The sequence below is a fragment of the Natator depressus genome, chromosome 14 (assembly GCF_965152275.1).
Source record: "Natator depressus isolate rNatDep1 chromosome 14, rNatDep2.hap1, whole genome shotgun sequence".
Classification (NCBI taxonomy): Eukaryota; Metazoa; Chordata; order Testudines; family Cheloniidae; genus Natator; species Natator depressus.
In genome coordinates, this window is record NC_134247.1 from 36,142,726 (window position 1) to 36,214,814 (window position 72,089).

Sequence of the window (72,089 nt, forward strand, 5' to 3'; positions counted from 1 at the left end):
CCTGAGCTGCCAAACATCTGTTTGGTGATGCTCCTACCAGCTGTTTGATGGCATCCCCAATCAGCTGTTAGGAGGCAGCCCTTATTATCTGATCTGGGGCATGGCCAAACTGGTCGATTAGCTGCAGCACTGAACAGCTGTGGCTTGTGGGTGCTTAATGTGGGTTTCCCTTCCCCCCTGGGGTGCCACTTGAAACTGGGGTACCACTGAGCCAGCCTGACCCACCAGCCTGGGCTCCCTTTACACTGTACTGCTGTGCAGCCTGCCAAGCCCTCCTTTAGGCTTCAGACTGCACTTTAGCAGTACATATACAGGTAGTCACATACGCAGCTGCGGAAACACACAGACATTGAAATCAGCTTTGCATGGGAAGGCTCAGCTAAGTAACTTCCCAGTACTCAAGTGCACCCCTCCTCTAGAGGGTAAACCCAAAATTATACCGTCTTGCGCTACATGGAGATCTGTACAGTGTAAGCTCATGAAATTCGCCCCCTCCCTCAATGTGGAGGAAGGTATGCAACAGCTTTTGCCCCGAAGTAATATTTTCCACACACTGGTCTTAGACAAAACAAAACAAGTTTATTAATGACAAAAGATAGATTGTAAGTGATTATAAGGAAAAGCAAACAGATCAAAGCAGATTACCTAGCAAATAAAACAAACACGCAATCTAAGCTTAATATACTAAAGAAATTGGATATTGTGACGGGGCAAGGCCAGATGGCTCTAGAAAAGTAGTGGGAGATAGATATATTAGCTCCAGGCTAAACAAATCCCTGGTACCAGGATAAGTTAAATGGCAGCTGCTCCAGGTCAATTAAGACACCTGGGGCCAACTAAAGAACTTTCCAGAAGGCAGGGAGAACGCTAGGTTGATAGGGACACCTGAAGCCCATCAGGGACTGGCTGAAACTAGTTAAAAGCCTCCCAGTTAGTCAGGTGGGTGCAGATATCAGGAGCTGTGGGAGGAAGTTGCACTGTTGGAGAGACTGAGCAGTACACACCATATCAGGCACAAGGAAGGAGGCCCTGAGGTAAGGGTGAAGTGGAGCTTGAGGAAGTGGGGGCTGCTGTGGGGAAGTAGCCCAGGGAATTGTACGTGTCATGTTTCTAAAAGGTCGGCTACCATAGCTGATACCATTAGGGTCCCTGGGCTGGAGCCTGGAGTAAAGGTTGGGCCTGGGCTCCGCCCTTTCCCCCCTCCCCCTGATAAATCACTGAGACTGGGAGACAACCGAGACTGTGCAAGGGAGGATAGCGTCTCCTCATCTCCCTCACTGGTTTATGATGAAAATGGCTCAGTAGACTGTGACCCTTGTCTCTAGAGAGAGGAGGGTTACGTGGAGGGTCACAGTGAGCCTCTGAGGCTAGCGAAATCCGCCAGAAAATGCGGGACCCAAGGAGACAAGGACAGAGCTTTGTCACAATATGTATAGCAAATTCACACCCTACATGTTGTTTAGGCAGATTGCAGAGATTCCTGAAGGCAAGCTACACTTGCTTGCAGCTTAAAACCCCAGTTATTCCTTTCACAGGCTAGACAACCCTCTAGCCTGGGTTCAGCCTTACTCCCCTAGTTCAGTCTTTTTGTTTCTCCAGGTTTTCCAGCAGTCACCTTTCTTGGGCGGCGAATCAGTGAAGAACGAACTATGATGATGTCACTCACCTGCCTTAAATAGCTTTCAACATATGGCAGGAACCCTTTGTCTCCCAGTTTGATTCCCACACCCGGTCAGTGGAAAAATACGAGTATTATCATGGGTCCAGCGCCAGGTTACTTGGTCACATGTCCCAGTAGGGCCACCACATCCTTGCTGTTTCCAGAATCCCCAGAAAGGCTTACCAGTGGGAGATTAGCATCTTTTAAGACCTATTATTCTCCCTAATGGCCCTTCCCCCAGCCAGCCATCTAGACTTATGGCATTCTGTCTAGTGGATTTTCCGCAGGTGTAAACACACTTGTAATAGATGCATAGACAATCTTCCTAACTTCAGATACCAAAACGATATATGCTTACAAGTAGGATAATCATATTCAGTAAATCATAACCTTTCCAAAGATATCTCACATGCCTTATCCTGCACAAAATACATCATGGCTATGCCATACTCATGTCATAATAATATTACTATGAAGAATATGGGCAGTAATGCCACATTGAGCTCCCAATATTTTTTTCATGGGTGTTCCAACCCGGAGCACCCACGGAGTCAGCACCTCCATGCCGAGATTTCAGAGGGAGGAAGTGGGTGAAGTAATATCTTTTATTGGACCAACTTCTGTTGGTGAGAGACACAAGCTGTCTAGCTACATCGAGAAGTTGGTGCATTAAGAGATAGATAGATAGATAGCATTAGGATCTAAACCAGTGGTTCCCAAACTGGAGTTCGTGAACCCTTGCGGGTTCATAGAAACATAGAATATTATGGTTGGAAGATACCTCAGGAGGTCATCTAGTCCAATCCCCTGCTCAAAGCAGGACCAACACCAACTAAATCATCCCAGCCAGGGCTTTGTGAAGCCAGGCCTTAAAAACTTCTAAGACTGGAGATTCCACCACCTCCCTAGGTAACCTATTCCAGTGTTTCACCCCCATCCTAGTGAAACAGTGTTTCCTAATTGTTAGGATATAGATATTCAGGCCTGTCTGCAAAGGCCTATACTTTAAGAATTTAGGTGTATTCTTATCACTTGGCTAGTTATAGAGGTATAAAAGAGAGCATCAAAATCACTGTCTGACTAGATAAGGCCTTTTCTCACTGTGACAGTCTGAGGCCCTGTGCTTAGGCTAAGGCCTCTGGCTAAGCAGCAGAGGCAGCCATAAGCTGGGAAGCGAATGGTCACATCCTCACATTCCAAACTCGTCACACTGAAAGAAGGTACTATTGGACTGTTAGGAATACAATGCTGTCCTGATAATGCCTATCACCTCCAGAGAAAGGGAAGTGCCTAGGAGATGTAAAAGGAAACTTAGTTTGACAGCATCCTGTCTGGCAAGAACTCACTTATCAATAGCAGGGGTGTGAAATCCTCATTTCTTTGTTGTTCTATCATCGTAGTCTCCACTTCCCTATTGTTTGTCTGTATAACCTCTGTCTGGTTCTGTGATTGTTTCTGTCTGCTGTATAATTAATTTTGTTGGGTGTAAACCAATTGAAATAATGTTTTGCTAAGGGGGGACTGGGGGTGGGGGATTGGAATCATATTTTGCTAAGGGCGGAGGGGAGAATGGGAACAGGGAATGGGAACAGGGACACACACCAGGCTCTGTGGTGTCAGAGCTGGGAAGGGGGACACTAAGGAAGGAAATTGGAATCATTGCTTGCTGGAAGTTCACCCCAATAAACATCGAATTGTTTGCACCTTTGGACTTTGGGTATTGTTGTTCTCTGTTCATGCAAGAAGGACCAGGGAAGTGAGTGGGTGAAGGAATAAGCCCCTAACACTAATATCCAACCTAGACCTCCCCCACTGCAACTTGAGACCATTACTTCTTGTTCTGTCATCTGCCACCACTGAGAACAGCCTAGCTCCATCCTCTTTGGAATCCCCCTTCAGGTAGTTGAAGGCTGCTATCAAATCCCCCCTCACTCTTCTCTTCTGCAGCCTAAATAACCCCAGTTCCCTCAGCCTCTCTTCGTAAGTCATGTGCCCCAGCCCCCTAATAATTTTTGTTGCCCTCTGCTGGACTCTCTCCAATTTGTCCACATCCCTTCTGTAGTGGGGGACCAAAACTGGACACAGTACTCCAGGAGTGGCCTCACTAGTGCTGAATAGAGGGGAATAATCACTTCCCTCGATCTGCTGGCAATGCTCCTACTAATAAAGCCCAATATGATGCTGGCCTTCTTGGCAACAAGGGCACACTGCTGACTTATATCCAGCTTCTCATCCACTGTAATCCCCAGGTCCTTTTCTGCAGAACTGCTGCTTAGCCAGTCGGTTCCCAGCCTGTAGTGGTGCATGGGATTCTTCCTTCCGAAGTGCAGGACTCTGCACTTGTTGTTCTTGAACCTCATCAGATTTCTTTTGGCCCAATCCTCCAATTTGTCTAGGTCACTCTTGACCCTATCCCTACCCTCCAGTGTATCTACCTCTCCCCTTAGCTTAGTGTCATCTGTGAACTTCCTGAGGGTGCAATTCAATCCATCATCCAGATCATTAATAAAGATGTTGAACGAAACGGGCCACAGGACCGACCCCTGGGGCACTCCACTTGATACCGGCTGCCAACTAGATATCAAGCTGTTGATCACTACCCACTGAGCCTGACAATCTAGCCAGCTTTCCATCCATCTTATCGTCCATTCATCCAATCCATACTTCTTTAACTTGCTGGCAAGAATACTGTGGGGGACTGTATCAAAAGCTTTGCTAAAGTCAAGATATATCACATCCACCGCTTTCCCCATATCCACAGAGCCAGTTATCTGATGATAGACGGCAATCAGGTTGGTCAGGCATGACTTGCACTTGGTGAATCCACGTTGACTGTTCCTGATCACCTTCCTCTCCTCCAAGTGCTTCAAAATGGATTCCTTGAGGACCTGCTGCATGATTTTGCCAGGGACTGAAGTGAAGCTGACCGGTCTGTAGTTCCCTGGGTTCTCTTTCTTCCCTTTTTTAAAGATGGGCACTATATTTGCCTTTTTCCAATCGTCCGGGATCTCCCCCAATTGCCATGAACTTTCAAAGATAACTCTGCAATCACATCAGCCAACTCCCTCTGCACCCTTGGATGCATTAGATCTGGACCCATGGACTTGTGCATGTCCAGCTTTTCTAAATAGTCCTTAACTTGTTCTTTCACCACTGAGGGCTGCTCACCTCCTCCCCATACTGTGTTGCCCAGTGCAGCAGTCTGGGAGCTGACCTTGCCTGTGGAGACCGAGGCAAAAAAAGCATTGAGTACTTCAGCTTTTTCCACATCACCTGTCACTAGGTTGCCTTCCCCATTCAGTAAGGGGCCCACATTTTCCCTGACCTTCTTCTTGTTGCTAACATACCTGTAGAAACCGTTCTTATTACCCTTCACATCCTTTGCTAGCTGCAACTCCAATTGTGCCTTGGCCTTCCTGATTACACCCCTGCATGCTCAAGCAATATTTTTATACTCCTCCCTAGTCATCTGTCCAAATTTCCGCTTCTTGTAAGCTTCCTTTTTGAGTTTAAGCTCACTAAACTTTTCAATGTTAAACCAGGCTGGTCGCCTGCCATACTTGCTATTCTTTCTGCACATCGGGATGGTTTGTTCCTGCACCCTCAATTCAGGCAATACTTTCCAGCTATGTCAGGTGATAATGACTGGATTCGCAACCCCTTTGATGATACCACTTTCTCAATGCAGATATTGAGCACTGAGGAAAAAGAGAAATTGATTGAGATCTCCTGTGATTATGAAATGAAAAGGAATTTCAGAAGTCTGTCATTAATCACTCTTTGGCTGAGTTTAAGAAACGAGTACCCCCTGCTGGCCGAAAAAGCTCCTATAGTTTTGTTAAAAGAAAAGGAGTACTTGTGTCACCTTAGAGACTAACCAATTTATTTGAGCATAAGCTTATGCTCAAATAAATTGGTTAGTCTCTAAGGTGCCACAAGTACTCCTTTTCTTTTTGCGAATACAGACTAACACGGCTGCTACTCTGAAACCTATAGTTTTGTTACCATTTTCAACAACATACTTATGCAAGAAAGCATTTTCCTCGTTTGCACATCTGAAAACCAAATGAGGAAGAATGAGTTTAAGCTTTGTTGTAGTTGTGTGTTGTTTGCCTGGACTGCTCAAGGTCTGAATCCTTGTGGGAGGAACTCTTTATTTGAATTGGCTTCTTAAATACCTTCATGCTGTTTCACATCTGGTACTCCTTGATGAAACATGTGGGAGGCTTAATTGAAGTGATATGAATTACAAAAGTGAAATCTTGGAAGAGTGTTGCCGTTTTCATAATGTAATAAAATTAATAATGTAATGATAAATAATAATGTAATAATAAATAGTGTGTAATAAGCATGTTATAAAAAACCCAAAATATTTGAAAGATCACTGCTTCTATAATTTATGCTCAGGTAAGGGAGAAAATCCCTGGAAATATTCAGTTTTAGGGGAGGATTTGTGAGATTTGATATTTTCTTGAAAGGGGTTTGCGGGTTGTTAAAGTTTGGGAACCACTGATCTAGACAGACAGGTAGTCACTTAATTTATTTTTAAGTCTGGAAAGTGGCCAGTTATTTGCGCAGCACAGACACCTAAATGGAACAGTATACTAGGATATAGACATGTCTCATCGGGTCCCCTTGACCTGGGGCTGGATTAGAGCCAGAGCCCCCTAGAGGAAAAAAGGCCCCATATCCCATTCCTAGATCACAGCTAAGCTCATGGTTTTGAAAACGTCTGAGCATGAGGAAATTCAGCACCCATGACTGATGGTTTTACACTGGAGGTGAGGGAGGGAAAGATCAGTGGCACTGAACAGCATGGTCTTGTTTTTTGTAGAGGTATCATTCCCTACGGTGTAAGTGAATCACGGGCTGACAGGGGTTAGTAAGAAATTTCCCAGCTGTCCACTCGGTGTGTGTTGACACTTCCTTTGATGCTGGGCCACCGTTGGAGCTGTGGGCTAGATGTCCCCAGGTGGGATCCAGCTTGGGGACTGGTATGTTCCTGTTAGATATCTTTGTGCCGCGCTCCTCCGCAGCATGTGGAATGCACCCTGAGGTTGGGTTCCTCTTGACACACTTCGATTCACTTCTCAGTCTGGCACAGAAAAAAATGTCAGTGGCCTGTCTGGCCCCACTGTAAGATCATCAAGATTGTGTCACAGATAGCAAACATCTTTAATAAGAAACAGATTTCCCCAGACATGAGTGGAAGCCAATGTGCTAACAGTGCCTGGCGCGCTGCGTCCCGACGCCTAATGAAGAGACCTGGGGCAACAGCACCCTGCTCCCAGCGGGCCCTAACCCCTCAGGAGGCGCACGGAACCAGGCGGCTCCCAGAGCTTTCTCTGTTGCAGGCAGGGATTGGGACTCTCTGCACAGAGCTGCCATGGAACTCGTTGAGGTGACACACTGGAGAGTCCAGGGCTCACCAGCTAAGGGCTGGGACAAAAAGGAGAGAGGCTTGACTGAGATCACAGAAATGAACCATCAGGGAAGTGTTCTGCCCAATGCCTGTGCCAGACAAATAACTGGCCAGTTACTCCAGAACCCCATACCCCCTGCCACAGATCAGTGGCCAGCTAGTTCAGTACCCCATACCCCCCTGCCGCAGATCACTGAACAGTGACTCCAGAACCCCATACACCTCTGCCCCAGATCACTGGTCAGTTACTCCAGTACCCCTGTCATAAAAATAAAGGGAAGGGTAACCACCTTTCTATATACAGTGCTATAAAATCCCTCCTGGCCAGAGGCAAAACCCTTTCACCTGTAAAGGGTTAAGAAGCTAAGATAACCTTGCTGGCACCTGACCCAAAATGATTTGATGACTCAGGAGCAATTCCTGAATATGTCCAAGGAGGATATAAAACAGTGTTTATGGGATAAGAAAATGGACTCAGCAGAAAGTATTACTTCTTATGCTGATCAATACGAGCAGTCCCAGACTGCCAGAGAGGTGGGCCAAACTGGAACAAAATGGATGGAGGGAGGAGAGAGAAACAACCCTGGTCATAGTTGGAGGGACACCCTCTGACCACACCCTACTACCAGGGGCAGCCCTAGGCCCCAACTACACCCCAAGGAACACTCCAGTCACCTTATCATCCCACCACACTGTTCTCCAGAAACTCACCTCGCCCCAGTGACCCGTCAGCTGGATGATGTTTTAAATGTGATGAGACGGGGCATGTAAAGGCCAACTGTCCCAAGAACAACAACAGATTACAGTTCATAACACCAGAATCACACCAGAGGTCCTCAGGCCCAGATACCTCCCAGATACCCTCCGAGCAGAGGGAAACTGTGAGTATGGGCGGGAAGAAGGTCTTCATGTGGAGGGACACCGGAGCACAAGTGTTGGCTATCCATGCTTTCTAAGTGGACCTCAATTTAATTGACCCAGAGGTCCAAGTGATGATTCAACCCTTCAAGTCAAACTCTTTTGACTTGCCTACAGCCAAGTTGCCGGTCCAGTACAAGGGCTTGTCAGGAATGTGGACTTTTGCAATCTATGATGATTATCCCATCCCCATGCTGTTGGGGGAAGACTTGGCCAATCGTGTGAAGCAAGCCAAGAGGGTGGGAATGGTCACCCGCAGCCAGGCTAAGCAAGCTGTCACACCTAGCTCTCTTCCGGAAACGTCTACCAGAACCCAGTCAGAGGTGATGGAACTGGACCCCATGCCAATGTCTGCAACAGCAGTAGTGGATCCAGTCCCAGAGACCCAGACAGAGCCAGTCTCAGAACCGGAACCAGCAGAACAACCAGCACCAGACCCATTGCCAGCACTGAATCCAGTACTTGCAACCTCTATACCAGAGGGCCCCATCGAACCTGCACCCGGAGCAGCAGATAACCCTACACAAAAGGCTCAGCCAGAGCCTGAACCCCAACATAGTGCACCAGCGGAGAGCGGTTCACAGTTAACGAAAACAGCCCCATCACCTGCATCGCTTCCAGAGGGACCAAGCCCAGGTCCACAATCCAATGAGGAACTGATGTTTTCAGCATCAAGGGAACAGATCAAGACAGAACAGGAAGCAGATGAAAGCCTCCAGAGAGCTTGGACAGCAGCACGGAGCAACCCACCACCTCACAGCTCTTCTAATCAATGCAGGTTTGTTGTAGAAAGAGGACTTTTATACAAGAAAACTCTTTCTGGTGCACACTAGGAAGACCGGCATCCTCAGAGACAGTTGGTAGTTCCAATTAAGTACCGGGTAAAGCTCTTAAGCTTAGCCCATGATCATCCTAGTGGCCATGCTGGGGTGAACAGAACCAAAGACAATTAGGAAAAGTCATTCCACTGGGAGGGAATGGGCAAGGATATTTCTACCTATGTCCAGTCTTGTCAGGTGTGCCAAAGAGTGGGAAAACCCCAAAACCAGGTCAAAGCCCTTCTCAAGGCACTCCCCATCATTGAGGTTCCATTTCAGCAAGTAGCTGTGGATATTCTGGGTCCTTTTTCAAAAAAGACACCCAGAGGAAAGCAGTACATACTGACTTTCATGGATTTTGTCACCTGATGGCCGGAAGCAGTAGCTCTAAGCAACACCAGGGCTAAAAGTGTGTGCCAGGCACTAACAGACATTTTTGCCAGGGTAGGTTGGCCCTCCGACATCCTTACAGATGCAGGAACTAATTTCCTGGCAAGAACTATGGAAAGCCTTTGGGAAACTCATGGAGTGAACCACTTGGTTGCCACCCCTTGCCACCATCAAACAAATGGCCTGGTGGAGAAGTTGAATGGAACTTTGGGGGCCATGATATGTAAATTCGTAAATGAGCACTCCAATGATTGGGACCTAGTGTTGCAGCAGTTGCTCTTTGCCTACAGAGCTGTACCACATCCCAGTTTAGGGTTTTCACCATTTGAACTTGTATATGGCCGCGAGATTAAGGGGCCGTTACAGTTGGTGAAGCAGCAATGGGAGGGGTTTACACCTTCTCCAGGAACTAACATTCTGGACTTTGTAACCAAACTACAAACTACCCTCCGAACCTCTTTAGCCCTTGCTAAAGAAAACCTTCAGGATGCTTGAAAAGAGCAAAAAGCCTGGTATGATAAACATGCCAGAGAGCGGTCCTTCAAAGCTCCAGGCCCATAAAATGGAAGCATCGTGGGAAGGGCCATTCACGGTCCAAGAGCACCTAGGAGCTGTTAATTATCTCATAGCATTCCCCACCTCCAACTGAAAGCCTAAGGTGTAACATATTAATTCTCTAAAGCCCTTATATTCCAGAGAATTAAAGGTTTGTCAGTTTACAGCCCAGGGAGGAGATGACGCCTAGTGGCCTGAAGGTGTCTGCTACGAAGGGAAAAGTGATGGTGGCGTAGAAGAGGTAAACATCTCCATGACCCTTGGGCGTATGCAGCGACAGCAGATCAAGGAGCTGTGCACTAGCTATGCGCCAACGTTCTCAGCCACCCCAGGACTGACTGAACGGGCATACCACTCCATTGGCACAGGTAATGCTCACCCAATTAGAGCCCAACCTTACCGGGTGCCTCCTCAAGCTAAAACTGCTATAGAACAGGAGATCCAGGATATGCCACAGATGGGTGTAATCTACCCCTCCAGCAGTGCCTGGGCATCTCCAGTGGTTCTAGTTCCCAAACCAGATGGGGAGATACATTTTTACATGGACTACCGTAAGGTAAATGCTGTAACTCGCCCAGACAACTATCCAGTGCCATACACAGATGAACTATTGGAGAAGGCCCAGTTCTTCTCTACCTTGGACTTAACCAAGGGGTACTGGCAGGTACCACTAGATGAATCCACTAAGGAAAGGTCAGCCTTCATCACACATGTCGGGCTGTATGAATTTAATGTGCTCCCTTTCGGGCTGTGGAATGCACCCACCCCCTTCCAAAAACCTGTAGATGGTCTCCTAGCGGGATTGGGAGAATATGCAGTCGCCTACCTTGACGATGTGGCCATATTTTCGGATTCCTGGGCAGAACACCTGGAACATCTACAAAAAATTTTCGAGCACATAAGGGGAGGCAGGACTAACTGTTAAGGCTAAGAAGTGTCAAATAGGCCTAAACAGAGTGACTTACCTTGGACATCAGGTGGGTCAAGGAACTATCAACCCCCTACAGGCCAAAGTGGATGCTGTGCAAAAGTGGTCTGTCCCAAAGTCAAAGAAACAGGTCCAATCCTTCTTAGGCTTGGCTGGATGTTACAGGCGATTTGTACTGCAATACAGCCAAATTGCCGCCCCACTGACAGACCTAAACAAAAAGAAACAGCCAAATGCAGTTCAGTGGACTGAGAAGATTCAGAAGGCCTTTAACCAGCTGAAAGTGATACTCATGTCTGACCCTGTGCTAAGGGCCCCAGACTTTGACAAACTGTTCCTCGTTACCACAGATGCTTCCGACCATGGTGTGGGAGCAGTCTTAAAGCAGGAAGGACCAAATCAAGAGTTCCATCCTGTCGTGTTTCTCAGCAAGAAGCTGTCTGAGAGGAAAAGCCACTGGTCAATCAGTGAAAAGGATTGTTACGCCATTTTCTACGCTCTGGAAAAGCTACACCCATACATTTGGGGACGGTGTTTCCACCTGCAACCTGACCATGCTGTGCTAGAGTGGCTTCATACCACCAAGGGAAATCACAAAAAACTTATTCGGTGGAGATTAGCTCTCCAAGATTTTGATTTCAACATACAACACATCTCAGGAGCTTCTAACAAAGTGGCTAATGCACTCTCCCATGAAAGTTTCCCAGAATCAAATGGTTAAAATCATCCTTGGAATGTGGAAAATATTATTAGTCTTTATACAGTTAGTAGTATATTTAGAGGTGCATGTGTCTTATTAACTCTGTTTTCTTCTTGAGCTCTAGGAAGAAATCACAGCCAGTGTTTCACCCTATCTGTGATTTGGGGGGGCGGGTTATAAATATAAAGGGAAGGGTAACCACCTTTCTGTATACAGTGCTATAAAATCCCTCCTGGCCAGAGGCAAAACCCTTTCACCTGTAAAGGGTTAAGAAGCTAAGATAACCTTGCTGGCACCTGACCAAAATGACCAATGAGGGGACAAGATACTTTCAAATCTGGAGTGGGGGAACAAAGGGTTTGTCTGTCTGTATGATGCTTTTGCCAGGGAACAGATCAGGAAGGCAGCCTTACAACTCCTGTTAAGTTAGTAAGTAATCTAGCTAGAAATGCATTAGATTTCCTTTTGTTTAATGGCTGGTAAAATAAGCTGTGCTGAATGGAATGTGTATTCTTGTTTTTGTGTCTTTTTGTAACTTAAGGCTTTGCCCGGAGGGATTCTCTATGTTTTGAATCTGATTACCCTGTAAGGTATTTACCATCCTGATTTTACAGAGGTGATTCTTTTACCTTTTCTTTCATTAAAATTCTTCTTTTAAGAACCTGATTGATTTTTCATTCTTCTTAAGATCCAAGGGTTTGGTCTGTGTTCACCTGTACAAATTGGTGAGGATTTTTATCAAGCCTTCCACAGGAGAGGGGGTGAAGGGTTTGGGGGGATATTTTGGGGGAAGACGTCTCCAAGTGGGCTCTTTCCCTGTTCTTTGTTTAACACGCTTGATGGTGGCAGCATACGGTTCAAGGACAAGGCAAAGTTTATACCTTGGGGATGTTTTTAACCTAAGCTGGTAAGAATAAGCTTAGGGAGTCTTTCATGCAGGTCCCCACATCTGTACCCTAGAGTTCAGAGTGGGGAAGGAACCTTGACCACCCCATACACCCCTGCCTCAGATCACTGGCCAGTTACTCCAGTGCCCAAACACCTCTGCCTCAGATCACTGGTCAGTTACTCCAGTACCCTGTACACCCCTGCCTCAGATCACTGGCCAGCTAGTTCAGTACCCCACGCACCCTGCCCCAGATTATTGTCCAGTTACTCCCACTTGCTATCCATCTGTTCATCCATCTCTCTTTCTCTCCCTCTGTATCCTTCTATTCATCTATCTCTCCCCCCTTCCATCCTGCTACCCATCCATCTCTCTGATCTATCCTCTCTTTATTGCTGTTTTTATCCATCCTTCTCTCTGCCTTTCTTTCTGTCCTAACAATTCACCTCTCTCTTCCTCTCTTTCTCATCCATCCACTCTCTCTCCATCCCTCTCCCTATAACCATCTCTCTCTGTCTCCTCCCCATCTCTGGATTTTATTCATTCCATTACTGTGGACTCTGGGCTTCTAGGAGACCCTGCCAGTTGAGAGGTGCAGGGTATCCCTCCCAGCATGGGGCAACCTGTCTCTAGGTACTTCACTCACACACCGAGAGGGCTAGGTCCCTGGGATGAGGGGTATTCTGTGACCATGTGACATGGCTCTGAACATCCAGTTTGCTCCATTCCCCTCCTTTTGAGACACATTCCAGAGCCCCAGAAGAGTGTGGGGCAACACCTAGAGCCTCAGGGTTTCCAGAGCCAGATGTAGATGGTGCCGCCAAACAGCAGGGCGCAAAGTTAGCTGGTCTCCCTGAGCCCAGACACCCCTGACCACGGAGACTCTTAGTGTAGACCCAGAGACCCTGGTCTACACTAGCGGGGTGGGGATCGATCTAAGTTATGCAACTTCAGCTATTCAGATCCACAGCTCAGGGCTGCTTTGTCCCAGGCCCTCGGGGGCTCAGGGGAGCAGGGACTCCAGACTCTGCCCTGGCATTGGAACATCTGAACCACCTGGAGCTGTTCAGGAGTTATACCAATAAAGTAAAAACCAGCAGGATCTTATTAAAAGGAATAAGGCAAAATGCCACATTTATTGTGAATACAGAAAGAATCATAGTAGGCAGTTAGTTATAGCTATAACATTCCATTCAATTTCATATTTATTCACACATTCAGTCATACACACACACACAGGTTCTGCAAGGTTATTATCATAGTTACCAGCCTTAGAGTTGCTCGTGCCAAGCCACTGGCCAGGTGGCCTGGACACGAGGAGGGAGCAGGGCCTTGTCAGATGCTCATCTGATGCTCCTGGAAGTTGGTTTGCAGAATCAGACCCCAAAGTTCTCAGTTTCTAGAATCCATTTTAATAGGAATTTATTCCTATGCCAGTCTATGGGAATTGCTTCATCATGCTGCTGCTGAATCAATCAGCAGATGGCACATTCCTGGTGGCTCCATGGTGCCAGATGTTATCTTGTTCTTCGGTTCTCCCATTCTTGAGGCTGTTGGGTGGATTCCAGTCTGCCCTCCGGGGGTCCTCTGGTTGTCTCCACTCTCCGCATTCTTTGGCCGATCGACACTGAACTCCTAGACTGGCACCTCCCTGATCATTCATTTATTATCCATACCAAGCATCCATCCACATACATCCTCTATCTCTATTTTAATCACAATTGTTAACAAAACGAGATAAATATAACAAAGGGCGGGGAGTCTCTCTGTGTTGTTTCTGTTGTTACAAAGTATCGCTTTGAGTCTCTCTCTGCGAATAGTTGTTATTACAAAGTATTGCTTTGAGTACAGACTCTGTCTTAGGATGTACTAACACAATTAGCAGCTTGAAAGTTTCACATGGAGAGGGAGAGAAACAGTAAAACCAAGAGACCAAAACCCAAGAGACCTCTTAATTAGTAATACCCTGGAATTTAAACTATGGGGAGTCAAACTCATTTGTGATTTTAATACAGAACTTCTTTAATATGATCCAACACAGGCAGCAGGGATCTGAAGAGAGCACAGCCGGAGATGAATGGACATGAGTCCGGGTTCTTTTCCACCACTCGTTCATGATCACTGTGCTTATTACTGGGGAGGGTTCAGGAGCTGGGAAGTGGGCCATTAGAGATTGTTAGGTGCTCATATACTGTGGTGCTGGGGACCAGACAACTATCATAGATTGGTAGGTTTGGTTAGGGTTGGAATCTGTCTTATCCAGGGCCCCTAACCCACAAACTTATGTAGGGATAACTTTCCACAGGTGAGTAGTTAATCACCTGGGTACGCGTCTTCAGGACTGGATCCTGTGTTTGTAAAGTGCTGTGTAAACCTGTTGTCCCTTGAGAGGCCCTGATCCTGCAAAGATTTATGCATGTGCTTAACCTAAGCCCACAGGCAGTCCTGCTGACATCAATTGGATGTGGTTTGGATAAAGGAGATTAAGGCATGTAGGCAGCATAGGCCAAATTTATAAAGGGATTTAGGTGGCTACAGATGCAGATGAATGCTAGGGGTCTAACTTCTACTGGAATCAATGGGAGTAACAAAATCCTACTTGGTGCCTATCTGCATATTTAGCCCTATCTGAACCCATAATCCCCCTGAAAATCAGTTGGATTTGGGTGCATCATTCCTTAAAGCTCCTTTGGAAATCCCAGCTCTAACTGCTGGTAGGATCAGGGTCTAAAATATTATTAGTGGTACAGGGATTATTTAATTCCCTTCCTGCGTGTTTAGACTATGGTCCCTGTCAGTCACACAGAGAAGTACATGCAAATAATAGATTCATGTCAACAGTGGCAGTAGAATCATAGACATGCAGGACTTGAGGGTACCTCCAGAGGTCATATGGTCCATACCCCCATATTGAGACAGGAATAAGGTTACCTAGACCATACCTGACCAGTATTTGTCCCACCTGTTCTTAACAAACTCCCAGGATGGTATGGCATTCCGGGGTGCAATCCAGAGTAGCGAGGAGTTGTGTCATCCCTGCACTGCAACCTTGCCTGCCTCCAAATGTTTTCCTGTTGTAGAGTCCAATATGGGTCACTCACAAGGAGCCTTCCAGCATGTGGGTCACACCCTGTGTGTCTGTGCGTAGCCACAGCCTGGTCCAGCAACTCTTACCCCAGAAGCTTGTCCGCAAACACCAGCCACATTCTGGCTTCTACCAGCCCTGGTTACTACTTGTGGGGTGACCCCAACACATTCCTAGTACAGAATTCCACCCCCCCCACCTCCAAGATGTGTGTTCTGCACTGCCCAGCCCTCTCATGGACAGTTCAGATATTTTTGGTCTGTTGCCCCTGTGAGGGGATCAATATCTAACAGTTTGCGACTTTAAATGGAGTTACTCACACAATTCAGTTTAAACACAGCAATGGATCAGTTTGGATTACGGAATAAAGCACCTTTATTTCACTACAGAGAGAGAGATTTTAAGTGAGTACAAGTATAAGGCATTAAAGTCAGATATGGTTAAAAGATAAAAATAAATCGCTCCCTAGTACTAAACCTTAGCAAAGCAGACTTGGATCAAGGTGAAATCCCTTACCACATGCTCCCAGTAACATTGCTGAGTCAATTCTCAGGCCAAAATCTGCTCCCAAAGTCCAAAGGCTGTTTCTTTTGTCTTCTTAGGGGAAAGAGAGAGAGATGAATAGGGAGAGATACCTTGGGGTGTTTCTGCCCCTCACTTTTATTGTCCAGTCCCCCTTTGAAATGAATTTTATTGAGGGTTATGCCTAGATGAAGTACATTCCTGCTGTGAGGACAGAGACAAGGAGTCTCATGGTGAAAGATGTGCCAGGCTGTTGTTTGTTTAAATGCAGATCTGGTTGTTCCTGCCCCCCTTCCTGGCCTAAGACTGGCCACTTGAAAGGTGGTTGCCCATCAACTCTGATGACACCTGGCTAGACTCCTTTGTGTTCAAGAAACTGCTTTACCCAGACTTGTTTGGTAAATGCATTTCAGACCTAATTTCAGCTTATGTTTATTATTTTAAGTAGAATTGTGCTACACACATTTCGTCATGATAGTATTGACAAGTGAGTTATTGGTTTTCAAAGCTCTCTCCAATAGGCTTAGAGCAGCTGAGCCAATGCAGCGTTTTAAGTTTAGACTTTGCCTTAGAAGGTTTTCTTAATAGCTAACCTGAATCTCCTTTAGTACAGGCTAGGCCCATTACTTCATGTCCCACCCTGGTGGACATGTAGAACCATTGCTCACCATCCTCTTTATAACAACTTTTCACATATTTGAACACTGTTTCCAGGTCCCCCTTCCGCCTTTTGTCCTTTAGACTAAACATGCCCAGTTCTTTCAGCCTTTCCTCATAGGTCATGTTTTCAAAACCTTTGATTGTTTTTGTTTCTGTCCTCTGGATTCTCTCCAGTTTGTCCACATCTTTCTTAATGCATAATATATTATATTATTTATTCATTAATAGTAATAACAATTGAGATAATCACTTAGACAACCTACGCACATTAAATTCTTTCAATCTTTCCATATATTTAACTCCTTTCAGCCATAGATTGTAGACAGAGGTTGATAGATTTCTGTTTATCAGCCAGTTTTTCAAAGTGATCTAAAATGGACCCAAATAGATAGATTACCCTGTAATTTTCCGTGCCACAACAGGTGCAGAGTGCAGTTAGAAGTGCAAATTTGGGGTTTGGTCATGGGGCTCCTGACATACATCCTCCTGCAAAAAATTACCACTTAAGAATTGCCAATGCTTATAATGTTTTACTGAGCAGACCTGGGGAACAAACCAGTTGCAGAAACCACATGAAATGGACACCAGTGGACTTTCCCTGGGCTCATCTAGTGTCCGGAACCAAGAACCAGATGCAAAATTGAATGGTTACAAAGTTATTGGGTTTGGATTCTGGGTCTATAGATTGGTAGGGATGTTTGATGAAACCTCTGAAATCCAGGAAATGCAGTGTTAAATGAATGCCTCTAGGTGTCACCATAGCAATTATTCATGGTTAGTTGTTAATGTTTGATAATGAATTGACAAGTCCAATAAAATAAAAGGCAACAAAGGTAACACAGATAAATAGAAATACTTTTTAACATGACCCAAATTTAACCTGTGTTACTCATACTCCATGACATTACCCAGGGAAAGATTAGGCATTTATTCTAGACGTCGCTTCCTCACCGAGGTTGGTCTAGAGCTCCATGGTCAATTAGAAGTTGACTTAATGACATGCAATGTTTCTATGACTGCTACAAAAATTACTAATAAGATGCATGACAGTTAATAAGAGTTAATCAAAAATTTTCTAACAGATACAAAATTTGTAAATTATTTTAAGGGTCAGAGTTAAGGTTAAAATTGACTTAAAAGCATTTTTCTCTGAAGTTCCTGAGATGGGCATTGCATGTTGAAATGACCTCATCACATACACTATTGAGGATCCAAATGTTTAAAGAATATATGTTCCCATGATTCAGGGTATAAGTCAGCCTCTAACTGTCTGCACTGAGGAAGAAATTTCTGTTATGGGTAGATTGTCTCATTGCCTATTCTCTGACATACATATCCTAGAACTGCCACCAACTGCCATAGCTGCACTTTACCATAACTTGTTTGAAGTATTCTTGTAGTCAGGTTGATCCCAGGATACGAGCAATGCATAGTAAGTGAGGTAATCTCTTTTATTGGACCAACTTACATTGGAGGCTTCAAAAGAAAGTTACACAATACCTTTGAAAGATGACATTGAAGAATTTAATCCAGATCCAGATGTGCCACAGGGTGGTCTGAGCCCTTTATGAGGGAACTACTCCCACTCACCTCTGGCTCCTTAACAGCCTTGACAAGGCCTGACAGGGGACAGATGTTCCCGATAAAGAGCCAGCAGGGAAGGGAACAGGAGGTGGAAGCTGTGAAGTTGAGCTCCAGCTCGGAAGGGCTGGGAGTGGTGGCTTCATGAAGTGGTGACTGGGACAGAAGAAGAGCCTGGGTGTGGTAGAAGACCCCAAAGCTGAATATAAATTTTTGTGTTGTTTTGATGGGCTTTCTTTTCGGACCTGGAGGATTCTTTTGAACTGTTTCTGTTATTGAATGAGCCCCAGGCAGGGCTGCTGTTAGTCATGAGACAGACTGTGTGGATTTCTTAAGGAGTCCTGAAGAGGAGAAAGAGAGGCTAGCCACCACAGAGCTAACCTGGCCATGAGGGCGCTCTCGGGAGGCAGGGGAGCCCTGTTACAGTGTCTTTTGACTGCCATCAATTGCCACAGATCCATTGCTCTATGCTTTAATTTCTTGGCATATTATTATTACGGATAAGAATAAAACTGGAGTCATAGTTAGGAGACACAGTCACAACCAGGACCTGCATAAATAAAGAACAAAAAAGGTCCCTGTTGCAAACAGCTTACAATCTAAGCATCCATTTTCAATGACAAATGCATTTCTTGGCTCATGTATCCTACTACCCCACCAGCTGCCACAGATCCAGTTTTCCAGGACACTTTGATTCCCTGGCATATGGATCTTCCTTTGTCACTAAGTGCCACAGAATCACTTTTCTGCGACAAAGCCATTCCCTGGCAGAAGGATCCTACCTGTCACCCAATTGGCCCAGATTTTCTATGACAAAGTCACAAGTGGGCGTGGTTCATTCAGAGTAAATGGGGCTGCCCTTGAATGTGACCCTCCTGTGTATGGCTGTTGGGGCACCTTTCATCTTTATCTTTGTCCCTTCTCCCTGCAGGAGGAAAGAGGGAACGGGAGCTCCCAGTGGGAGTTCATCCTATAGGGGGTCTCTGACCAACCACACCTGGAGATGCTGCTTTTCCTGGTTTTCCTGGTCTTGTACATCCTGAACCTGGTGGGGAACCTGGCCATCATCGTCATCTTGTGTCTGGAACCCAGTCTCCACATCCCTATGCTTTTCTTCTTCAGCAACCTCTCTTTCCTGGACCTTTGCTACACCACCAGCACTGTATTCCTCAGATGCTGGTGAACTTCCGCAGCGCCCACAAGTCCATCACCTGGGCTGGCTGCATATCCCAGCTCTACATCTTCCTCTAGCTGGCTGGCACCGAGTGCTTCCTGCTGACTGTCATGGCCTAAGACTGCTACGTCTCAATCTGCCAGCCACTGCGCTACACAATCGTCATGAGTCGCCGCCTCTACCAGCACATGGCAGCCACCGTCTGGTTGTGCAGCTTCTGCAACTCCATCCTGCAGACCATCCTGACTGTGTGCCTGCCCCGGTGCATCCGGAACTGGGTCAGCCACTTCTTCTGTGAGGTGCCGGCCCTGCTCAAGCCGGCCTGTGTTGACACCTCTGCCGATAAGGCCCTGGCATTTGCTGTCAGTGGTCTCTTCCTGATGGTGCTGCCTGGCCTCATCCTGGTCTCCTACAGCTACATCGTCACCGCTGTTCTGAGGATTCTCTTGGCCCAGGGCAGGCTCAAGGCCTTCAACACCTGCTCCTCCCACCCGGCCGTGGTGTCGCTCTTCTACGGCACACCCATTTCCACATATCCACAGCCTCCGTCCAGCTACTCCCAGACCGGGTCAAGATGGTCTCCCTCTTCTATCCCATCATCGATCCCATGCTTAAGCCCCTGATCTACACGCTGAGGAACAAGGAGGTGCACAGGGCCCTAAGGAGGGTGCTGGGGAGGCTATTCTGGAGAAAGAGAACATGAGCCAGAGAAATGAGTTGGGACTGGCTGGCTTGGTTCTCTGTTGGGCAGCAGCTCCGATCCAGCCGAAGGCCAGGGGGATGGGCTGGGTCAGGGGCCAGCAATGGGCTATGTAGGCTTTCCCATCTAGGAGGTCTGCATTTTAATCTCTCTGATCATGTCCACACATGGTGCTGGGACTGGGAAACCAGAGGTGGTCACCACACTGTGTCCTTCCTTGGATCCATCCACGAACAAAGTTGGCTCTGCATGGAGAAGAGTGAGCAATGTGGGCATCTGAGAGTCATCTCTCTGCACCAGATCTACTCAGCACAGACCAGAAACACACCTAATATACAATCCCTCCGATTCTCCCTTATTGAATATTGATCTAAAAACCCCACCAACATTGCCCCCTCTCTATTTAATTCTCCGATATGGATAGTTTTGGTGCTTCTTCCCTCTTCCCATGTCAAACTGCAGCTACTTCACCACCTGGGCTGGATGTTCACCAGAGTCACCATCCTGAATCAGGTGCTCCTGCTCTCATCAGCGCTCCTGCTTTTCTGGCTGTGTTGGTGGCACGGCACCATGCCATCCGCTCCTGGCAGGACCCATGTGCTCCTTCTCTCCAACTGGTACTCGGGCTCCACATTCACAGGCCAGTTTTTCAGCCAGCATCCTGAAGTCTTCCACCTCATGGAGCCGGCCAAATATATCTGCCACCGACTTCCCGGAGGCAGTCTGGAGCTGCTGCAGGGGCCCGCCTGGGACCTGCTCCATTCCCTCTTCAGGTGGGAAGCAGCCACACTACAGGACTTCATACTGCAGGCCCACTGGATGTCCCAGGTCTTCCGGCATGTGGACATCGAGAGGCCTGTGGGGTGGCAGGCCTGCTCCCAAGCCTGGAGGCACCAGCTTAGCTTCCACCAGGTGCAGGAGATCTGCAAGACGGCCATGGAGGTCTTTTTGTACAGGCCAGTCATCTTGGAGGAAGAGCAAAGAGAACAAGTGCTTCCTAAAGAAGAGATTGAGGCTCACACAAAAAGGGTGGGGTCTTTTCTCCAATCTCCACTGAGGATTCGACACAATGGTTGGACTCTTTGAAAAGGAGGCCTTCGAGAGCAGGGACATCATGAGGTCCCTTGGATAAGGATAAGGAGGAGCTCCCTCCCCAAGCAGAGAACCCACCAGGGAATGAGTCACACACTTGTCTGGTGATTTTCCCACAAACCAGGGGGTGGATGCCAGTGGTCAAGCCTCAAGGGGAATCTCTGCGGCTTAGTCAGGAAATTCAGACCCAGCTACATGAAATTCTGCAGAGTTATGGGTATAAACTAGGGTTAAGCTGTTATTTACCAGCCCCCTGGCCTGAACTAGCTTTTCCCACAAAACTGTCAACCCTGTTCCCTGGGGCTCCGCAAACATCACCAGCTGAGTGCCAGCCCCTTGGGGATAACGCAGGGAGGAAACTCTCCCCACACTCTCCAGCTCTGACAACCATAAAGGCTTGTCTCCCTCCTCACCACATGGCCCTTAAGAGTCAGGGACAGAGATCCTGAGCTGTGTGGGAGGAGACACCTGCAGTCGAGACATGGGCCCTTCCTGGCCACGCTTCAGATCTCAGCCCACCCAGACACATAGAGATACCATCCCCGTAAGCTCAGAGACACCAGGGCAGGGGTAGGGGCGGATGGCTGTAGAGGGGTCTGGCTATCCAGTAGTCTTTCTTTCTAACCATATGTTTCTGCATCTATCCAGCTCTCCCTCCTCTTCTGTTCCTCTCGCTCTTTCTTTCCTGTCCAGCCTTCTCTCTGTCTTTCCCTGTCCTTCTAACAATTCACGTCTCTCTCTCTCTCCCTTTCCTTCTCCATGTCCATCCTTCTCTCTCTCTGACTCCCACTCTCTATTTCCATCCATCCATGCCTAGCCTCCGTCAGCCCACACACACTCAGTAACTCTCTCTCTCACCCATCTCTGGCTTTTCTAATGTTCCTAGCACTGCAGTCGCTGGGCTGTCAGGAGCCCCTTCCCACTGAGACAGGTTTTGTGCATCCCCAGCTGGCAAGGGCACACGTAGTAGAAGGCTCTGTCTCAGCTCCAGGCTGCTCACTTGCACACCGAGCAGGTTTGGCTGCCCAGATTGGGGACCCCATGACCATGCAACACTGACTCTGAGTGTCCGGCCAATGACCACATTTGGCCCATTCTCCTCCCAGTAAGACCCCCGGGGACCCAGCAGCAGGTGGGATGACACCTGGATCCTCTCGGTTTCCAGAGCCAGAGGTAGGTGTACTGCCCACACAGCAGGTGGACAGAGTTAGCTGGTATCCTTACCCCCCTCTTCTCAAACCCCTTAGACATTCAGCCCCTCAGCCTGGGGCTGCCTCATCTCTGGGCTCTGCAAGCACAGAGGGGGTTTCAGTGCAGGGGAGCAGGGATTGCAGCTAAGACTCTGCCCTGGCATCGGAGCTTCTGAACAGCCCAGAGCTGTTCAGGCAGGAGGGATCTGAAGAAAGCAGAGCCGGAGGTGAATGGAGGTGAGTCTGGGGAGAAGGGGGTTTGAAATAGGCAGAGCGAGGGAGTGGGCAAGGGAACAGCCCAATGAATGGAGACAGACAGACAGTCTGACTGACCAGGGAAGTTATGATGATTAGGATGGATGGATGTTTATTGTCACATCTCCAAAATCTGGGTTGTTTCCAGCATGGGCTCATCGATAGCACAGACGCTGGGGCCCCAATCTGAACTCGGATCCACTGGCATCAAGGGCTGGACAGAGCCTTGGTGGGGGTCCGGCGGGTGCATGGAACTCCAGTGGTGGATCTCACTGGAGGATCAGGAGCAGTTCTCTTTTTAACCACCCCTCTGCCCCTCCCCCTTTGCTTTCCTCCTAAAGTTTTCTTTCTCTCCCAGTCTCTCTCTGGAGCAGATCCTCAGTGAGTACCAACAAGTTATATTACAGTTGAACCTAGAAGCCCCCACAGAGATGAAGTTCCCATATTGCCAGGCACTGCACGGACACACAGTGAGAGGCAGCCCTTGCCCCAGCGGAGATCAGGGCCCCGTTGTGTTGGGCGCTGCACAGACATACAGTAAATGAGGGACACACAATCCATGCTCCAATCTAAGTACGCAAGACAGATAAATAGAGGGTGAAAAGGAAGATTATTGTTCTCACTTTAGAGATGGGACCCCAGACTCAGAGAGACAAAGTCACTATCCTAAAATCACCCAGTGAGTCTGTGTCAGTGCTGGGTACTGAAGCCAGCTCTCCAGAGTCCCCAGCCCAGGACTTATCCTCTGGACCATCCTTGGGGATAAGATCTGCCCCTCCCCTCTCACTCACTCACTCACTCACTCACTCACTCACCTTAATCTCTTCTAGATTCTTCCCGTGTCATCATTCCTCTCATACTCCCATCACCCCAGGGCCAACACTACATTATGTGGGACTGAGGGTAAATTGGGCAGAAAACAATTGCCAGATTCACTTTTCCATCACTCCCACAGCCCCTCCCCAGCTCATCCCGGCTTTTTGGAAACAATAGCCAATGACCCAACAAGTTTAACTAACGCCTATCAATTGTGCTGCTGAGGAGTCCGTTTCCTTTCTACTTATCTCCACTCCTTGTCTTCGTCTTTCTGGCCACAAGCCATTTTTGAAAGAATGGCCAAACAGCGTTGCTGATAACTATCATCGACTGTATCTTCCTCCCTGTCTTCTTCCTCACTCAGATTTCTCTTCCCCACTTCTTCCCTTCCAAGTCTCACATTTATAGATGTAACTATTTATTCAGAGGTATAAAAGCCTCAGTAGGTGCCCATGCTCCTGTTAGGGAGCCCAATGTATTTGTAGAATTCTTAGCCCTTTTGGGTGACACTGATAGAGTTAGAGGAGGGAAGGAGAGAGGTGGGAGAACAGGAATGAAGGTGAAAGTGAGGATGGGGGAAAAGTTGAAAATGTACAATCTGGGGGGAGAAGAGACTGAATGAGGATGTTATGAATGCTAGCTATGTACAGTGCTTGGTATCATATTGACTGGTGTCTTAGAAATACAGACAGACAAGTTGGGTGACCTGATATCTTTTGTTGGAGCAACTTCTGTTGGTGAGGGAGACAAGGTTTTGATCTTACACAGAGCAGGGAAAGGTACTCTGAGTGTCACAGCTAAGTACAAAGAGGAACAGAAGCCTAAATAGTTAACACATATTTCAAGGGACCATTCAAGGTAAAGTTTCTAGTTAACTCATCTTCCATCATGGAGGGAAAGGTGGTGGGGGGAGAACCTGGAGGAGGGGGCTGAGTGGGTCACAGATTGTTGTAATAAGCCATAAATCCAGTATCTCTGTTCAGTCCATGATTTTAGTGTCTAGCAGAGTTATGAATTTACAACACATACTTGATGGGGTCCACATCCTGAAAGAAATATTTCCTTAGCCCCTTCTTCTGGTGTTCAAACAACCCTCCGAGCTCAGCATCAGAGGCAAGCCGCCACGGAGCAGGATACACCAACTCACAGTGGTACCAGACTCTGCCAGAACAACAGACACAAAACCTGCAGCCACATTTCCATTTCTATGATGATCAACACCATCCAAAACACAGTTTTCAAGATCCATTACTCTAAAACATACCCATCAAAACATGTGGTATATCTCCTCCAGTGCCCCAACAACAGCTATGTGGGTGAAGCCAGACAATCACTATGCTCTTGAATGAACTCACACAGGAAAATGATAGAAGACAAAAACACCCTGTCACTGGTGGGTGAAAACTTGTCACAAAGCAATCACTGTATATACGACCTATCAATCTTCATCCTCAAAGCAAACCTGCACAACACCTTCAAAAGATCAGCCTGGAAGCTTAAATTGATAACTTTGCTGGACACTAAAAATTATGGACTGAATAGAGACAAAATCTATATCCCACTAACCCCACCCTCATCAACGTATTCTCCGCCCCCCTCCTTTCCCCTCTATGACTGGAAGCATGTTACAGGCCACTTCAACATGAATGGTCCATTGAAATATGTTTTAACTACTTGTGCTGAAAAATCTTCTTCATGCTGCATTTAGCTGTGACACTCTGAGTACATTTCCCAGACCTGCAGAAGAGCTCTGTGTGAGCTCAAAAGCTTCTCTCTCTCACCAGTGGAAGCTTGTCTGTTCCCCTGGATTTGAGGGATGTGTGTACCCCAGAATGCAATCAAGGTAATTGCAACCATATTATGTGCATTGAGCCACCGTGAATTAATAAAATAGAACACCACATGGTTAAGGGTTAAATGCAAAACAGGCTTTTAGAGGCAAAGTGAAAACTAGCTGGGAGTTTCTGCTCATCGGAATGGGAGGAGGGGAAACAAACGTCAACAAGTGAGATTGAAAACCTTGGTGGCTGGAAGACCTGGAGTCTGGGCACCTCTGATACTAGAGGTTTATTGAAAGTTAGTAAAAGTGATGATTTTGTAAAGGCCATTATGACCTATGTGTTTTGTAGAAGTTATAAAAGACTCGTGAATACAGTGTATTCTGGAGCAGTCCTCTGAAGCCATTTTGAGAGATGTTTTTCTTGACACCTTTTCTCACTGGTGGATGAGCAACTGGCCACTGAGAACCCACTGCTAATTACTAAATACCGTTCCAGATTTTAGGTAAATATCTGGGATGCTTTAAACCTATTGCTTATGTCTGTGTGTGATTAAATCTAATAAACCACAGTTTTAGATAGAGCCCACTTACTTGTATTAATCTTTCATCAGGCGGAATTTCTGTGTTCCCATTGATTTATTCCTGACACCACCTGGAGTGAAACAGTTAAGTTGCCCCTGCTGTGAGTTCTGAAAACTGTTGGTAACAGGTCCAATAAAAGATATTACCTCATCCGCTTCATCTCTCCAATATCCTGGGACCAACCCGGTTACAAGAACACTGCAGACAGAGAGATGAGAGATTTCCCTGACCTTCGCATAAATGTATGCAGTGCTGTAGCTGGGAGAGCCCCAGGTTATTAGAGATTCCAGCCTTTCCCAAAGCCATTCACTGAACATTAGCACCTATTATCACAAATCTCCTTGCTGCGGGATAGTTTTCACCCTTATTCTTTCTGGCCCCTACAGATGATGCATGGCAAAGGGGAACGGGAAGATGGAAACCAAAGCTCCTTGGGGGAATTCATCCTGCTAGGGGTGTCTGACCGGCCACAGTTGGAGTTGCTGCTCTTTGTGCTCATCTTAATCTGCTACACCATGACCTTGCTTGGAAACACCACCATCATCGTGGTCTCATGGCTAGACCCCCATCTCCACACGCCCATGTATTTCTTCCTCAGCAACCTCTCTTTCCTGGACCTCTGCTACACCACCAGCATTGGCCCCCAGATGCTGGTGAACTTCCACAGCACCTGCAAATCCATCTCCTGGGCTGGCTGTGTGGCCCAGCTCTACATCTCCCTCTCTCTGGGCGGCACCGAGTGCCTCCTGCTGGCCGTCATGGCCTACGACCGCTATACTGCCATCTGCCAGCCTCTGCACTACACAATCATCATGAGCCGCCGCCTCTGCCTGCAGCTGGCAGCCACCTCCTGGTTGTGTGGCTTCGTCAACTCCATCCTGCAGACCATCCTGACGCTGCAGCTGCCCCGGTGCGGGCGGAATCAAATCGAGCACTTCTTCTGTGAGGTACCGGCCCTGCTCAAGCTGGCCTGTGTCGATACCTCTGCCAATGAGGCCGAGGTCCTCGCCAGCTCGGTGATTTTCCTGCTGGTTCCACTGGGCCTCATCCTGGTCTCCTACGGCTACATCAGCACCGCCGTGCTGAGGATTCACTCGGCCCAGGGCAGGCTCAAGGCCTTCAACACTTGTACCTCCCACTTGGCCGTGGTGTCACTCTTCTATGGCACGGCCATTTCTATGTATCTACAGCCTCCATCCAGCTACTCCCAGGCCCGAGGTAAGATGGTCTCTCTCTTCTACACCATGGTGACCCCCATGCTCAACCCCCTCATCTACACGCTGAGGAACAAGGAGGTGCACAGGGCCCTGTGGAGGGCACTGGGGAGAAACGTGACAGCCCAGGGTACCTGAGCTGGACGGACAATTGGCACAGAACCATCTGTGCCTCTTATGGCTTCTGTTGCCTCTTCGCTGCCCATATGGAGCTTTCTGCCCTCCCCACAGCCCCGGCCCTCTCCACCCACACAAACCCCCTGTCCTCTCCCACTCTACAGAACAAACCTGCCCTAATCTGCCCCACAACCTGCCTTCCCTCTCCTACCCCATGCAACCCCTCTCCCATCTCACACATCCCATCTTGCACCCACACAACACCCCTGCCCTCTGCTTTCCAATTCAACCAAACACCATCCTTGGTGGACCTCTAGGAACAATTCCTGTTCTCCTGCCCAAAGGGATGATTCCTATTGCTTTCTATTGTGGCAGCAAAGAGTCTGCAACTGAGTTCAGGGCTGTACCAAGCGCTGCCCAGACACACAGCGAGAGGCAGTCCCTGCCCCAGCTGAGATCAGAGCCCCATTGTGCTTGGTGGTGCATACACAGTGAGAATCAGTCCCTGCTGTAGCTGAGATCCAGGCCCTGCTCCATGAGACAGGAAGATATATGAGTTCAGTGCCTTCTGAACAAAACTGTTGGACATCACAATCGAAGACTGGATTAAGTTAGTGAAGGCAGCTGTATGGGTGTTGAGAGTACCTGAAGAAGATCATGTGGATTTTGTGGAAGAGTATCTCAAAGTCCAGGCCAGATCGACAGTGAAGTTCATGGCAACAGCTGACAAGCCAGATGTAGAGAAGACATTTCAGCTTCTCTTAGAGGTGTATGGAGACAAAGTGCCCATTGGAACCAGACTTAAGGAATTCTATGAGCTGACACAGAATCCAGGTGGGACCATTTGGGCCTACTCATATGAGCTCCAGGAGAGAATGAGCCAGGTGAAGTGCTGGGACCGACAACAAGTTCCAGACATTGATATCGTCCTGAAAGCGTAGTTAGTGCTGGGGCTCCGGGATGATTCCCTCCACTGTGAGATGAAGAAGAGGTTTAAATAAGAGCCCAGTAAGAATTTCCATGAACTCCTGCCAGCTGCCATTACATGGCCTGAATTAGAGCAAGATCCTGTGGAGGAGATGGCCAAGCTCAACCCCTGTACACAGAGTGGAGGCCTAGGTAATGCAGCTACTGGGGAAAAGGCTTTTCCCCAAACACAGGTAACACTGGAAAGTTTAAAAGAAGCTGTCCAGAAACTGGCCAGCAAACAGGGGGTGATGCTGAAAGTGATGACTGAGGTGATGAAAGGTAAAATCTCCCCTTGTACGCCAAAGGATCCCGAAGATCCCCGCTGAAGGATATCCAGGGAAGGTACATTTACTACACTTGTGAAAGGCCAGGGCGTACTAGCTGAGAATGTCCACTGAGAAGAAGACCAGAGCCCCAGGTACTCAAAACCAAAGGGGCATCAGGAATGAGTGGCCCATCTACAGTAGAAGGCCAAGTTGTGGCAGAAGGATTCCTAGGCCTGACCTTGGTGGAAAATCAGTCTGCATACAGTGCTGATAGGATCTCGGACAGTGCCAGCATATCTATGGACTTGTGTGAGTGAGCATTTGGAGACTAACTGCTGAAGTACTTGTGGCCGAGGTGAAGATCAGCTGTTTGTTTGATACTGGCTCAGAAATCACCACTAAAACCGAGTTCCATTTTCAAAAATATTTGAAGGATAAGGAGCCGACCATACACCAAATACACAGTTTGTACATGTAACAGCAGCTAATGAAATGGCAACCCCAGCGGCGGGATGCCTTGAAACAGACACAGTCTGTAGAGCTGAGTGTTTCTCTACCAGTAGAGCGGTAGGTGGCTTTCATCTTGGTCCATGTGGACCCTCCATTACAGCTGGTTGGGAATTTTTCAACTCAAGATTTTCTTGTCAGAATATGCTGATTCATCTAACCCGACAATTTTGGGTGGGGGGGTGTCAATATTTTTTGAGAAAAGTAAAAAAGTTTCAAAATTGTGGAAACCTCCCATTTTGACGTTTAGTAAATGGAAATTTCCATCTTTCTGGTTCGAAACAACTTTTCATTTAGGAAATTAAACATTAAACAAAACATTTCAATCGACCCAAACTAATTTTTTTTATACATTTTTGGTTCACGCAAATTTTCAAGATTTCAACTTTTTGTGCTGATTCCAGATCGGGAAAGGTTTAAAATGTCAAACAATTTCACAAGATGTGAACACGCTTTCCTACCCATCTCTGTTCTCTATCATTTGAGTGCCCTGCTCAAGATGGCATTGGTCCATGAGTTATATGAGTGGAGCAGACAGGGAATTCCTGCCCAAATATCCCTCACTTCAGTAAAGTCTTCCTACAACATTTACTGGCCAGCTTGGTAACTAGAGGGCCCAGAGCTCTGTGAGTGTAATCACTTATCTCCACACACAGTATTGTTATTTATTATTTATGTTAAGCTGACAGCGCCGAGGTGCCCAGTCATAAACCAGGTCCCCACTGTGCCAGGCGCTGAACAAACACAGAACAAAGAGACAGTTGCTGCCCAAAGGAGCTGACAATCTAAGTATAAGACAAGAGACAACAGATAGATACAGACAGATGTGGGAGCACAAAGTAACAATGAGACAGTATTGGTCAGCAAGGTGAGCAGATTACCTAGCAAATAAAACAAACACGCAATCTAAGCTTAATATAGTAAAGAAATTGGATATTGTGATGGGGCAAGGCCAGATGGCTATAGAAAAGTAGTGGGAGATAGATATATTAGCTCCAGGCTAAACAAATCCCTGGTACCAGGATAAGTTAAATGGCAGCTGCTCCAGGTCAATTAAGACACCTGGGGCCAATTAAGAACTTTCCAGAAGTCAGGGAGAACGCTAGGTTGATTGGGACACCTGAAGCCCATCAGGGACTGGCTGAAACTAGTTAAAAGCCTCCCAGTTAGTCAGGTGGGTGCGGATGTCAGGAGCTGTGGGAGGAAGTTGCGCTGTTGGAGAGACTGAGCAGTACACACCATATCAGGCACAAGGAAGGAGGCCCTCACTGGTTTATGATGAAAATGGCTCAGTAGACTGTGACCCTTGTCTCTAGAGAGAGGAGGGTTACGTGGAGGGTCACAGTGAGCCTCTGAGGCTAGCGAAATCCACCAGAAAATGCGGGACCCAAGGAGACAGGGACAGAGCTTTGTCACAATATGTATAGCAAATTCACACCCTACATGTTGTTTAGGCAGATTGCAGAGATTCCTGAAGGCAAGCTACACTTGCTTGCAGCTTAAAACCCCAGTTATTCCTTTCACAGGCTAGACAACCCTCTAGCCTAGGTTCAGCCTTACTCCCCTAGTTCAGTCTTTTTGTTTCTCCAGGTTTTCCAGCAGTCACCTTTCTTGGGCGGCGAATCAGTGAAGAACGAACTATGATGATGTCACTCACCTGCCTTAAATAGCTTTAACATATGGCAGGAACCCTTTGTCTCCCAGTTTGATTCCCACACCCGGTCAGTGGAAAAATACGAGTATTATCATGGGTCCAGCGCCAGGTTACTTGGTCACATGTCCCTGTAGGGCCACCACATCCTTGCTGTTTCCAGAATCCCCAGAAAGGCTTACCAGTGGGAGATTAGCATCTTTTAAGACCTATTATTCTCCCTAATGGCCCTTCCCCCAGCCAGCCATCTAGACTTATGGCATTCTGTCTAGTGGATTTTCCGCAGGTGTAAACACACTTGTAATAGATGCATAGACAATCTTCCTAACTTCAGATACCAAAACGATATATGCTTACAAGTAGGATAATCATATTCAGTAAATCATAACCTTTCCAAAGATATCTCACATGCCTTATCCTGCACAAAATACATCATGGCTATGCCATACTCATGTCATAATAATATTACTATGAAGAATATGGGCAGTAATGCCACATTGAGCTCCCAATATTTTTTTCATGGGTGTTCCAACCCGGAGCACCCACGGAGTCAGCACCTCCATGCCGAGATTTCAGAGGGAGGAAGTGGGTGAAGTAATATCTTTTATTGGACCAACTTCTGTTGGTGAGAGACACAAGCTGTCTAGCTACATCGAGAAGTTGGTGCATTAAGAGATAGATAGATAGATAGCATTAGGATCTAAACCAGTGGTTCCCAAACTGGAGTTCGTGAACCCTTGCGGGTTCATAGAAACATAGAATATTATGGTTGGAAGAGACCTCAGGAGGTCATCTAGTCCAATCCCCTGCTCAAAGCAGGACTAGCACCAACTAAATCATCCCAGCCAGGGCTTTGTCAAGCCAGGCCTTAAAAACTTCTAAGAATGGAGATTTCACCACCTCCCTAGGTAACCTATTCCAGTGCTTCACCCCCATCCTAATGAAACCGTGTTTCCTAATTGTTAGGATATAGATATTCAGGCCTGTCTGCAAAAGCCTATACTTTAAGAATTTAGGTGTATTCTTATCACTTGGCTAGTTATAGAAGTATGAAAGAGAGAATCAAAATCACTGTCTGACTGGATAAGGCCTTTTCTCACTGTGACAGTCTGAGGCCCTGTGCTAAGGCTAAGGCCTCTGGCTAAGCAGCAGAGGCAGCCATAAGCTGGGAAGCGAACGGTCACCTCCTCACTTTCCAACCTAGTCACATTGAAATAAGGTGCTATTGGGCTGTTAGGAATACAATGCTGTCCTGATAATGCCTATCACCTCCAGAGAAAGGGAAGTGCCTAGAAGATGTAAAAGGAAACTTAGTTTGACAGCATCCTGTCTGGCAAGAACTCACTTATCAATAGCAGGGGGGTGAAATCCTCATTTCTTTGTTGTTCTATCATCGTAGTCTCCACTTCCCTATTGTTTGTCTGTATAACCTCTGTCTGGTTCTGTGATTGTTTCTGTCTGCTGTATAATTAATTTTGTTGGGTGTAAACCAATTAAGGTGGTGGGATTGGTTAGTTAAATTTCAGTAAAATGATTGGTTAAGGTATAGTTAAGCAGAACTCAAGTTTTACTATATAGTCTGCAGTCAATCAGGAAGTCTGTGTGGGGGCGGAATGGGAACAGGAAATGGGGGTGGGGGAATTGAAATAATGTTTTGCTAAGGGCGGGGGGAGAATGGGAATAGGGAATGGGAACAGGGACACATACCAGGCTCTGTGGTGTCAGAGCTGGGAAGGGGGACACTAAGGAAGGAAATTGGAATCATTGCTTGCTGGAAGTTCACCCCAATAAACATCGAATTGTTTGCACTTTTGGACTTCAGGTATTGTTGCTCTCTGTTCATGCGAGAAGGACCAGGGAAGTGAGTGGGTGAAGGAATAAGCCCCTAACACTAATATCCAACCTAGACCTCCCCCACTGCAACTTGAGACCATTACTTCTTGTTCTGTCATCTGCCACCACTGAGAACAGCCTAGCTCCATCCTCTTTGGGACCTCCCTTCAGGTAGTTGAAGGCTGCTATCAAATCCCCCCTCACTCTTCTCTTCTGCAGCCTAAATAACCCCAGTTCCCTCAGCCTCTCTTCGTAAGTCATGTGCCCCAGCCCACTAATAATTTTTGTTGCCCTCCGCTGGACTCTCTCCAATTTGTCCACATCCCTTCTGTAGTGGGGGACCAAAACTGGACACAGTACTCCAGGTGTGGCCTCACTAGTGCTGAATAGAGGGGAGTAATCACTTCCCTCGATCTGCTGGCAATGCTCCTACTAATAAAGCCCAATATGATGCTGGCCTTCTTGGCAACAAGGGCACACTGCTGACTTATATCCAGCTTCTCATCCACTGTAATCCCCAGGTCCTTTTCTGCAGAACTGCTGCTTAGCCAGTCGGTCCCCAGCCTGTAGTGGTGCATGGGATTCTTCCTTCCGAAGTGCAGGACTCTGCACTTGTCGTTCTTGAACCTCATCAGATTTCTTTTGGCCCAATCCTCCAATTTGTCTAGGTCATGCTGGACCCTATCCTTACCCTTCAGCGTATCTACCTCTCCCCTTAGCTTAGTAATATCTGTGAACTTCCCGAGGATGCAATTCAATCCATCATCCAGTTCATTAATAAAAATATTGAATGAAACGGGCCACAGGACCGACCCCTGGGGCACTCCGCTTGATACTGGCTGCCAACTAGACATCGAGCTGCTGATCACTACCCAATAAGCCTGACAATCTAGCCAGCTTTCCATCCATCTTATCATCCATTCATCCAATCCATACTTCTTTAACTTGCTGGCAAGAATACTGTGGGGGACTGTATCAAAAGCTTTGCTAAAGTCAAGATATATCACATCCACCGCTTTCCCCATATCCACAGAGCCAGTTATCTGATGATAGAAGGCAATCAGGTTGGTCAGGCATGACTTGCCCTTAGCGAATCCACGTTGACTGTTCCTGATCACCTTCCTCTCCTCCAAGTGCTTCAAAATAGATTCCTTGAGGACCTGCTCCATGATTTTGCCAGGGACTGAAGTGAAGCTGACCGGTCTGTAGTTCCCTGGGTTCCCTTTCTTCCCTTTTTTAAAGATGGGCACTATATTTGCCTTTTTCCTATCATCCGGGACCTCCTCCGATTCCCATGAATTTTCAAAGATAATGGTCAATGGCCCTGAAATCACATCAGCCAACTCCCTCAGCATCCTTGGATGCATTAGATCTGGACCCGTGGACTTGTGCATGTCCAGCTTTTCTAAATAGTCCTTAACTTGTTCTTTCACCACTGAGGGCTGCTCACCTCCTCCCCATACTGTGTTGCCCAGTGCAGCAGTCTGGGAGCTGACCTTGCCTGTGGAGACCGAGGCAAAAAAAGCATTGAGCACTTCAGCTTTTTCCACATCATCTCTCACTAGGTTGCCTTCCCCATTCAGTAAGGGGTCCACATTTTCCCTGACTTTCTTGTTGTTGCTAACATACTTGTAGAAATCCTTCTTGTTACCCTTCACATCCATTGCTAGCTGCAACTCCAATTGTGCCTTGGCCTTCCTGATTACACCCCTGCATGCTCAAGCAATATTTTTATTCTCCTCCCTAGTCATCTGTCCAAATTTCCCCTTCTTGTAAGCTTCCTTTTTGAGCTTAGGCTCACTGAACATTTCACTGTTAAACCAGGCTGGTCGCCTGCCGTACTTGCTGTTCTTTCTGCACATCGGGATCGTTTGTTCCTGTACCCTCAATAAGGCTTCTTTGAAATACAGCCAGCTCTCCTGGACGCCTTTCCCCCTCATATTAGCCTACAGCTAGTATGGTTTTGCTACCATTTGCAACACCATACTTATACAAGAAAGCCTTTTCCTTGTATGAACATCTGAAAACCAAATACAGAATCAGACTCAGGTTTGCAAAACGTATCAGGGGGTTCTCAGAAAAAATTCTGTAATGGTGGACAGAGCTGTCCCTAGGGACTCTGGGTGCGGGGGCCAGCAGCCCGAGCCCCGTGACCATGACTTCCTGGCAGAACATAAACTTCGGTTGGATCAGTGCACTAAAACCAATATAACTGCATGCCAAAAGGACTTCGCAAAACTTTGAGGCAATACTTTTCAGCTATGTCAGGGGATGATGGCTGGATTCGCAACCCTTTTGATGATACCACTTTCTCAACGCAGATATTGAGCACTGAGGAAAAAGAGAAATTGATTGAGATCTCCTGTGATTATGAAATGAAAAGGAATTTCAGAAGTCTGTCATTAATCACCCTTTGGCTGAGTTTAAGAAACGAGTACCCCCTGCTGGCCGAAAAAGCTCCTATAGTTTTGTTACCATTTTCAACAACATACTTATGCAAGAAAGCATTTTCCTCGTTTGCACATCTGAAAACCAAATGCGGAAGAATGAGTTTAAGCTTTATTGTAGTTGTGTGTTGTTTGCCTGGACTGCTCAAGATCTGAATGCTTGTGGGAGGAACTCTTTATTTGAATTGGCTTCTTAAATACCTTCATGCTGTTTCACGTCTGGTTCTCCTTGATGAAACATGTGGGAGGCTTAATCGAAGTGATATGAGTTACAAAAGTGAAATCTTGGAAGAGTGTTGCAGTTTTCAGAATGTAATAAAATTAATAATGTAATGATAAATAATAATGTAATAATAAATAGTGTATAATAAGCATGTTATAAAAAACCCAAATTATTTGAAAGATCACTGCTTCTATAATTTATGCTCAGGTAAGGGAGAAAATCCCTGGAAATATTCAGTTTTAGGGGAGGATTTGTGAGATTTGATATTTTCTTGAAAGGGGTTTGCGAGTTGTTAAAGTTTGGGAACCTCTGATCTAGACAGACAGGTAGTCACTTAATTTATTTTTAAGTCTGGAAAGTGGCCAGTTATTTGCGCAGCACAGACACCTAAATGGAACAGTATACTAGGATATAGACATGTCTCATCTGGTCCCCTCAACCTGGGTTCCTCTTGAAACACTTCGATTCACTTCTGTCTGGCACGGAAAAAAATGTCAGTGGCCTGTCTGGCTCCGCTGTAAGATCATCAAGATTGTGTCACAGATAGCAAGCATCTTTAATGAGACACAGATTTCCCCAGACATGAGCGGAAGCCAATGTGCTAACAGTGCCTGCTGCGCTGCGTCCCGACGCCTAATGAAGAGACCTGGGGCAACAGCACCCTGCTCCCAGAGGGCCCTAACCCCTCAGGAGGCACGCGGAACCAGGCGGCTCCCAGAGCTTTCTCTGTTGCAGGCAGGGATTGGGACTCTCTGCACAGAGCTGCCATGGAACTCGTTGAGGTGACACACTGGAGAGTCAAGGGCTCACCAGCTAAGGGCTGGGACAAAAAGGAGAGAGACTTGACCGAGATCACAGAAATGAACCATCAGGGAAGTGTTCTGCCCAATGCCTGTGCCAGACAAATAACTGGCCAGTTACTCCAGAACCCCATACCCCCTGCCACAGATCAGTGGCCAGCTAGTTCAGTACCCCATACCCCCCTGCCGCAGATCACTGAACAGTGACTCCAGAAGCCCATACACCTCTGCCCCAGATCACTGGTCAGGTACTCCAGTACCCCTGTCATAAATATGAAGGGAAGGGTAACCACCTTTCTATATACAGTCCTATAAAATCCCTCCTGGCCAGAGGCAAAACCCTTTCACCTGTAAAGGGTTAAGGAGCTAAGATAACCTCGTTGGCACCTGACCAAAATGACCAATGAGGGGACAAGATACTTTCAAATCTGGAGAGCGGGGTGGAACAAAGAGTTTGTCTGTCTGTGTGATGGTTTTGCCAGGGAACATATCAGGAATGCAGCCTTACAACTCCTGTTAAGTTAGTAAGTAATCTAGCCAGAAATGCATTAGATTTCCTTTTGTTTAATGGCTGGTTAAAATAAGCTGTGCTGGATAGAATGTATATTCCTGTTTTTGTGTCTTTTTGTAACTTAAGGTTTTGCCTGGAGGGATTCTCTATGTTTTGAATCTGATTACCCTCTAAGGTATTTACTATCCTGATTTTACAGAGGTGATTCTTTTACCTTTTCTTTAATTAAAATTCTTCTTTTAAGAACCTGATTGATTTTTCATTCTTCTTAAGATCCAAGGGTTTGGGTCTGTGTTCACCTGTACAAATTGGTGAGGATTTTTATCAAGCCTTCCCCAGGAGAGGGGGTGAAGGTCTTGGGGAGATATTTTGGGGGAAGACATCTCCAAGTGGGCTCTTTCCCTGTTCTTTGTTTAACACGCTTGATGGTGGCAGCATACGGTTCAAGGACAAGGCAAAGTTTATACCTTGGGGATGTTTTTAACCTAAGCTGGTAAGAATAAGCTTAGGGAGTCTTTCATGCAGGTCCCCACATCTGTACCCTAGAGTTCAGAGTGGGGAAGGAACCTTGACAACCCAATACACCCCTGCCCCAGATCACTGGTCAGTTACTCCAGTGCCCACACACCTCTGACCCAGATCACTCGACAGTGACTTCAGTATCCCATACACCCCTGCCTCAGATCACAGGCCAGTTACTCCAGTACCCCACACACCTCTGCCCCAGATTATTGTCCAGTTACTACGGTACCACATACTCCCCTGCCCCAGATCACTGGCCAGCTAGTCCAGTACCCCATACACCCCTGCCCCAGATCACTGGCCAGCTAGTTCAGTACCCCATACACCTCTGTCCCAGATCACTCGACAGTTACTCCAGTACCCCGTACCCTCCTGCTCCAGATCATTTTCCAGTTACTCCTGTACCCCACATTCCCCTGCCCCAGATCACTGGCCAGTCCCCCATGCACCCTGTGCCCAAGTCACTGACCATATAAAAACAATGAGGAGTCTAGTGGCACCTTAAAGACTAACAGATTTATTTGAGTATAAGCTTTTGTGGGTAAAAAACCCACTTCCTCAGATGCATGGAGTGAAAATTACAGATACAGGTGTAAATATATATTAGCACATGAAGAGAAGGGAGTTATGTTACAAGTGGAGAACCAATGTTGAAGGCCAATTCAGACAAGATGGATGTGGTCCACTCCCAATAATTGATGAGGAGGTGTCAATACCAAGAGAGGGAAAATTGCTTTTGTAGTGAGGCAGCCATTCCTAGTCCCTGTTCAAGCCCAGTGTTAAGTTTGCAAATGAATTGTAGCTCTGCAGTTTCTCTTTGAAGTCTGTTTTTGAAGTTTTTTTTATTGAAGAATGGCTACTTTTAAATCTGTTATTGAATGTCCAGGGAGATTGAAGTGTTCTCCTGCTGACTTTTGTATGTTACCGTTCCTGATGTCTGACCTGTGTCCATTTATGCTTTTACGTAGAGACTGTCTGGTTTGGCCAATGTCCATGGCAGAGGGGCATTGCTGGCACATGATGGCATCTACCATATTAGTAGATGTGCAGGTGAATGAGCCCCTGATGGTGTGGCTGGTGTGGTTGGGTCCTATGATGGTGTCGCTAGAGTAGATATGGGGGACAGAGAAGGCAACGGGATTTGTTACAGGGATTGGTCCTTGGGTTAGTATTTCTGTGGTGTGGTGTGTAGTTGCTGGTGAGTATTTGCTTCAGGTTGGGGGCCTGTCTGTAAGCAAGGACTGGACTGCCTCCCAAGGCCTGTGAGAGTGGGGGATCATTTTCCAGTATAGGTTGTAGATCATTGATGATGCGCAGGAGAGGTTTTAGCTGGGGGCTGTATGTGATGGCCAGTGGTGATCTGTTATTTTTCTTGATGGGCCTGTCCTGTAGTAGCTGCAGGAGACTTGTGGCCAATTTGGTGTGTGGGGGACCCTGGGGCTCCACAAACCTCTGCAGCTGAGTCCCAGCTCCTTGGGGAGGCTTCAGGGAGGCACAGCCCCTCCCCCCCACCCCGCTTTGACATCCATAAGGGCGCAGTCTGCTCCCTCCCCCACAACCATGGCCCTATGCAGTCAGGGACAACTATCGTGAGCCGTGCAAGGAGCAGCTTCCTACAGTCACAGAGACACTGGGCCCTTCTCAGCTGTTCTTCAGAGCTGGGGAAGCCCAGGTATAGTGTGATACCATTCTCAGGAGCCCAGAGACCCCAGGTCTGGGGTAGGATGGGGATCAGGGATACAGGCTGGGGATCCTACCTCCTTCCATCCATTCTTCCAGCCATCCATTGTACTTCTATCCATCTCTCTGCATCTCTCCCCCACTCGCTATCCATCTGCTCATCCATCTCTCTTTCTCTCCCTCTGTATCCTTCTATCCATCTACCTCTCCCTCCTTCCATCCTGCTACCCATCCATCTCTCTGATCTATCCTCTCTTTATTGCTGTTTTTATCCATCCTTCTCTCTGCCTTTCTTTCTGTCCTAACAATTCACCTCTCTCTTCCTCTCTTTCTCATCCATCCACTCTCTCTCCATCCCTCTCCCTATAACCATCTCTCTCTGTCTCCTCCCCATCTCTGGGATTTTATTTATTCCATTACTGTGGACTCTGGGCTTCTAGGAGACCCTGCCAGTTGAGAGGCGCAGGGTATCCCTTCCAGCATGGGGCAACCTGTCCCCAGATACTTCACTCACACACCAAGCGGGCTAGGTCTCTGGGATGAGGGGTATTCTGTGACCATGTGACACTGGCTCTGAACATCCAGTTTTCTCCATTCCCCTCCTTTTGAGACACACTCCAGGGCCCCAGAAGAGTGTGGGGCAACACCTACAGTCTCAGGGTTTCCAGAGCCAGATGCAGATGGTGCCGCCAAACAGCAGGGCGCAAAGTTAGCTGGTCTCCCTGAGCCCAGACACCCCTGACCATGGAGACTCTTAGTGTAGACCCAGAGACCCTGGTCTACACTAGCGGGGTGGGGATCGATCTAAGTTACACAACTTCAGCTACGTGAATAAGGTAGCTGAAGTCGACGTACTTAGATCGACTCACTGTGGTGTCTTCACCGCGGTGAGTCGACTGCTGCCACTCCCCCATCAACTCCGCCTACGCCTCTCGCGGCGGTGGAGTACAGGAGTCAATGGGAGAGCGCTTGGGGGTCGATTTATCGCATCTAGACTAGATGCGATAAATTGATCCCTGCTGGATCGATCGCTGCCCGCCGATCCAGCGAGTACTGTAGACATTTAGACATTCAGATCCACAGCTCGGGGCTGCTTCGTCCCAGGCCCTCGGGCATTGGAACATCTGAACTGTCTGGAGCTGTTCAGGTGTTATACCAATAAAATAAATATCAGCAGGATCTTATTAAAGGGAATAAGGCAAAATGCCACATTTACTGTGAACACAGAAAGAATCATAGTAAGCAGTTAGTTATAGCTATAACATTCCATTCAATTTCATATTTATTCACACGTTCATTCATACACACACACACACACAGGTTCTGCAAGGTTGTTATCATAGTTACCAGCCTTAGAGTTGCTCATGCCAAGCCACTGGCCAGGTGGCCTGCACATGAGGAGGGAGCAGGGCCTTGTCAGATGCTCATCTGATGGTCCTGGAAGTTGGTTTGCAGAATCAGACCCCAAAGTTTTCAGTTTCTAGAATCCATTTTAATAGGAATTTATTCCTATGCCAGTCTATGAGAATTGCTTCATCATGCTGTTGCTGAATCAATCAGCAGATAACACATTCCTGACGGCTCCGTGCTGCCAGATGTTATCTTGTTCTTTGTTTCTCCCATCCTTGAGGCTGCTGGGTGGATTCCACTCTGCCCTCCGGGGGTCCTCTGGTTGTCTCCACTCTGCGAGAGATAAATACAAAAAAGGGCGGGGAGTCTCTGTGTGTTGTTTCTGTTGTTACAAAGTATCACTTTGAGTCTCTCTCTGTGCCAATAGTTGTTGTTGCAAAGTATTGCTTTGAGAACAGACTCTGTCTTAGGATGTACTAATACAATTAGCAGCTTGCAAGTTTCACACAGAGAGGGAGAGAAACAGTAAAACCAAGAGACCAAAACCCAAGAGACCTCTTAATTAGTAATACTCTGGTATTTAAGCTATGGGGAATCAAACTCATTTGTGATTTTAATACAGAGCTTCTTTAATATGATCCAACATAGGCAGGAGGGATCTGAAGAGAGCACAGCCGGAGATGAATGGACGTGAGCCCGGGGTTTTTTCCACCACTCGTTCATGATCACTGTGCTTATTACTGGGGAGGGTTCAGGAGCTGGGAAGTGGGCCATTAGAGATTGTTAGGTGCTCAGATACTGCGGTGCTGGGGACCAGACAACTATCATAGATTGGTAGATTTGGTTAGGGTTGGAATCTGTCTTATCCAGGGTCCATAACCCACAAATTTATGTAGGGATAACTTTCCACAGGTGAGTAGTTAATCACCTGGGTACGCGTCTTCAGGACTGGATCCTGTGTTTGTAAAGTGCTGTGTAAACCTGTTGTCCCTTGAGAGGCCCTGATCCTGCAAAGATTTATGCATGTGCTTAACCTAAGCCCACAGGCAGTCCTGCTGACATCAATTGGATGTGGTTTGGATAAAGGAGATTAAGGCATGTAGGCAGCATAGGCCAAATTTATAAAGGGATTTAGGTGGCTACAGATGCAGATGGGTGCTATGGGCCTAACTCCTATTGGAATCAGTGGGAGTAAGAAAATCCTACTTGGTGCCTATCTGCATATTTAGCCCTATCTGAACCCATAATCCCTCTGAAAATCAGCTGGATTTGGGTGCATCATTCCTTAAAGCTCCTTTGGAAACCCCAGCTCTAAGTGCTGGTAGGATCAAGGTCTGAAATATTATTAGTGGTGCAGGGATTATTTTATTCCCTTCCTGCATGCTTAGACTGTGGTCCCTGTCAGTTGCACAGAGAAGTACATACAAATAATAGATTCATGTCAACAGTGGCAGTAGAGTCATAGAATCATAGACATGTAAGACTAGAGGGTACCTCCAGAGGTCATATGGTCCATACCCCCATATTGAGACAGGAATAAGATTACCAAGACCATACCTGATCAGTATTTGTCCCACCTGTTCTTAACAAACTCCCAGGATGGTATGGCATTCCGGGGTGCAATCCAGAGTAGCGAGGAGTTGTGTCACCCCTGCACTGCAACCTTGCCTGCCTCCAAATGTTTTCCTGTTTTAGAGTCCAATATGGGTCGCTCACAAGCAGCCTCCAAGCATGTGGGTCACACCCTGTGTGTCTGTGCATAGCCACAACCTGGTCCAGCAACTCTTACCCCAGCAGCTTGTCCGCAAACACCAGCCACATTCTGGCTTCTACCAGCCCTGGTTACTACTTGTGGGGTGATCCCAACACATTCCTCGTCCAGAATTCCACCCCCCCACCTCCAAGATGTGTGTTCTGCACTGCCCAGCCCTCTCCTGGACAGTTCAGATATTTTTGGTCTGTTGCCCCTGTGAGGGGAGCAATATGCAACAGTTTGTGACTTTAAATGGAGTTACTCACACAATTCAGTTTAAATGCAGGAATGGATCAGTTTGGATTACGGAATAAAACACCTTTATTTCACTACAAAGAGAGAGATTTTAAGTGAGTACAAGTATAAGGTATTAAAGTCAGATTGGTTACAAGAGAAATAAAGATAAATCGCTTCCTAGTACTAAACCTTAGCAAAGCAGACTTGGCTCAAGGTGAAATCCCTTACCACATGCTCCCAGTAACATTGCTGAGCCATGTATTCCATCCGTGATGTCCTCTATCGTGGGTCCATTCCTCTGAACCTGGTGTAGTATGCTGTGTACCTCTGTACCTTACCTGTAGTAAATTCACCTTTGTCCTCAGGGTTTGGGACCTTGACTATATGTCAATTTGTTGTGCCAACCTGTACCTGTATGCCCTTTGTGTATTGTTTTGCCGGGGGTCCTATAAGTTACTGTTTCCTGTTTGAGTCACTGTTTAATAAACCAGTTTGCTTTATAGTTAGTTTTCTTTTCATTGATAGATAGGGACTGGGGGAACGAGTCTGCTGGGTGGGAACTCTGAGGTGTGGAACCTAGAGCACATCCAGTTAACCATAGGCAAGATCTGAGTTCCTGGTTAACAGGGTGACCACAACACATTCCTAGTCCAAAATTCCCTCCCTACCCCCCACAAGATGTTTGTTCTGCACTGCCCAGCCCTCTCATGGACAGTTCAGATATTTTAGGTCTGCTGTCCTGTGAGGGGAGCAATATCCAACAGTTTGCTACTTCAAATGGAGTTACTCATACAATTCAGTTTAAATGCAGTAATGGATCAGTTTGGATTATGAAATAAAACACCTTTATTTCACTACAAAGAGAGAGATTTTAAGTGAGTACAAGTGTAAGGTATTAAAGTCAGACTGGTTACAAGAGAAATAAAGATAAATCGCTTCCTAGTACTAAACCTTAGCAAAGCAGACTTGGCTCAAGGTGAAATCCCTTACCACATGCTCCCAGTAACATTGCTGAGCCAATTCTCAGGCCAAAATCTGCTCCCAAAGTCCAAAGGCTGTTTCTTTTGTCTTCTTAGGGGAAAGAGAGAGAGATGAATAGGGAAAGATACTTTGGGGTGTTTCTGCCCCTCACTTTTATTGTCCAGTCCCCCTTTGAAATGAATTTTATTGAGGATTATGCCTAGATGAAGTACATTCCTGCTGTGAGGACAGAGACAAGGAGTCTCATGGTGAAAAATGTGCCAGGCTGTTGTTTGTTTAAATGCAGATAGGGTTGTTCCTTCCCCACTTCCTGGCCTAAGACTGCCCACTTGATAGGTGGTTGCCCATCAACTTTGATGATACCTGGCTAGACTCCTTTGTGTTCAAGAAACTGCTTTACCCAGACTTGTTTGGTAAATGCATTTCAGACCTAATTTCAGCTTATGTTTATTATTTTATGTAGACTGTTGCTACACACATTTCGTCATGATAGTATTGACAAGCGAGTTATTGGTTTTCAAAGCTCTCTCCAATAGGCTTAGAGCAGCTGAGCCAATGCAGCATTTTAAGTTTAGACTTTCCCTTAGAAGGTTTTCTTAATAGCTAACCTGAATCTCCTTTAATACAGGCTAAGCCCATTACTTCATGTCCCACCCTGTGTGGACATGGAGAACCACTGATCACCATCCTCTTTGTAACAACTTTTCACACATTTGAACACTGTTTCCAGGTCCCCCTTCAGCCTTTTGTCCTCTAGACTAAACATGCCCAGTTCTTTCAGCCTTTCCTCATAGGTCATGTTTTCTAACCCTTTGATAGTTTTTGTTGATGTCCTCTGGACTCTCTCCAATTTGTCCATAACTTTCTTAATGCATAATATATTATATTATTAATTAATTAATAGTAATAATCATTAAGATAATCATTTAAACAACCGACACACATTACATTATTTCATTCTCTCCATATAATTAACTCCTTTCAGCCATAGATTGTAGATAGATAGGTCAATAGATTTCTGTTTATCAGCCAGTTTTTCAAAGTGATCTAAAATGGAAACAAATAGGTAGATTACCCTGTAATTTGCCATGCCACATCAGGGACAGAGTGCAGTTAGAAGTTCAAATTTGGGGTTTGGTCATAGGGCTTCTGACATACATCCTCCTGCAAAAAATTACCACTTAAGAATTGCCAATGCTTATAATGTTTTACTGAGCAGACCTGGGGAACTAATCAGTTGCAGAAACCCCCCAACAACCCACTCTCCTGTTGGTAATAGCTTATCTAAAGTGATCACTCTCCTTATAATGTGTATGATAATCAAGGTGGGCCATTTCCAGCACAAATCCAGGGTTTAACAAGAACATCTGAGGAACAGTGGAGGGGGGGGGGGGAGGGGAGAAAAACCTGGATTTGTGCTGGAAATGGCCCACCTTGATTATCATACACATTATAAGGAGAGTGATCACTTTAGATAAGCTATTACCAGCAGGAGAGTAGGGTGGGGAAGAGAAAACCTTTTGTAGTGATAAACACCCATTTTTTCATGGTTTGTGTGTATAAAAACATCTTCTGTATTTTCCACAGTATGCATCCGATGAAGTGAGCTGTAGCTCACGAAAGCTTACGCTCAAATAAATTGGTTAGTCTCTAAGGTGCCACAAGTACTCCTTTTCTTTTTGCGAATACAGACTAAGACGGCTGTTACTCTGAAAACTGGTCATAAACTGACACAGAAAAATCCACAGACTTCAACGGAGAAAAAAGAACTATAAGAACAGGATGCTTTGCCATGGGGCTTTGGGTTCGTCTTGCCACGACTCCAGGAGCATCGGATCGTGACCGACAGAGCCTGGCTCTCCTCTGTGACCAATCTGGCTGGTGACTAGATTGATCCAGACTCTGGACTGGTAACTACAAACATGGACTGGCAGGACTGTGTGCATGGTGTGTGTGTGTAACTGAAAAGCATATGCTTTATTCTCAATAAATGTGGCATGTTGCCTTCTCCCCTATAAAAAATCTCGTGTACTTTGTATAAGCATAACAATAAGAGTTATTCAAAAATTTTCTAACAGATACAAAATTTGTAAATTATTGTAAAGGTCAGAGTTAAGGTTACAATTTGAGTTAAAAGTGTTTTTCTTTGAAGTTTCTGAGAAGGGCATTGCATGTTGAAATGACCTCATCATATACACTATCGAGGATTCAAATGTTTAAAGAATATATGTTCCCATGATTCAGGGTATAAGTCAGCCTCTAACTGTCTGCACTGAGGAAGAAATTTCTGTTATGGGTAGATTGTCTCATTGCCTATTCTCTGACATACATATCCTAGAACTGCCACAGCTGCACTTTACCATGACAACTTGTTTGAAGTATTATTGTAGTCAGGCTGGTCCCAGGATCTGAGCAATGCAAAGTAGGTGAGGTAATCTCTTTTATTGGACCAACTTATATTGGAGGCTTCAAAAGAAAGCTGCACAACACCTTCAAAAGATGACACTGAAGAATTTAAATTCATAAATCTTCTGGACACTGAAAACCCTGCACTTAACAGAGACTCTGGTTTTATGGCCCATTACAACAACTTGTGACACACCCTGCTGCCTACTAACCTTTCATTGTCTGACAACTGCAGAGGTGTTAATTTCCCACTTTGTGTTTATTGCCCACTTCATTTTAAGTGGTTTTCTGCAATGTGCTTAACCATCTGTCCTGTCTTGTATTTAACTTGAACACTCTGGTTACCCTCTCCAGAGTTCTGTGAAGCTCGAAAGTTTGTCCCTTCCATCCACATAAGTTGGTCCAATAAACGATATTATCTCGTTTACCTTATCTCTCAACTCTGTTTCTTGGCATCCAGATGTGCCACAGGGTGGACTGAGCCCTTTATGAGGGAACTACTCCCACTCACCTTTGGCTCATTAACAGCCTTGACGAGGCCTGACAGGGGACAGGAGTTCCTGATAAAGAGCCAGAGGGGAAGGGAACAGGAGGTGGAAGCTGTGGCAGAGAAGAGCAGCATTGAGCAGGAGGCCCTTACAGGGGACCCTGACTGGGAGAAGGGATGGGGCCTGGAAGCCAGAGCCAGAAGTTGAGCTCTAGCTCGGAAGGGCTGGAAGTGGTGGCTTTATGAAGTGCTTACCAGGATGGAAGAAGAGCCCGGGTGTGGTAGAAGACCCCAAAGCTGAATATGAACTTTTGAGTTGTTGTGATGAACTTTCTTTTGGGACTTGGAGGGTTCTTCTGAACTGTTTCTGTTATTAAATGAGCCCCAGGCAGGGCTGGTGTTAGCCATGAGAAAGACTGTGTGGATTTCTTAAGGGCTCCTGAAGAGGAGAAAGAGAGGCAAAGCACCACAGAGCCAACCCTTGTCATGAGGGGGATTTTGGGAGGTGGAGGGCCCTGTTACAGTATCCTATGACTGCCATCAATTGCCACAGATCCATTCTGATTTAATTTTGTGACATATTATTAAGGATAAGAATAAAACTAGAGTCATAGTTAGGAGCCCCAGTCACAACTAGGATCTGTATAAATACAGAATAATAATAATAATTAATAAAACGCCTTATGTCCCAAAGACCTTACAATCTAAGCATCCATTTTCAATGACAAATCTATTTATTGGCAATATATCCTATTGATCCCACGAACTGCCACAGATCCAATTTTCTAGGACACTTTGATTCCCTGGCATATGGATCCTCCTTTGTCACTAAGTGCCACAGAACCACTTTTCTGCGATGAAGCCATTCCCTGGCAGAAGGATCTGACCTGCCACCCAACTGGCCCAGACTGACTATTATAAAGTCACAAGTGGGCATGGTTTATTCAGAGCAAATGGGGCTGCCCTTGAATGTGACCCTCCTGTGTATGGCTATTGGGGCACCTTTCAGCCTTATCTTTGTCCCTTCTCCCTGCAGCAGGAAAGAGGGAACGGAAGGTCCCAGTGGGAGTTTATCCTATTGGGGGTCTCTGACCAGCCATGCCTGAAGATGTTGCTTTTTGTGGTCTTCCTGGTCTTGTACGTCCTGAACCTGGTGGGGAACCTGGCCATCATCATTGTCTTGTGGCTGTAACCCAGTCTCCACACCCCTATGTATTTCTTCCTTAGCAACCTCTCCTTCCTGGATCTTTGCTACACCACCAGCACCGTTCCTCAGATGCTGGTGAATTTACAAGTTCATCACCTGGGCCGGCTATGTGGCGCAGCGCTACATCTCCCTCTCGCTGGCTGGCACTGAGTGTATCCTGTTGGCCATCATGGCCGATGACTGCTACGTCGCCATCTGCCACCTGCTGCGCTACACTATCGTCATGAGCTGCCGCCTCAGCCTGCAGATGGCGGCCACCATCTGGCTGAACAGCTTCAGCAACTCCATCCTTCAGACCAGCCTGACCGTGTGGCTGCCCCAGTGCGGACAGAACTGGCTTGACCACTTCGTCTGTGAGGTGCCGGCCCTGCTCAAGCTCGCCTGTGTCGATACCTCTGACAATGAGGCCCAGGCATTTGCTGTCAGTGTGATCTTCCAAATGGCACTGCTGGGCCTCACCCTGGTCTCCTACGGCTACAAAGGCACCATAAATAAATTACCTGGAAGGAAGAATTTAAACGGAATAGTCTAAATGATAATTGGGAACTGTTTAAGAAAACTTTACCAGGTGTCTGAAACTCCACAATCAATGAAAAAGGTCACGTTGGTTTAAAAAACCAACAACAACATGGGCCATGGCTCTGAGGGGAAGGGAAGGCAGATATAAAAAGAAGAAAATAATATATAATGAATAGAAGAAATGGAAAGTTGATAGTAATGGACATAAATTAAAAGTTAGAAATTATAGAAAATTGATAAGGTAAATAGCAGAATTAAGAACAATAAGATGTTTTTAAGTATTAGGAACTAAAAGAATCCTAATAATGATATTAGCCCATTACTAGATGGAAATAGCAGAATTCTCAATAATAGTGCAGAAAAGACAGACGTTCAATAAATATTTCTGTTCTATATTAGGAAAAACCAGATACTGTCATCATATCATATGATGATGAAACTTTCCAATAGTATCTTGTGAAGATGTTAAAGAGCAGCTACTAAAGTTAGGTAGTTTTCAATCAACAGGTCTGGAAAACTTACATCCAAGAGATTTAAAAGAGTTGGCTGAGGAGCTCATTAGACCATTAATGGTGATTTTCTATAACTCTTGAAACAATGGAAAAATTCCAGAAGACTAAAAGGGTGCTTTAAAAAGAGTAAATGGGATCACTTGGGTAACTGTAGGCCTGTCAGCCTGACATTGATCTGGGAAATATTAATGGAGTGGCTGATACAGAACTCTATTAATAAAGAATTAAAGAAGGGTGTGAAGGAACAGAAAGATTGCTGCTGGGTACAGCAGGGGTCAAAGAAAACCTGTGGGCTCACCTAGTCCCACTGCGTTATACCTGCAGCCAATGCCAGGCCTGGAGGGGGGAGAAAAGAAGAGAGCCTGGCTCAGTCAGGGGCTGACTGGTGAAGAGGCAGGAGCTCTCTGTATACCTTCCTAAAGGCACAGACCGGCAACCAGCCTGCCAACGCAGCCACTGGAGGCAAGTAAGTCTTCCCCTGCCAAGGGGAACCTGCAGATAAGCCCAAACTGCCTGAAAACTGGACTAGAGGGGCCACACCCCAAACTAAAATGGCTTGCATAGGGAGCAGCTCAGGAAAACATGGATGGGAGAAAGATCCATCTCCCCTGTTTAGGGGTTTGAGTGACACAGGACCCCGGGCCAGGACCTGAGGGAAAAGGAGAGGTCAGGTCCTCCTACAGCCCCCCAACCAACGATCTAGCCACTAGGCAGTCCAGCCACTGAAGGCCCTATTACAAATGGTGGAGAATGCAGGCACCGATCTAGTCCCTGCTGAAGGGAATTTAAAAAAAAAAAAGTCCCAAGGACAAACCCTTGAATGAAACAGCTGCTGAAACGGGTGACCTAGCAAAACACCCACCATCAACAGCAACACCAACAACTCCTGCAGCAGATGGCCATGCAGCAGTAGCAGTTAGTTCCCAAATTGGCAGCCCAACAGCAGCAGCAGTAGCTGGCCCAACAGGTTGCATCCATTTTGCGACCCGCTGCTCCAACCGAGCTGCCTAGCCCCGCCCCTATCAGGCTTGCCAAAATGGGGCCCGACGATGATCCTGAGGCTTTCTTAGAGACTTTCAAGTGGGTGGCAGTAACCCAGTGGCCCTCAGACTAATGGGTTGCAGTGCTGGCCCCGTATTTAACCAGGGTACTGCAGACCACATACCATGTGTTAGACCCCACCACCATTCAGGACTATGCCCAAGTTAAGGCAGCGATCCGCAACACCCTAGATATCTCAGAGGAAACATTCCAGCAATGCTTCCAGGAGGAGCGGTACCCACTGGGAGCCCGACCCTGCTTGTTGCCTGGAAGCTTCACAGCTCATTCTGGAAATGGCTCAAACCAGAAGCAAAGATGGGGGCGCAGGTCACTGAACAGGTCCTGCTAGAGCAGTTTGTCCAGATCCTACCCCCTGGGGGAAGAGAGTGGATGTTGTGGCATCACCCTGACACCACGACAGATGCCATCCAGCTCATGGAGAACTACCTAGCCAGAAAGTCCCCCATGATGATTCCCTTCGGGGTCAGCTAGAACCAAGAGCCCCATGCCCCTAAAGGATGGTACCACCCAACGGATACCAGGATCGTGAGGAATGTCAGCCTCCTCCCTCCCTATCAGAGCTCCCGAGGGCTCAAGGATCCAGAGGTGCCAGGGCTTCCCAACCCAGCTCGGGAGACCACAGGTCCACCAGAGGCCCAGCCAGGGTCCTTGCTTGGCCCAGAACTTGGGGAGACCCGTTGTGACCAGAGCAATCGGGTACTCAGGCAGGAAACCCCTTGCGCCACCCAAGATCAGGACTGGTGTTTCATGTGTGGCCATTCTGGGCACTGGTCCGGAGAATGTCTGTACATGGAATGTAGCTTTGGGAAGGTCTGGACTCCGCGAGCATGAGCACGCCCTGGGAAACCAGCAAAACTGACCATCCTGCTGCTGTTAAATGGGAGAGAAGTAATGGGACTAGTAGATTCAGGTGTGCCCAGATCCTGGTACAAAGTACATGGTGCCTAATCCTGGCCCAACCCAGGGCACCATCATGTTACAGTGCATGCACGGGGACGTGAGGGCCTACCCCCCCACAGAAGTGACTTTAATGGTGGGGAGACATGAAGAGCCCCTGATGGTTGGTCTGGCCATGACACTGGCCTAGTCAGTTATTTTAGGCAGGGAATGGAACTATTTTGGGGAATTGTTAGCCAACCTGGTCAAGGGCCCCTGCCTCTGGCCACCGGCTGGCCTGCAGCTGCAACCCTTGTGGGGGTGGGGGAGGTTGCTGACCCTGGTGAAGGGACTTCCCAGTCCTCAGCATCAACCCAGGCCAACCAGGCCCCATCCCAGCCAGGAGGGGAGCTCCCCCCATTACCCGAATAGGAGATTCTGACTCACCTCTCTGACTTTGTGGAGGAGCAACAGGATGACAACACCCTGAGTCAGTCATACGACTAGGTGGCGGTGTAGGAGACTAGGGGAGACTGTTGAACCCCACCAAGCATGACGGTTCCCATGCTATGAGATTCAAGATGACCGTCTGTACCACACAGAGAAAGACCAACTGATCAAAGAGGTTTGACATCAGCTCTTGGTGCCCCGACTGTACCGGAAGCGGGTTATGTGACTCTCCCATGCCATACCCACGGCTGTGCACCTTGGAAGGGAAAGGACGCTAGCCCAGATTTTAGCCCCGTTCTTTTGGCCAGGGGTCTACCGAGACATAGCAGACTTCTGTGCCTCATGCCCAGAGTGCCGGCTCACCGCACCTCGGCCAGCTGAGAGAGCCCCCATTGATCCCCCTCCTGCCTGTAAGTGTACCCTTTGAGGATGCAAGAAGAAACTAGAATGATACAAATCAAAACGGCACACATTAAATGGATTAAAAACTGGCTGACAGGTCTCAAAGGGTATGTCTACACTGCAATAAAACACCCATGGCTGGCCCAGGTCAGCTGACTCAGGTGTGCGGGGTTTGGGCTGTGGGGCTAGAAAATTGTAGTGTCAATGTTGGGGCTAAGACTGGAGCAGAAAGGATTCTCTCAGTGTCTAAGAGTGCATGGCCGTCCCCCTCGTCAATCTCCGAGGGAGGCCACTGCTCCTCGCTACACTGGGACATTGCCTGCACACAGCCCTGGAGTGAGCCCTGCTAGAATAGGGTTACCATACGTCCGTATCTGCCCAGACATGTCCGGATTTTTGGTTCTTAAATCGCCATCCGGGAGGAATTTTTAAATATCTAAAAAAGTCCGGGATTTTGCCATTATTATTTTTCCCCAAAGAAGAGTTGATCATTCAAGAAAGAGAGTGAATGTTAATCATTTGAGAAAGAAAGTGAATGTTGATCACTCAAGAGAGTGCCTGCTTTTTCCCCCTTGCTCCCAGCGCTTGTGCCACGAAACAGCTGTTTCACGCGGCTGGGAGGGAGGGGGGAGGAAGGGGAATGAGGCATGCTCAGGGGAGGAGGCGGGGCCGGGGCAGGGATTTGGGGAAGAAGTCCAATGGGGCAGGGAGGGGGTGGAGTTGGGGCAGGGACTTTGGGGAAGGAGTTGGAATAGGGGCGGGGAAGGGGTGGAGTTGGGGCGGGGTGGCGTAACTCTGGTAATATGGTAATATGGTAACTCTGTGCTCAAAATCCCCATAGCAAGAACGCACCATTGCGGCCCCTTACTGAGGCAACCTCTGAGTATCTTTCCCGGACCTGAAAAAGAGCTTTGGGTAAACTTGGAAGCTTGTCTCTCTCACCAACAGAAGTCTGTCCAATGAAAGATATTACCTCACCCAGCTGGTCTCTCTATATAACTCAAACAGAAAGAAGGGATCCCTAATCCCTTTAGGTATATCTTGCTTCATATGGTAGTGTGAACTCTGGCCACCTGCTGCATCTAATCCTTCCGCCATTCAATATAGCTACAGATACCACAGTGAAGATCAGTTTTAATGAAGACACATTATACAGGAAATGCAAATCTTTGTGACACTATACTAAGATAGATAGATCGATCGATAGATCAGTGGCCCCCAAACTTTTCAGTAGGTTATCTTATGACACTACATATCATTATGGGCAGCACATGGCGTACACCAAGATTGCTAAAAATACACTTAGCACTAAAACAATACTGAATGTAATTTAACCTTTCCTTGATGATTCAGAAGGCACTTCAGGATCTTGCAGGGCCTCAGGGTCATCATTATCATCAATTATCATTGTAGATGTAGAAGGTGTAGGAGATTGGGCTGAATCTGTAATGACCCTATGACACACCCTGGAAGCTGCTTTTTTGGATAAATTCCTGATATCAGCCTGCTGCCTTGTCTTCTGCCTCTTTTGCATAAAAGTAGAGTGCAGGATGTGCAATTGCATAACCTCCTGGGCAGTAAACTAGTCCCGGTTACTAGACTGAAGATTTCTATTGGGAGAGATCAGAAAGGCCGGTTAATAGAGCTTTGCAGTTGATAAAGTGACGGATAACACAGCTTTCACCGTAGATAAATAGATAGATAAAAGAATGACTGTGCATGCAACAACCTGTCTATAAATAGTTGGTTGCAGTTGCACTGTGTAGCGGGGTGGTCACCTGCTCCTGCCCTGAAGGGCTTGAAATCAGCCCAGGAGTGGGCTGTGGCTGGGGGCAAGCAGCTCCCAGGCTGATTGGGGAAAAAGGCACAACTGGGGCCATGCCCCAGTCAGGGCCCAGCTGACCCTTATAAGAGAGCAGTGGGCCAGGAGCAGAAACACTCTCCCTCTCCCTCTCCCTCTCTAGAGGGAGAAGGGCCTGGCTGCTGGGGAGCGTACCTGGGTACCTAAGGTGGAGCAGAGCTGGGGGAGGGCCTGAGAAGCTGGAGAGCGCCGGCCTGGAAACCACACAGGCTGCAGGCCTAGTGTAAGGCCAAAAAGGGTACTGGGGTTGCAGGGGGCAGCCCACGGGTAGGCAGAGGCAGCAGGTCCCAACCCCCCTTGCCTGTGATGAGTGGCATTTACACTGCAGTCTGCCCCAGGGAATGGGGGCTAGTTGATGACTGGGCAGTGGCCACAGACTGAGGCGAGGTGGGGATAGAGGGTGGAGTTCCCCGGGGAGGGGAGACCCAGATCTGTGGGGGTACTGCTCAGGGGCAGCACCCCAACGTGAAAGGAGCACGGGGGTCCAGGAGGGGCTTGGGCCCAGCAGCAAGCGTGACACCAGCCTGCAGAGGGCACTCCTGAGGCTGGAAATGCTAATTTCCTGGACGACCAGCAGGAGTTGTCGCAGTGGTGAGTCCCGCCCTGCTACACACTGATAAGAATCATTACTTATCAAGTACATTTTCCTAACCTGGATTTTATAGCAGTCAAGTATATGTCATCCTGCAGGCTATTATCAACAATGGAGCATATGGAAATAAATCAGTATACTCAATGAATTGCTTGTTAGCTGTACTTTAAAAGTTAGGTACCATAATTTGCGGTAATGAACATCTCATGTAGGTAAGGCAGAGCTAGCACCCTCATTGTGAGCTATAGTTGAATTCCGGTTAGCTTTGTCCTCCTCAAAAGGTTCTCAACAAGCTAAATAAACAAAGATAAATATCACAGGGGTAGCCGTGTTAGTCTGTACCCACAAAAACAATGAGGAGTCAGGTGGCACCTTAAAGACCAACAAATTTACCCATGAAATAAATGCCCAAATAAAAAAGATAAATTTATGTATGCAGTGTTGTAGCCGTGTTGGTCCCAGGATATTAGACATACAAGGTGGACCAACTTCTGTTGGTGAGAGAGACAAGCCTTCGAGCTTACACAGGACTTGAAGAAGAGCTCTGGTTAAGCTCCAAAGTTTGTATCTCTCACTGATAGACGTTGATTCAATAAAAGATATTACCTCACCCACCTTGTCTCTCTAAAGATAAATATGTTCATTAAGGTTCTAGCCTACCATATAAGAGCTGGATTTAATCCCCTGCTCCAACCCAGGCTTTCTTTGTATGCTTGGAGAAGTCATGTCTACACCGCTTCTGGGAACATGACTTCCAGCATGGCTAGAAAGACGCACATTAGTTTTGCTCAAGCTACCATACTAAAAATAGCCACATGGCCATTGCAGCTCCAGTGGAGACTCTAGCTACTCACCCAAGCTCAGATCCCAGGGGTCAGGTGGGTTTGGACTTGGGTGGCTAGCTGGAGCCTGCCCTGGTGCCGCAAGTCCATACTGCTATTTTTAGTGCGCTAACAAAGTCTGTCCACCCATGCTGGGAGGCACACAAAGGGTATGTTTATATTGCAGTCACAGGATATGACTGAAGCATGAGCAGGCCTACCTGAGATACCTTTCATCTAGCTAACTCAGGTACCGGAGCACTGAAGCCCCGACATTGTGACCCTCAGCATGGGCTAGCCCTGTGAGTAATGACCCAGGCTTCCATCTGGCTTTATACAGTCTGTGCTGAAACTTGCCCTGCTGCAGCTTCACTGTTCTGGAACCTGAGCTAGCCAGATTAAAGCTAGTTCAGGTATGTCTGCTCGGGCTGCAGTCACACCTTGTAATTGCAGTACTTGCAATTTCTCTGTTTTCTGGTTCCCTGTCTGTAAAATGGGGGTAGTAGCACTTCCCTACATAACAGGCATGGTGTGAGGGTAAACGCATGAAAGGTTGTTGTGAGGTGCCCAAATATTATGGTCAAGGTGGCCATACAGGTACCTGAGATCGAAAGATAGAAAATCTGGCTGTTAAAAATACTGAATAAAACTGTTTTGTTTTATTTTCCTGGGTTTCTCTCTGCGTTAGCTGAAAAGCCCAAAGTGCCACCTCCAACTTTCTGTGTAACAGGAATGTTCCTAGTAACCCTTAAGACATAAAGTCTTCAGTAAGGCCCCACTGAGACCTAATTATCATTTGTTTAACTGTATTCCTCCGAAACATTGACATTAATAATACTCAGGGCTATTCATCTGGATTCAGCCAACTGCATTATTTTATTTACCGAACAAAAACTTCACAATGGAAACTCTGGAGAGAATGTCCCAGTTAATGAAACGTTAGTGGACGTCCTTTGTGAGATAGCTGCCCCAGGGGAATCTCTGGGATAGTTCAAGTCCCTGACAAGTTTACATCCAATTGCCAAGTTATGGATTCCCCGCAGAGATGAATGACTGGCTTAGTTTTTTTTAACTTGCAATGATTAGATTAGCCGGTGATTTTTTTTGTGGGTGGTGATTAACCCCGTAGCTACTGACCCTTCTAACAAGGAGATGTTTCCTTCAATCTAAAATGTAAAGAATTCAAAGTTCATAGAAGCTAAGTGGGACTCAATCTTTGGGGCTCAGGATCCACTTGTAAACTTTGATGGCTTGTCGCAACACAGTAAACAGCTTTAGTGCAAAAAACATTTGGCTTACTAAAGATTTCTTCTCCATGGTATGTATTAACTATATTAATGTAATAAGTACTAAATAAGTACACCATGAGTAAGGCTAAGACTTTTTCAGTTATTTTTAGTAAAAATCACAAACAGGTCATGGGCAATAAACAAAAATTCACGGAGCTTGTCCATTGTCCATTACTTTATTAAAAATAACTGGGGGCAGGGCTAGGTAGGGGGGAGGAATGGAGTCCCATGGGGGGGGAAACGACTGACAGGCCGAGCCCCTCACCATGGCAGGGGGCACAGCCCTGACTCCAGTGGCCACAGTGGGGGTTGCAGTCATGGGGAACACACAGCCCTTGCTCCAGAGCTGGTTCAGCTGTGGAAAAAGGGGTGCGCGACTCGACTGCAGCCCCCACCAAGCCCGGATGCAGTGTGGGGGGGACACACGGCCCTGGGAAGCCACAAGGGGGATGTGCGACCCCACTTGCAGACTCCAGTGAAAGCTGCGGGGCAGGTGTGCCTGGCCCCAGCTGCAGCCCCGACAAGACCGGGACACCGCGGGGCTCAGGTGCGGACCCCACCAATCCCAGAGCACCACAGGGCTGGAGCACGTGGCCCCAGCTGCAGCCCCCAGTCCGGCTGCAGCCCCTGGAGGAAGCTGTCGGGCTGGGGCTGCAGGGTCCTTATTCCTGCCAGCCCCAGTTGCAGGGCAGAGGTGCACAGTCCTGCCTCCTTCTCCTGAATCCCAAGAAGTCACGGAATCCGTGACTGCTGTGACCCCCATGACTAAATCGTAGCCTTAACCATGAATACATGATAGTGGCCTTCAAATACGTGAAAGGCTGACATAAAAGAGATGGAGAAAAGTTGTTGTCTCTGTCCACAAAAGGCAGAACAAGAAGCAATGGGATCAAACTCCAGCATAGCAGATTTAGAGTAAATCTCAGGAAAAACTTCCTATCCATAAGAACAGGAAGCCAATGGAACAGACACCTCTGGAAGTTGTGGAAGCTCCTTCACTGGACGTTTTCAAAAGGAAACTGGACAGCCATCTGTCTAACATCTCACAGCGAAATGATTGACCAAATATTATTATTTTATCAATTACAATTGGCTAATAACATAGTAAAAGCATCCTGGTTGATTAATAACTTAGATTGGTTAATAATTCAATCACACAGTGTTTTAATATAATGCTGCAAAGAGCAGCAGGGGACACATTAAACAGTCACTTGTGGCTCACGAGCCTCAATTTGAGTATCACTGGTTCAGACACAACAAACTCTGCATCTTGGCAGCGGGTTAGACTCGATGACCCTTGCAGTCCCTTCTAACCCTGTGGTTCTATTATTCTATGAGGACCGTAGCAGCAGCTCCTGCGGCTCCCGTCCCATGGGGCTGGCTGGTCTTGGCTTCCCGCTCCAGGCATTGGGTAGGTAGTGGTGGGTAGGCCCCACTCGAGCAGCGCAGCAACCCCCCTGTACCATTTTGCAAGGCCTGGATTGGGGAACTGAGACCAGTCAGCACAGCGGGATGGGAGCTGCAGGAGCTGCTGCTGTGGGGTCAGTGTAGATTGGGCCCACCCTGCAGCTCCCCATGTTACCCTTTGACATGTTCTGGCAAGCCAGTTTTGGGTGATGAGCCACATGGTTGAGAAACTCTGCAGAATCTGTCCTTGGACACTGCAACCTTCTCCTACTGTCCAGTCACTTTGCTGCCCTCATGTGGTCCCTTCACCTAAATCCTTCAAAATCAGGTTTCTCCAAATCTGCGATAACACGGACGTCTCCAGAGAAGCGCTGTCCCGTGGACTTGTTACTCTCCCATTTGTGATGCTTTCCGCGGTGGGGGAGTGTGGAGAGGTGATATTTCAAACATAGTGAAAGATCTCCAAAGTTTCACGATGGATCTGTGCCCTGCCATGCAGCAATGCCAATGGACCATTCTATTCCCCCCTTCCCCATTGTCAGATGTTCAGCTGCATGTGTGTGTATGTTCTCTCTGTGTGCCATCCCAGCTCTGCACAGGCAGCTGGCACAGCAGACCTCGAGTGAACCACCCAATGACCACAAGAGCCGTTAAGGTATGAAGGCACCTTGCCAAGTTTATTGTTGATGAAGCATGGTATAAATATCTTGCAGACTCTATGAGGATACTAAGACATGTATGCCCGTGACTATGGATGCAGCTCAGTGAATGACAGGACTTTCCATTGCGTCCTCGGCTGGCCAAAGACACTCTCTCTGAGACCCCTCTTTTTACACTGATACAAACAAGTTACATATTGCTCCTCTGACATGGCTAGGTGCCACCCTCGGACATATTTAGGTGACCCCCATTACTTTGTACATGTTCATTCGATAAAATCATTTCTATCAATCACACTATCATCCTGACCTTATCTTTAGGATGGGTCAGCATGCTCCTGTTCTCTTTGGGGAATGTGTTGGTTTTGAGGGGTTCTAGCATCACCCTTCTGGAAGGTGTTTGCATTCTGCCTAGCACCTCTTAGGAGTGTGTGTTTCTGCAATATCAGCCCTGTTCTTGACAGATTCTGTGAGTAGGGCCTGCCTCTTGCTCACAACCTGGCTTTGGTTTATATCTGCAAAGCTTGGACCACTACTTTAGCCCGGGCCTCAGGCCTCATACCAGGCCTCTGATACAAGGGCTTATGTTTGAGGCCCTCTTCCTACTACACCCACTCCTCTTAGATCTCTGGATACAGCCGAGAGACACTTGGTGCAGGACCTGAGAAGGTGCATTGGTGGGGTGTTCACATTACTCATAGATGCATAGATTCCAAAGCCAGAAGGGACCACTTTGATTGCCTGGTCCAGTGATTCTCAAACTTTTCAATAAGGGAACCCCCCAGCTGCATTTTCTCTTTTTCGGGGATCCACCCTTACCCCTGCTCCACCCTCTCCAGCCCCTTATTTTCCCTTCCCCTCCCCAGCCTCCTGCTTCCCCCGGCTCAGCCCCCAAGTGCTTTGCTTTCACTCTCCCATATCTACCCCTTCTTCCAGCACTGGCCTTTCCTCTCCCCTATGGCCAGGCCGCGATCTTTACCAGGCTGCCAACCATCCATGGGGCTGGCTCCAGCCATTTCCTCCGCACTGCTCCAGCTGCCCAAATTCCGCTCCCCACTCCAGTGCCTGATGCCCAGGAGAGGTGTGAATGGGATCCAAGGAAGCCAGAGCCAGTGAGCGGAAAATTAGCAGATTGTCCCCTGGTGGTGCTTCCCAGGGAAACTGAGAGAGCTGGGGAACAGGGACTGCCCCAGGGGCATGCGTGACCCACCTAGCCCCTTCCCGTGGAACATTGATCTATTCGGTGTAGAACACAGGCCAGAGAACTTCCCCCAAATAATTCCGAGAGCAGATCTTTCAGAAAAACAAGCCATCTTGATTTTAAAATTGCCTCTTTTAACCCTCGCTTTTTGTTATTGGTTTAGCATCTTCCTGACAACTCTGGCTAGGCTGTCCCTGAGTAGATTAACTCCCCTTCTACTATTTATCCTGCCTTTGTGCTTCACCATCCCAGAGACATAAATTAAAATAAGAACATAAGAATGGCCATATTGGGTCAGACCAAAGGTCCATCCAGCCCCAATAGCCTGTCTTCCGACAGTGGCCAATGCCAGGTGCTTCAGAGGGAATGAACAGAACAGGCGATCCTTCAGTGATCCATCCCCTGTCACCCAATCCCAGCTTCTGGCAAACAGAGGCTAGCACCACCATCCCTTCCCATCCTGGCTAATAGCCATTGATGGACCTATTCTCCATGATATCCATCTGTTCTTTATCTCTCTGTGTATGAGAAGGGCCCAGCCCAGTGTGCCTTTAGGTGTTACAACAATCCATACAATAAATGGTAATCAGACAATATTCTTGAGTGGGTGTCATAATTTAATTTAATCTTTCAACTCTTTCTCCTCTCCCACCTTTTGTCTGATCTGCTTATTAAACTGTAGTTTCCCAACCCAGGAACTCTGTTCAGCATCAGCATCATCTGGTTTTGTACAGTGCCTTTTACAATGAGGACTTGCTGTTGATTAAGAATCCTGTTCCACCATCTCTTTGTGCCTCAGTTTCCCCCATCTGTAAAATGTGGATAATAATCCTTACCCAGCAGGGAATGGTGAGGATAAACACATTAATGTGTTTTGAGAAGTGGGTTGCAGATAAGTAACTTTTTACACTTCATATATTTTCAGCTAATAAGTTTGTTTTAATTGAATGGCTGGAGTACAAAACCCCTGAGAGACCTGAAAAATAACACCTTGTTTTTGCCTTTGCTGAGTTTATTAAAAAACAAACACAAAAAAGCCCTGGGATTTAAAGCCACCTTTGAAATATCTCAAACCTTTTTGCAGTCAACCCTTGGATCCTTTAGGTTTATTCAAAGAGCAGTGGACTTGAGAAGTGAATGAATCACTCTTAACCAAAAAGAAAAGGAGTACTTGTGGCACCTTAGAGACTAACCAATTTATTTGAGCATGAGCTTTCGTGAGCTACAGCTCACTTCATCGGATGCATACTGTGGAAACTGCAGAAGACATTATATACACAGAGACCATGAAACAATACCTCCTCCCACCCCACTCTCCTGCTGGTAATAGCTTATCTAAAGTGATCATCAAGTTGGGCCATTTCCAGCACAAATCCAGGTTTTCTCACCCTCCGCCCCCCCACACACAAACTCACTCTCCTGCTGGTAATAGCTTATCCAAAGTGACCACTCTCCTTACAATGTGTATGAAAATCAAGGTGGGCCATTTCCAGCACAAATCCAGGTTTTCTCACCCCCCCCACCCCCATACACACACAAACTCACTCTCCTGCTGGTAATAGCTCATCCAAACTGACCACTCTCCTTACAATGTGTATGATAATCAAGGTGGGCCATTTCCAGCATAAATCCAAGTTTAACCAGAACATCTGAGGGGGTGGTGGGAAAAAAACAAGGGGAAATAGGCTACCTTGCATAATGACTTAGCCACTCCCAGTCTCTATTTAAGCCTCAATTAATAGTATCCAATTTGCAAATGAATTCCAATTCAGCAGTTTCTCGCTGGAGTCTGGATTTGAAGTTTTTTTGTTGTAAGATAGCGACCTTCATGTCTGTAATTGCGTGACCAGAGAGATTGAAGTGTTCTCCGACTGGTTTATGAATGTTATAATTCTTGACATCTGATTTGTGTCCATTTATTCTTTTACGTAGAGACTGTCCAGTTTGGCCAATGTACATGGCAGAGGGGCATTGCTGGCACATGATGGCATATATCACATTGGTGGATGTGCAGGTGAATGAGCCTCTGATAGTGTGGCTGATGTTATTGGGCCCTGTGATGGTGTCCCCTGAATAGATATGTGGGCACAGTTGGCAACGGGCTTTGTTGCAAGGATAGGTTCCTGGGTTAGTGGTTCTGTTGTGTGGTATGTGATTGTTGGTGAGCCCGTTGCCAACTGTGCCCACATATCTATTCAGGGGACACCATCACAGGGCCTAATAACATCATAACATGTGATTATCATGCACATTGTAGGGAGAGTGGTCACTTTGGATGAGCTATTACCAGCAGGAGAGTGAGTTTGTGTGTGTGTGTTTTTTGGAGGGGTGGGGGGGTGAGAAAACCTGGATTTGTTCTGGAAATGGCCCACCTTGATTTTCATACACATTGTAAGGAGCGTGGTCACTTTGGATAAGCTATTACCAGCAGGAGAGTGAGTTTGTGTGTGTGGTTTTTGGAGGGGGTTGGGGAGGTGAGAAAACCTGGATTTGTGCTGGAAATGGCCCACCTTGATTATCATACACATTGTAAAGAGAGTGGTCACTTTGGATGGGCTATTACCAGCAGGAGAGTGAGTTTGTGTGTGGGGGGGCGGAGGGTGAGAAAACCTGGATTTGTGCTGGAAATGGCCCAACTTGATGATCACTTTAGATAAGCTATTACCAGCAGGAGAGTGGGGTGGGAGGAGGTATTGTTTCATGGTCTCTGTGTATATAATGTCTTCTGCAGTTTCCACAGTATGCATCCGATGAAGTGAGCTGTAGCTCACGAAAGCTCATGCTCAAATAAATTGGTTAGTCTCTAAGGTGCCACAAGTACTCCTTTTCTTTTTGCGAATACAGACTAACACGGCTGTTACTCTGAAATCACTCTTAACCCTTTGTCTTTTAGTTGATTGATCTTCTCCCCACAATGTTATATGGACATTTTTATTATTTTAGCCTTTGCTTCTGTCCAGTGTATTGTGTTCGCCTTTTTGAATCCAGGACAGTGAATCAGATTCACAGCACGGGACAAACAGCAAATAGTCTGTAATCTGCTGAAGAAAAATAAATTAATGGCAGTGATAATTACTACGCACGCACACACGACCAAAACTGTGGTTCACAAAAACTCCAGCTCATTTATAGTCTAACCTAATGAAAATCTGTAACAATGTAGCATTGTACATTCATGCCTCCTGTATCATATCAGTTTCAGTTCTGTTAGAAACACATTTTCATTAAATTTATCATACACTGGCAAACTATTTAATTTATCTTTTGTTTTATTAGTTTTTCTTTCCACACCTGGAGCCAGTGAGAGGTACACAAAAGTCTTCCACAATGCATGGCACTGTTCTGCAGCTTTGCCTGAGGAATTAGCTTAAGTGATCCTTTTGATTAATAAATCCAGATCCTGTACTTTTACAACTGAAGACACTATGCTGTTCTCTCACAAACGAAGTAAGTGAATTTTATAATGAAATGTTGTGGTGATGAAAACACCAGACTCAGGAATTTGTATATATATTGGTGAGAATTAATAACCAAATAATTGGAAAGGATATAAACTCTCAAACTTTGGAGCCTAAACTAACTTCTAAGTATTGGGGTTTAGGAGGGAAACTTTCCTTGTGGGCTGGTAATTGCATAATTAACCACTAGGGGGCTTCTTACACTTTCCTTTAATTCAGCTGATACTGGCCACAGCTGTAGATAGGTGATTGAACGAGATGTAGAAGTAGTTTGATATAGTCTGGAAATGCCTATGTTCCTAGAAATGAGAATTAAGAGACTGGAATAAATGGACTACTGGTTAAATCCAGAATGAGGGGAGGACTAGAGAAGGTTTTGTGGCTAAGACACTGGACAGAGATTCAGGTGCGGTGGAAAAAAACATGCTTAGATGCAGCCCCTACCCCAAGACCTGAAATGGGCATATCGGTGCCCCACAAACCCACACTTTTGGATTGTTTGGGAATCGATATAAAATCCTACAGAATATCAGGGGGAAACTGATGTTCTTCTTTCGCGATTACTGTTTAAATTGGCAATTGTGTCAGATTTAGACTGAGATTTAATTCTGAGCTGTGCCATTCTTCTCTGCTCCATCGTGTGCCGTATTAATAACTTCCTCTCCCCAGTATGTCCCCGGTCAAATAAAAGAACAGCGTGCACCAGAATCACTGGTACGCTAGGGGTGTTTTACAGCACTCTGCAGCAAAACAGGGAAAGCGGCCAAGAAAGCCATACAGCTCATTCACCTGTCTGTTTATGCCAGGTTGACGGCTGCTTTGCACGACTGGAGCAATGCAGCTCTGAACCCCAGAGCGTAACAGTGATCTGGGGAGGTGATTGTTCCACTCCCCTCAGCGCTAGTGGGGCCTTGCCTGGAGTATCGCATCCAGTTTGGGCTCCACGGTTAAAGAATTTGTGGGCAAATTGGAGACAGTCCAGAGGAGAGAGATGAAAATAGTGGGATGTTTAGCAAACATGAGCTGTGAGAAAAGGTTGAAAGAGCTGGGCATGTGTAGTCTAGAGAATAGAAGTCTGAGGCGGGGGGGGGGGGCATACATAATAATGGCCTTCAAACATGTAAAAGGCTGTTACAAAAAGGACAGTGATCAGTTGTTCTCCGCATCCACCCGGGACAGGGGAGATTTAGGTTGGGTATTAGGAAAAGCTTTCTGAGACTATGGCTACACTAGAGAGCCTACAGGGGGTAACAGCAGGCAGCCAATGACAGCAGAGATAGCAGCGGTGCCGAGTGCCACCAGACTACAGGATCAGCAGCATTGGTCAATGTCCTCCCCCTCTCGTTTTCAGGGATGAGAGGTGAACACACCTCCGGATCTTTGCTGACTAAGGACAGCCAACCATGAGCGGGGTGCAGCGGAGGGAAGGGGAGTGGTGCGTTAAAGGGACTTTCGTTCGTCAGATTTTCACTCCAGACAGCGGGAAACTGAGGCAGAGGACGCTGCCCAATGTACTGTGAGGTGGGTGTTTGCTTAGGGTTACATGCTTTGGAATTGTTGTTGTGGGTGTTTCCCAAAATTAATGCCGGGTTCCCTTTCCCTTGTAATAAAAGTTCTCTTTTGTTACGCAGAGACTTATTGCTTGCTAGTGGGGCAGTTATTGCCTTTTAGAAGTGCCCAGGGTGGTGTTTAGTTTTCTCAGATTACTGGGTGGGGGCTGGAGCCAGCTCTGTTTTGTATTTTTAAGAGGCACCCCTAGATATTGCTGCCAACTCCACCTGATAGAAGGGTTACATGTATGAACAGAGCCTAGCATGATTCTATGATGTTGGCTGGTTAAAGAAAGGATGTCCTTGAGTAAATGACTTAATCTAACTTTTGCCTCAGTTTCCCCAACTGTAAAATGGAGATAGTGTCTGCTTCCTTCATGCACAGGGGTGTCATGAGGCTAAAATCTATTGCTGACTGTGAGGTGCTCAGATACTACTGTGATGAAGACCGCATATGTGTGGAGATAGATGGAACCTATGAACCTTCTGTGCTTTATCTCCCTTGAAGGTGGCTTTTATCATTTGTTTCTCCCCAACCCTGTTTTTTCCCCCCTGTCATGTAAGACACAATGAGAAATCTTACATGGCAGAACAGAAGCTCCGTGTCAGAGTTCATCCTGCTGGGATTTTCCAGCCAGCCCGGGATGCAGCTGCTGCTCTTTACGGTCTTCCTGGCCATCTACTTAGCCATCCTCTTTGGGAACAGCCTCATCTTCGCCCTTATCAGGATTGACTCCCATCTCCACATGCCCATGTACTTTTTCCTGGCCAACCTCTCTTTCCTGGACATCAGCTACACCACCACCACTGTGCCGCAGATGCTGCTCCACCTCCTCTCCAAAAAGAAGAGCATCTCTTATACTGGCTGCATCATCCAGATGTACATCTTCCTCTCCCTGGGGATAACTGAGTGCATCCTCTATACTGTAATGGCCTACGACCGGTACATGGCCATTTGCCACCCGCTGCACTACACCCTCATCATGAGCAGGTCGGTCTGTGTCAAGAAGGCCGCCAGCTCTTGGATGGGTGGTTTCTTCTTTGCCATGGTGCACACCAGTGTCAACATGAGGCTGCCCTACTGTGGCCCAAATGAGATCAACCACTTCTTCTGTGAGGTGCCGGCCATTTTGAAGCTGGCTTGTGCGGACACCCGGGTCACCGAGGTGGTGGTCTTTGTGATGGGGGTGATACTGCTCATGATTCCGGTCTTCTTGATCCTGGTTTCTTACGTGTTCATCCTAATGGCCATCTTGAGGATCTCCTCAGTGGAGGGGAGGTTCAAGGCCTTCTCCACCTGCACTGCGCACATCACCATGGTGACACTCTCCTATGGTGCTGCCATGTTCATGTACATGCGTCCTGCCTCCAGCTACGCACCCGAGAGGGACAAATACTTCTCTTTCTTTTACAGTGTGGTGTCTTCCCTCCTGAATCCTCTCATCTACAGCCTGAGAAACAAGGATGTCAAAGGAGCGCTGGTCAAATTGATGGGTAAAAAATGACCTTTGCATCAAGGGGGAAGAAGAATTGTCATGTGGTTCAGGACTCCTGGGTTCTGGTCCCAGTTCTAGGACAGGAGTGGAGGATAATGGTTACAGCCAGTAGGAGTAGAAGTCAGGACTCCTGGGTTCTTCCCCCAGCTTTAGGAGGGGAGAAGTGTCCAATGGCTGGAGCAGGGAGGGGCTGGAACTCAGGACTCCTGGGTTCTATTCACCATTCTGGGAGGGAAGTGGGATCTAGTGAGTTAGAGCAGTGGGCACTAGGTATCACAACTCCTGATTTCTACGCCTTGCTGTGGCCCAGAATAACCGTGTGACACTGGGAAAGTAAGGCACAGAGAAAGGGAATGAGCTGTATTCAAAACCCAGGACACCTTCTGACTGCCTGCCATAATGCCTCTCAATTCTGAGTTGTTTAAGTTAATAGAGCTGCCCTGTTATATGTCAGGGAGATAATGACAAGACATTTTAAGTGAAGGCTCCTTAACTATAGAAATCACTGCTCCATCCATTGCCTTTGGACTGACATCCTTAGATGGTTTAAGGCAATACAAGGTGTATCTATTCCCTAAGGTGAAATTCACTCCTGTGTAAAGATCCAGCAGAAGACCTATGTACCACGAAAGGATAGAATTTGCATTGTTTTAAAACTGGGGCAAATGCCTATGTGGACACATTTATGTTGGTTTATAAGGCAGGTGTACACTAGTAGAATGGTGTCAATACACAAAGTTGCAGAAGTAAATGCTTCATTAAATTGTGTGCCAATCAGAGCTTAATTGAACTTAAACTCTCAAAATAGGACGTAAATGGTGCATAGGTATTTTCCTGGTCCTTTGCTTGGCTGTGAGTTTCAGCCCAAATCTTTGGGAAGAGGTTGATTTTTGGGGGGATAAGTGGGCCAGTTATTAGTAGCTCTGGATTGCATGGGCAGGGACACATTCATTAACGATGGACCAATCCAGCTTATGTTTGTTGGTTTGTACATTTTTGTTAAATATGCATATAGAGACAGAGACACTTTATATAAATAAAATTAATTAATATCAATGCCTAGCTCCAATAAGGATTTTTTCACCCCTACATGTCAAAGCAGGTAAATTATTATTAGCCGCCTTTTACAGATGGGGAAACTGAAGCACAGGGCCCTGCAGTGTCTAGCTCTAGGTAAATTCACCAACCAGGAATAGAACCCATGGCTGTTAAGACTCAGTTCAGTGCTCAATCTATTAGGTGACTCTGCAAGTATTTACCAGTGATTGAATAGTTTTGATTTATCTCCACACTTACCAAATAATTCCATTTAACTTTTCTTCAAAATTGCTGATCTCCCTTCAAATCTCTCCCCAGGCATATTTGTGCTGCAAAGTTAACTTGAGTGATTGGCACCTGGGTCTGAGCACAATTTGAAAAGTAAAATACAATTTAAAAAAAATTAAATCTGACCCATTCTTTTTCTTTTTCACAATTTACCACTTGGAACAAAGAAAAGACGTGTGAAAGAGTCTGTTTGACCTTCTTTCTTATATACTTTATTCATTCTACTTTTTGAAGAAGTAAAAAAGGCAAGGTAGGAACTTGGGGTAAATGGAAATTCAAAATCTGAAAACAGAAAACAAAAATTTGGCAGGTTCCAAAAGTCAAAATGAAATGATATTTTTAATTCCAAATTTGGAATGTAGGACATTATTCAAAATTCACAATTCATGGCTGAGCACATATTCTCTTTCAGGAATATGAGAGCTAACAATAAAATAAAAAACGTCAAATGTTTAGAAACTCAGGAAATGCAGTTTTAAAGTTGTGTTTCTCAAACCAGGCACCCAAACTGCCTAAATTCTGACCCACTAGAAATGCCAGCTGATTACATTCTCTTCTTTGTAGAATATAAAATGTATGTATAACAGAAAATTGGCTTCTCTACTTAATATAAACTTGTCTCATGCTGAATGTACTGCATGTTCACTGCACTAATCTTTGTTATTTACATGCATTTGCTCCACTTTCATGATCTGAATTATAGGCAGTATATGGAGCCAGTCTAGCTTTTCCTCATATGATATTTAGACAATCGGAGGCGTAGCCCCAGAAGGTGTGATGCAATGAGGTACTTTGTGCCAGGAGCACCTTGCAGGACAGATACTTTAATAAGGGCTAGGTAGTGTGTGCCTTTGTTATGCCGCTCGCCTAAGCAATCACTTGTATGCTGTGTACTGTCAATGTCTGTGGACTTGTCTACACTTACAGCACTGCACCAGTTCAGCTGCACTGCTGTAACGCTTAGTGAAGATGCTAACTATGTTGACGGGAGAGCTTCTCCCATACGCCACCTCCCTAGATTGACCAATTTAGGTTGGACTTGTTCCTGGAGGTTTCATCACATGACAGAATCTTTAATTAAAGATTTACCTTTAAATCCTGGAGACTCCAGGACAGAGCTGGAGGTTTGGCAGCCCTACACCTCCCCGAAAGGCAGTAGCTGTGTTGAGGGGAGAAGCTCTCCCATAGACCTAGTGCAGTCTGCAACAGGAGTTTGGTAGGTATAACTGCATCCACACCCCTGAGCAATGTGGTTATACCGAGATAAATCCGTAGTGTGGACTAGGGCTAAGAAAAAGTCTGTAAAGCACCATGACCATTATTCAATTCAGCAGAAATGGTGTAAAAGATAGAGGGCATGAGGAAATGGTAGGGCAAGTGAATGCTTTTCAAGGAAGAATAGGGGGTGGCCAGATTCGGAGGTGTCTGGTGGCAGATGAAGGGGGAAGGGCCTCCCAACATCCTGTCACAGCTGCACCAGGTCTCCCTCTGTGTCTCTTTACAGCAAGTCCAGCCAAGTCAGAAAGAGGTTTCTGATTATTCTGGTCTTCAATCAGCTGTCCAACCTTGTCCCCTCCCTTTGCACTCAGTGCATAGCTGTACAAAGCACTGAAAGAAACTGAGGCACATGACTCACAAAAATATTGCTAAAATTTCCACATTCATCACACACCCATACTTCCTTTGTTCCCGAGTCCCTAGTGTCTGGAAGTTGTTGACTCCACCCAGAGCGAGCCCGGGACTGTGCTCAGCACATCTTAAGATAATGCCAATGATTCAACGTGTCAGCCAATTCCCCATATTTCGTCAGACACAAAACTAGGACTTCCTTGTCAGAACACCCACATTATGTTTTCTCCCAAATTGCATGAACGCTGCACCTGGCCTCTGTTATATTAATGACGATGGACTAAATGGGTCCGAAGAACCAAAGGTGTCAACATGACCCTAAAACTGTCCAACATTAAACAGCTTTAAACAAGGTCTGGGGTTTGCTATATACAGACCTCCGTTTGCTTAGCACCATGACAAAAACACACCATTAAAAATCCTTTTAACTTTTTATTAAAGATACAAAAAGGGGGGGGGCAGGGGAACAGTTAAAACATTTGAAATGTAAAGTATTAAATAAATCTTTTATTTTAATCATAACCTTAGTTCCCTTTTCCTTTCGTTGTAGGGAGATTTTATAAAGAACGCCTCTTTGTTTGATAGTCTTTCGGGAAGTATTAAAGATGCTGATGTCTGTGCTTTTGGGGAGAAAGAGGAAAAGTTAATTGAGATGGTCTGGAGCAGTTGTTAAAGTCTGATCCCATTTCCTAGAAGACAAACCAGGACAAACGCACACAAAAGGGGAAAGAAAAAAACAGCAAAGATAAAACATACAACTACTGACTCTGGTGTTGACTTTCACTTGCAATCTGACTGCTGGAAAAAAACACAGGCCTGGCACATGGTTCTATCAGCCACTCCAAGGTCTGGCAACCTTTTACCAATGTTGGGTTGTGTTGCCAACCCTCCAGGATTGTCTGGCAGTTTCCAGGAATTAAAGATTAATATTTCATTAAAGATAATGTCATGTGATGAAACCTCCAGGAATTCAAAGTTAGCAACCCTATCATTGGGCTCCTTAGGTCATAAGCTTACCGCAGTATTGCAAAATATATTGTCTCAGCCAGCTAAGCCAGACTTTTTATAAACAAAAAGAAAAGGAAGACAAAAGATGGGTAGGAAAAAGAAGAAATAAGGTGGAGAAGGAAAAGGGCACACGGGACTGAGGGTGGTCATGGATCCACAGGACTGGTGCTACACCCCCAGCTTTGGAATAGTCTCTAGGAGGAACCCCTTCAATATGCCAGACCCCAAAAGCGTCTCACTCCTCCCGCACAGGGTAGGCCATGCAGCCTCACTGCCTCCTTGATGGAACCTCTGATCTTCAGCCCTCCTGCTTCCCACTGAGAGCTCTGTAGAGTGAGTCCAACTGAGACAGACTCCTCATCAAGACCTGTCCACTCTTTGGGAGTTAATGCACCTCACCCAACATTTACAGTGACACTCACACAGTGGTGTCAAAATAGTTTGGTTTATTAATGAACTGGAACACAGCCTAGGAAGTCCTTAGGTTAATTAAGCCAGCGCTTAATTTGTGCCAGGGCTGAACATAAGAAGAACATAAGAACAGCCAGACTGGGTCAGACCAAAGGTCCATCTAGCCCAGTATCCTGTCTTCCAACAGTGGCCAATGCCAGGTGCTTCAGGGGGAATGAACAGAACAGAGCAGTTATCAAGTGATCCATCCCCTGTCGCCCATTCCCACCTTCCGGCAAACAGGCTAGAGACATCATCCCTGCTCATCCTGGCTAATAGCCCTTGATGGACCCACCCTGCTGAGCCCCGGCACCTCTAGGCTTGGCAGTTCATATTCCCAGCTCCTCTGACATTGCTGCATCAGTTATGAATGTAAAAAAATTGCTTGAGTCCTGCACCTCTTTTCTTACAAATGAAGCACTGGTTAAAGCCTAGTCCATTCTGGTTACCCCAGAGCCCAGCCAAGCTGTAGAGAACCCCATTGTTCAAACTCTGTCTGTCTCTTCGTCTGACCTCCTTGGTCAGATCCCAGGTGAGAGCCCCGACTCCTTCCAGCAGCCAACTCATCCTCTCAGCTCACACTTTCCTAGCTCTTGAGCTGAGGGATGTTGCTCAATTTCCCTTTTGAGAGGTGGGAAAATCCATCTCCTTCTGGATCCTTGGTTGGAAAGTGTCAATGTCCTGGTGATTGGCTTTGCCACTGTCTTCTCAGATTCTCCATTGACAAGGGGTTGGCCTTGGCCAGTCCTTTGCAATGATTCTTTCAGTCTCAGACAAATAGGCCTCATTCATACCTATGTCTCTTAGTCTGTCCTGAGAGCAAACCATCACTCCCCTACCCCACAGGGTAACAATGCAAAACACAGGGGAAACTGAGGCATGTCTAGGATTCATTAAAAAATATTACAGAAAATTCCCACTTCGTCACTGGGGGAAACATAGGCTCATCTCACAGATGGTTTTCAGGATTTAGCCAGAGCCAGTGGAGGTGATGGTGTCATCTGGGTCCCTCTCCTTAATCTGGTCTGGTCAGGACATCTGACAGAATCAGAATGACAATGGCCCAGTGGTGTTACATCTTTCAATTAGCCAGTATCCCTGACCCCATCTTCTAAATTTCCTCCCAATGTCTCTTTTTCTAAGGACCCCAAAAGCGAGTGATGGATGGAATAGCTCATCCCCGTCCTTATTTTGTCCGTCAATTGGGCCTCGTTTCCGACACACCAATTTTGGTTCATTGATTTCCTGTCCCAAATTTCTCGTTTACCAGAAATGATCTTAAGACAGGCCTTGAGCTGTATCAGTATACCTTTTCACTTGGACTAGTTCAGTCATTCCATCTCCCTTTTTGAACTGTTTCCCATCTACATATATGTGATTGGAACATTTTGTGAACTTATATCCACTTTTCCACAGTTGAGCTCACAATCACGGTAAATGTGAAGGCACATTTATTACAACCCATCTCCATGTCAGTCTTCGCATATTACGTACAAAGGTTTGCAAGATGATTTAGATAATTAGAGAGTAAGTAGAAGGCAGTAATTGTCGAGAGCATCAAAGCCTTTAGTTCAATTGCTTGGGGTTCTCACAGTGTCACTGAATATACATAACATATGTTCATCGTTGTGCCCAGTTGCCCGCAGTGGCTGCAGCATGGACAGAAATACTGGCATGGGACTCAAGCTGAGATGGAGCAGCAAATTAAAACCGGGATGGTCAAAATGTGTTAACCCTCTGGGAAAAGAAGGGCTTGGTGAAAATGAACTTTATCATTTTTTACTAAATATTTCAACTTTTTATTGGAAAAATTCAAAATGGAATAAAACAAAAATATCTTTTCATTTCCAATTGGCATTTTAAACATTTCAACATTTTTAATATTTAAAGGATTCAGATTAAATTCTCAGTTTGTTTTGGCTTTTGTAAACTAAAATTTTCCGTTTTCCATCTTTGTTTTGATTCGATTTTAAATTTCTTGCTTGCTTGCTTGCTTCCCCCTCCCTCCAGGGAAAAGTGGTGGGAAAAATACAAACACGAGAGAAGGGTAAAACCCAAATGTATGGAAAATATTTTTAAAAAATATATAAGAAAGTGGTGGAAATACATTTAGCATTTTCTTTTTTATTAATTGGAAAAATGAAAAAGGTTTTTTTAAATAATAAGTTAAATAAGGTTTAAAAGACGACAAATTAAAAAAATACTGTTTTCACATCTTTTCACCTGGAAAATAGTAAAGATGTAGATGTATTTTGACCTTTTTTTTAAAAAAAACAAAACCTTTCCTTCCTTTTGAAAAAGTGGAAAAAAAGAGAGAAAGGGGATTTTTCTTTGGTCAGTTTCCAAAATCCAAAACAAAATGATATTTTAATCAAAAATGTGGTACATTATTCAAAATTCACCATTCATTGTTCTTGCATATTACCTTTCAAGAACATTAGAGTGCAACATCAAAAAAAAAAAAACCCCAAAAACCCTTACCCTGTGCCTTTTTTATGCTGCTTGTCTGAGCAGGAATTTGTATGGTGTGTACCGTGAATGTCTACAAAGAAGGCTGTAAAACACCACAACCACTATTCAGTTAAGTGGGCATGACTTGCAGGACATAGAGGCTATGAGTGTAGGAGGAGAAGGCAGGAAATGTGA

At 46.4% G+C, this 72,089-nt stretch overlaps 2 protein-coding genes and 2 pseudogenes across 2 annotated transcripts; all 4 read left to right on the plus strand.

Moving 5' to 3' along the window:
* Positions 1 to 19,065: 19,065 nt before the first annotated feature.
* On the plus strand, positions 19,066 to 20,002 carry LOC141998756 (olfactory receptor 2B8-like; annotated as a pseudogene).
* Positions 20,003 to 26,103: 6,101 nt separating this feature from the next.
* On the plus strand, positions 26,104 to 27,066 carry LOC141998745 (olfactory receptor 2B8-like). The gene has a single exon (XM_074971746.1). The coding sequence runs from the start codon at positions 26,104 to 26,106 to the stop codon at positions 27,064 to 27,066; it is 963 nt and encodes a 320-aa protein (XP_074827847.1).
* Positions 27,067 to 27,758: 692 nt separating this feature from the next.
* On the plus strand, positions 27,759 to 47,407 carry LOC141998872 (olfactory receptor 2G3-like; annotated as a pseudogene).
* Positions 47,408 to 64,103: 16,696 nt separating this feature from the next.
* On the plus strand, positions 64,104 to 65,039 carry LOC141998749 (putative olfactory receptor 2B3). Its single transcript, XM_074971749.1, has one exon. It carries the CDS (start codon positions 64,104 to 64,106, stop codon positions 65,037 to 65,039), a length of 936 nt encoding a protein of 311 aa, XP_074827850.1.
* Positions 65,040 to 72,089: the final 7,050 nt, after the last annotated feature.

Coding starts and splice junctions, on each gene's coding strand:
- LOC141998745 (XM_074971746.1), top strand. CDS start 26,104: ATGCATGGCAAAGGGGAACGGGAAGATGGAAACCAAAGCTCCTTGGGG.
- LOC141998749 (XM_074971749.1), top strand. CDS start 64,104: ATGAGAAATCTTACATGGCAGAACAGAAGCTCCGTGTCAGAGTTCATC.